The sequence below is a fragment of the Copadichromis virginalis genome, linkage group LG5 (genome assembly GCF_057382275.1).
Source record: "Copadichromis virginalis isolate Kocher_CV1m ecotype Utaka linkage group LG5, C_Virginalis_male_GT1.1, whole genome shotgun sequence".
NCBI lineage: Eukaryota > Metazoa > Chordata > Actinopteri > Cichliformes > Cichlidae > Copadichromis > Copadichromis virginalis.
Genome location: NC_140622.1, coordinates 2013131 through 2085219, shown reverse-complemented (window position 1 = coordinate 2085219; position 72089 = coordinate 2013131). Strand labels below are relative to the sequence as shown.

Sequence of the window (72089 nt, the reverse complement as noted above, 5' to 3'; positions counted from 1 at the left end):
TTCAAAACACATATAAGTGTTAAAGCAGATTTCTTTCAATAACAAGTACTCATAGCTTTATTTAAAAACAGCAGTGAAAGATGACTCTAAAACAAATGACACATGTCACTAAGCAATCATCCTGTGTGATTGCTGGAGTGGCCCACACAGTTCATCCCTGGCTTATGTTCACCATTTCCCAGGGTTTCAGACTACAGTTTGCAGTGAAGCCATGAAGATTCCTTGGGGTAGTTGCTAAAATCAACTGCCAGACCAGCAATTGTTCCCTGCAGCTGCAATAGGCTGGCAAGGGAAATAATTGTGTGGAGCAGACTGTAAAATTTCATCAACCAGCTTGGATAAAATCTGAAGACAAAAACTTTGGCAGGGGTTGGGGTTGAACCAGTGTCTCCATTTGGATGCTAGATGTCACCTTGATCAGGACAAAAGAGATTTTTGGTGCCTTAAAACACTTAGCTATCTAGACAAGCAGAACACAAAGCTCATACATCTCCATGAGAACCTTAAATTTGCTTAGAAAGCTGCTTACAAGTGATCTATTTCTGAATATACTTATGTTAGCTACCGCTCACCGCTCGTCTGCAGCTTTATTTGAATGGAAAACTTCCACAAGAGGCAAAAAAAAGCTTTTTGCTAAAAAAAAGATTCAGAGCAGAAGTTTTTTGCACTGCATTTTAAAATGAAAACATATTGCATTTATTTACAATTAAAGACACAGAGCAGGAGGTGTGTTACTGTTTTACATCCACAGACACACAAGAAAAGAAGCAGGCAACATGAGGTCAAGTTATGGCAATTTTATTTGTGTGTTTCAGTGCATGTATTTAGATTAGAGTTTTAAAAAACAAACAAACGTCCCAAGAAGAAGGATGGGGAGAAAGAAAGGTGGAGAGAGGAGGAAGAAACTATTGATGTCCTCAAACTGGATGCTGCTGGGTCAGTTCTTCCTCAGCAGTCTGCTCCAGAATCCCCTCCTGTCCTCGGCTTGCTTTGCTTTTGCCTTCAGTTCTTTTAAGGTTTTGTTGAGCTGCTCCTCGGCATCTTTAAATGTTTCTTTCAGCTGCTGTTCGGCCAGTTTCCCTTTGTGTTTGAGGAGCTCTTTAGCTTCCTTTTTGTGCTTTCGTATTTCTTTAAGTGCGTCTTTGCAGTCTTTCTTGGTCACCGCAGAGCCGCTCATTTCTTTCTTGAATGCCTTCACCTCAATTTTCTCTTCTGCAAGTTCTTCTTGCACTTTCATCAGTTCCTTCTTCATGTTTTCATTGTGACTCTTTGTATCTTCCATTTCTTTCTTTGCTTCCTGTGTTTTAATTTTCTCTTCCTCCAACACTTTTTGAGCTTCCAACAATTCTTTCTTCATATTTTCAATCTCATTTTCTGCCTCGTGTTTACGTTTTTTCTCCTCTTCAAGTTGTTGCTTCACATGCAGTAATTCCTTCCTTAGTGTTTCAGCTTCAGCCGTTACATTTGCAGCTTCTTGTGTTGCCAACTGCATTTTCCTTTTTTCCTCTTCAAAAGCTTCCTGCACCTCCTGTAATTCCTGCAGCACATTTCCTGCCTCCTTCTTTGCAGTTTGATATTTATTTTTGGCTTCTTGTGCTGTGCTTTTCTCTTCCTCCAATGCTTTTTGAGCTTCCAACAGTTCTTTCTTCATGTTTTCATTCTCCTTTTCTGCCTGTTGTTTTCCCATTTTCTCTCCTTTAAGTTTGAGACCCACATGCAGTAATTCCTGCAATACTACTTCAGTTTCAAACTGTGAATTTTTAGCTTCTCCTCTTGATTTTTCTGCCTCTTCTTTTAATTTGACATTTTCAGCCTGTATCATTTGAAGTTCTTCTTGCAGGTTAATCAGCTGTACTGAATTGTGAGGTGAAGCACTCGCCGATCCTCTTCTCGTTCTCCCCTGATTCATTTTGGCCTTTTAAACAAAGGAACCAACGTTTTGTAGAGGAGTGAAGTGAAGTTTTCGATGTTTCTTCGTCAGCTGTCGTTTGTCCTGCACAGAGATGCTGCTGTAGATGTGTCTCTAGCTGTGTCTGGATACAATGAAACATGCTGGAACTAAGTGCTTGTGTTGCACAGTTCTACTGAACATTCCATTTCATGCATGCTCCGCCCACATGGTCAGGAATGTCAGGTGCTGCATGACCAAATGCTGCTCCCGTTGCCTAGCAATAACAGCTGTTTACTTTTTGGGGTCTGGTTCATTATTTAATAAAGAAAACATGTCCAAGTATTGGGTGCTGAGGCTCAGCGCATATTCTAGCCTGCTGTGTGGGTGGGCAGCTAGAAATCACTGGTGGGCAACATGAGTGAGGAGAAAACTGGAGCAGCCAAGCAGGGAGCTGCAGGTTGCTGGTTTGAGTCTCTGTTCAGATGCTGGTGTCTCCTCTCTCTGAGATGTCTGCAAACAGTCCCAGATAAAACAATAAGGATAATAAACAAACACGTGACTAAAATAACAATTATGACTCTGATGTGTTTCATGTGTAGCAGGATGGCCTCTATACAGCAGTCGCTACATCCACATCGCCACACTCACTTTTCTTTAAGCAGGCGTGCTGGGCTCCTCCTAAGGAAAGTTTGAAACTTCATTTCCTTCATGCTGGTGAACTTTTTACCAAATATTTTCATCAAAGCTTCTCCATCACTGACAGGGATTGTTTGGATCTTCACACTCATCTCCACCAACCCTAAAAAATGAGTCTCACTTTGCTCATATAATGCCAGGAGTGTCTCCATATTCCACAAAAGTCTGTGCAAACATGTAACAGTATCCCATATTCATAGAAATATTATTGATATTATAACAAAAGCTGTCACCAACACAATTGTCCCAAGTGCTTTTTTATTAGTTATTGCAAATAACTGATGGTGAGATCAGCAGAGTGCTTCACCAGGACTGAACTGGCAGCCATGCAGGATCTCTACAGACAGCGCTGCATGAGGCAGCGGATCCTCTCTGATCCCGGCCACACGCTTTTCACACTCCTGCCGTCTGGCAGGCGGTTCAGGAGCATCCAGACCTGCACTACCAGACACAGGGACAGTTTTTACCCACAAGCCACCACACCACTTCGATTACAGGACTCTGCACACTGTCACTTCAACAAATGCTAGTTAAATGCTCCTTGGACAAGTTTTTGCACAAACTGTAAATACCAACAATTGCCTTAAATTATCTAAATATGTAATACTTTAGTATATTGTTTTTTTCTTTATTAATTATTATTATTACTATTATTTTCCTGTTATTTTCCTCTTAATATAACTGCACACTCTCTATATGCTCATGTAAAGCTGAGGAGCACGAGCCAAAGAATTCCATCATGGGTAAATGTGGCTACACTGTTTATCTGTACATGACAAGAAAACTTGAAAACTTGAAAATTAAAATGACTGCTGCATGTGTACTTTTAATGCAGCAGTTGATGTATGCTGATTAACCCGAGGAATGAACAAAGATATTAGCTGTGTCCCAAAACGTCGGCTGCATCCTCCGGAGGCCGCATTTGAAGGCCGATTACGTCACAGCCAGGCGACGAAGGCTGTCCCAATTCGTCGACTCCTTCAAATGCAGCCGACAAATGCGTCCTTTATTTCCCCGAATTTGAAGGATGGGTCCTGTCGCTACCCGATCCGTACCGGACACCCAATCTGTACCCCGCATGCGCGAAAGGTGTCTACTTCCGGTCGAAGTGTTTTACGATAGTTACAGGTCAGAGTATCTGTTTTTATTTGTTTTGTTTTGGTTTTTTTTGCCTGTCCCATTTGGTTCTTTAGCCGTCAGAATTGTTGTCTGAAGTCCAACAAGGAGACCCAATGGATTTATTTTGCCAAATGGATCATCGTGGCATTGCCGTATTGGTCCATTTGATCGACCTTTGTTTTTATTATTTATTTTATTTTCAGTTGTTACAGACGGGACAGACATGAGTGAGGGATAGGAAAGGGAGAAAGAAAGAGGAAGGAAAAGAAAAACAGAAGGGGAGAGGGACAGTGAGAAGGGGGGGGGGGATCTCCTGGATCACCTGTTGAGAGAAGAAGAATAGAAAACAAGCAAAAAAACCCAAAGCAACATACTAGACACAACACCATCACATTAATCTAGCTAAGTGTAAACAACAGTAAATACTAAATATTCAATGTTGTTGTGCAGCACGCAGGACAGACAGCGCACAATGTGCTTTGAAGTAGCAGCCAAGAAAGGTGTAATTTAAGTCTACAAGCAGTGAACACCCGTGTGCACACCTGTGTGCACACTCCCCAAACATACTCTATACCCCGGGTCCAGGTACCCTCGCCCCCAGAGGGGGAAACAGAACCCAGACCCAAGAGATATTACCCTTCCCCCCGGGGTGGAGGCAAGCAGACCGTCCCAGGCTCCGCAGCAGCAGGGAGGCCAATCGGACAGCTAACATCTCCTCCCAGCCCCCCCGCCCCGATGGCTAGCAGAGAACGGGGGTGTGTGAAGACCCCATACCTCCCTCCTCCCGCTCATGTGTAGTGTTGCTGCATGTTGTTCTAAAGTGCATTTAAAACACGGGAGAGCATGGTGCTGCTGCCAGAGAGCAGCAGGTGTTAGCACGGCCCCTCCCGAGAACCCTCAATGTCTACATGGATTTAAAATTGAGAGGTGGGCACCGGCGCCAGAGGTAGGCTTGAGTACACAGACCGTCCACTGGACGCCGTTAACGTGCCCACCCTCAAGACCCTACATATATGTGTGTGTTATGAGAGTGTAAGTAATGTGGATGTCTAAGTTGTGAGATAAAATTGAGGCACAGGTGGCCAGAAGAGGACGGGGGGGGGGGGGGGGGGGATGTCTCCCCTGCACCCTGGTGACACACCTGCACCCCAAGGCCCTACCTGTGTGGGTGAGTGTGGTGGAGCGGGAAGAGGGAGGTAGCCGGGGATGGGGAGGAAAAGGAGGGAGGGGACGATGCCCCTCCCTAGGGCCAGCTCCCCCGCTGACCCCAGTAGGCACCCCCGTCCTCTGGTACCCACCAAGGCAAGGGAGCCCAGGTCCATCCAGACTGGGGCCTACGGCAGCAGCACTGCCCACAGGACCCGGGGCAGCCCACCCTACCCCACCGCAGAGGAAGCTGTACCCACCCCAACATTCAATCGTCTCCCAGACTACACAAGACAACAGACACCCAGGTTAAGTTTATTCTCCACCTCTCCCATGTCTCTCCCCCACCTGCAGAGTGGACTCCTGCAAGGATGGAACAACCTCCCGCCAGTTGAAGAGCCCCCCAGTTAGGCCAATGCACAAGAGGCCCCCTGCTGAGCCCCTGTGCACCCACCCGCTCACAACCTCGGCGACACACCGACGAGGACCGAAGCCCCCAAGGCCCAGCCAGAGCCCCAGCACGGAGGCGAAGCACCCCCGAGCCCCAAACCCCCACGCCTGCCCCGGATCCACTCAGGGGCAGCCAGGCCACCAGGCCAGTAACCTACGTCCACCAATACAGACCATCCTCCAGCCCCGCTGCACGCAGCCACGAGGAGAACAACCTCTAAGAGCGACCAGAGCCACTAACCAGGTTATGAACACAACCCCCGGGTTAAGCCCTCCAGGGATAACGCCTCTAGGGGTCCTCCAGGCGCCCTAAGCCCGTCCCAACTCCATATCAACCACAGTAGCTAAGGCGGGACCAAACCACGACCCCCTACCCCCGCTAGGTGATGGAGCCGATCAAAGGAGCCCAGAGGGATTGATCTAATGTGGTGGCAGAGGCTATATCGAGACTAATGTGATCCATTAGAAGGTTTCTATATTGGCTAGAATTAAGATTATTTTTATTTTTCCAGTTCATGAGGACCGTTTCTTGGCGATGCACAGGGCAGTAAAAACCATGTGGACTGTATTAGTTTCTGTAGTGACCTCATCCAGTTTTCCCAACAAGCATACTAAAGGGGAAGTTGGAATGTTACATTTCAGACACTTTGATAAGTCTTCACATATCTCGCGCCAAAACTTCCGCACTGGTGGACAGAACCAAAGAGCGTGGATGTAATTGTCTGGTGTATTGCCTTGACAGTGTGAGCAGTTGTTGGAAGATGTAAAGCCCATCTTGAACATCCGATGACCTGTATAGTGCACTCTATGTAGTATTTTGTATTGAATTAACTGAAGACTGGGATTTTTAATCAATTTAAAGGTTTTTAAGCAAATCTGAGACCAGAAGTTTTGGTCTAAACTGACTGATAAATCTGCTTCCCACTTTGCAATAGGAAGTGATATTGATTCATCTAATTTAGAAAGTGTTCTGTATATTTTAGATAATAATTTGGGGGATTTAAGAGTAAGGAAATGTGCCGCACTTGGTGGTGTTTGTAGTTCAACTTGACTGAGGTTAAATTTCTTTTTTACTATGGATTTAATTTGTTGATATTCTAAAAATCTTTTCTTGTTGATCCCATATTGTGTAACTAGTCCGTCAAATGGAATAAATTCTGTTCCCTCTAATATATGTTCTAAGTATTTAATTCCTTTACAACTCCATTCTGGGAAATTAATCATATTATTGTTTTGTAATATGTCAGGGTTATTCCAGATAGGTGTACGTTTGCATGGGATTAATGAAGACTCCGTCAATTTTAGAAACTCCCACCATGCTGTTAGAGAAAAGCTGATGTTGATACTTTTAAAGCATTCATGTCTTTTGATGTTTGAGCTAATAAATAAGATAAGATAAGATAAGATAGGATAGAACTTTATTAATCCCTCGGGTGGGTTCCTCTGGGAAATTCGATTTCCAAAAAAGCACAGCACCGACAGAAGTTACAGAGTTATACACACACACATATATATAAATACAGAGACAATATAAATAAAATATACGAAGGGGATAAATAGAATAAATAGGAATAAAAATAAAAATACAAGTGAATTGCACATTTCAAGTATTGAGTCTATTGCACCGTTGACTATTTACAAAAGTATTGCACAAGGTATTGTACAGTGAGGTGAAGAGGCACTACAGCTTAGTTGTTCCCTCCTTTGTCCTCCTGTTTCCCCTCCCTCTCCCCTCCAGAGAGGAGTTAAACAGTCTGATGGCGTGTGGGACAAAGGAGTTTTTAAGTCTGTTAGTTCTTGTCTTTGGGAGAAGCAACCTGTCACTGAACAGACTCTTCTGATTGTTTATGGCCGTGTGCAGAGGATGCCTGGCATTGTCCATAATGTCCATCAGTTTCTTTAATGTCCTTTTCTCTGCCACTGTCACCAGAGTGTCCAGCTTCATGCCGACTACAGAGCTAGCCCTCCTGATCAGTTTCTCCAGCCTGGATGAGTCCTTCTTTGCTGTGCTGCTCCCCCAGCACACCACAGCATAGAAAAGTACTCCAGCAACCACCGACTGGTAAAACATCCTCAGGAGCTTCCTGCAGATGTTAAAAGACCTCAGCCTCCTGAGGAAGTACAGTCGGCTTTGGGCTTTTTTATACAGGTGCTCTGTGTTGCATGACCAGTCCAGTTTATTGTCCACCCACAGCCCGAGGTACTTGTACTTGTTGTCCACCTCCTCCCCCTCTATCTGAACCGGCAGTGGACCTGCTCTAGACCTCCCGAAGTCCACAACCAGTTCCTTAGTCTTTGAGGTGTTGAGTTGCAGGTGGTTTGTGTGACTCCATGCGACAAAGTTCCTCACCAGACTTCTGTACTCCTCTTCCTGATCATCCCAGATACACCCCATGATGGCCGTGTCATCTGCAAACTTCTGAATATGGCATAATTCAGAGTTGTAGCAGAAGTCAGAGGTGTACAGGGTGAAGAGAAGAGGGGACAGCACAGTTCCCTGTGGTGCTCCTGTGCTGCTGACCACAGTGTCAGACGTGATGTCCTTCAGCCTGACGTACTGTGGTCTGTCGGTGAGGTAGTCGGAGATCCAAGCCACCAGGCAGGGGTCCACCTCCATCCTGTTCAGTTTTTCCTGAAGCATACAGGGCCGGATGGTATTAAAGGCACTGGAAAAGTCAAGAAACAGGATCCTGACCGTGCCTTTTCCCCCATCCAGGTGTGAGTGGGCTCTGTGTAGGAGGTACAGGATGGCATCCTCCACTCCGACACCCGCCTTGTATGCAAACTGTAGTGGGTCCTGGGCATGTTGTACCTGTGGTCGGAGGAGGTTGAGGAAGAGCCGCTCTAGAGTCTTCATAAGATGTGACGTCAGTGCCACCGGTCGGAAGTCATTCAGCTCATTGGGCCGGTTCTTTTTGGGGACCGGGACGATGCAGGATGTCTTCCATAGGGCGGGCACTCTCCCCAGTCGCAGACTGAGGTTGAAGACTCGTTGTAGCGGCTCCCCAAGTTCAGCAGCACACGCCTTTAGCATCCTAGGACACACCTTGTCTGGGCCTGCTGCCTTTCTGGGGCGAAGCTTCCTCAGTTGTCTCCTGACCTGATCCACTGTGACACTGGGAGATGTTTGGGAGGAGGGGAGGGGGGGAGATGTCTTGCTGCTGAGAGAGGGATAAACAAGCTGCACTCACGGTATAGTCTGTGGTTGTTCAGAGCGCACAGTTCATCAATCTTATTCTGTAACGAGTTCACGTTGCCCATGATCACTGTCGGGATTGATGGTTTGAATCGCCTCCGGTGATCCGCTCTCCTCACTCCAGCTTTGCAGCCTCTGTAGCTCCTCTTTAGCTCGGCCGGGATGTTGTGTCGCATGCCGGTCTGTCCCTTTGTTTTTAGTGCCAGCAGCTCCGCTCTCGAATAGATGAAGGAACTGGTTCCAGAAGTTTTAAAAAGTGCATTATCCATCTTGTATCGCTATATCTAAGAGGTATAAGTAGAGGAAGGTGAAAAAAAAGTTTGAAAAGCCTAGTCTAAAAAGTTAAAGTTAACAAAAAGGTGCGGTGTTGCAGAGCTACTTGGAAAGGCTGCCGTCACTCCAGCGCCATCTTGATGTTGATAAATGGTAGGTCTGAAATCTCTAGATCCTTGCATAGTGCCTGTTCAACATCTAGCCAGGGCTCATCTAAGAAGGTATGTTTTGACCATTCTGAGATGAACTGAAGCCTGTTGGCTAAGAAGTATTGGTGAAAATTAGGCAGATCTAATCCTCCTTTATCCTTGGTCCTTTGTAGCGTTTTTAAGCTGATACGCGGGGGTTTATCTTTCCAAAGGAATTTGGAAATATATGAATCCAGAGATCTGAACCAATCTTGTGATGGTTTGTTAGGGATCATCAAAAATAAATAATTTATTTTTGGCAAGATCATCATTTTTATAGTGGCGACCCTTCCCATGAGTGATATGGGTAAAGATTTCCATCTAGTCAGATCGCCTTCTACTTTCTTTAGAAGTGGGATGTGAGGGACTTCCGGTTGAGCTTTGATGGAGTAGGACGCGAGTCTGGGAGCTCCCGCCGATTTCGATTAAATTGTTATTTATTCGCGCGTTTTGGCCGTATTTTCAGTCCTGTTTTGGTTTGTGGATTGTCTTGTTGAGAAGTTTTACTCGGGCCGGCGTAAAATGGCAGCAAAAAATGTTAAAACCCGCAGTACTATTCAGACACAACTGAGGCCTAGTTTGCAAACCGCGACCACACCCTCGAGTGAGCCGTCGTCTCCTGCAAAGCCCCCCACATGTCAAGCTAATCCTGATATTGAGGCTCTCAAGGTCGAGTTGCTGGCTTCGCTGAGGAAAGATATCGCCGACATCTTTAAAAAGGAACTTCAGGATACTCTGGGTGATGCTTTGTCTACCATTAAGTTCGACCTGCAGGCGGTGAAGACGCAGCTGGCGATCGATAAAGCTGCAAATGACGCTACCATGTCTGAGCTAAAAGGTACGGTGAAGGAGATGGAGCACGCACTTACTGTCTGCTCTGATGATATAGCTGAGATGAAAAACACTATCAAGGGTCTCACAGCTCATGTAGCCAAGCTGGAAAGTAAGTGTGAAGATTTGGAGTCCAGATCGCGGCGCAACAATGTTAGGATAGTGGGAGTACCGGAGGGCCCTGACACGTGCACCACTGCCGCCGTAGCTTCCTTGCTAAAAGAAGCATTTGATCTGGGGAAGGAGCCGCTTTTGGATCGTTCGCACAGGACCCTCCAACCCGCACCTAAGCCTGGCGACCGTCCACGAGCCATTGTATGCAGGTTTCATTACCACACTGACTGTGTCGACATTTTACGACGTGCTAGAGAACGCCGACAGATTAAAGTTGGAGATCGGACCATCTCAGTCTTCCCCGACTACACCGCCAGGGTGGCACGGGCTCGTGCTGCATTCAACACGGTCAGGCAGCAACTCCGTGGCATTGACGGTGTTCGGTATGGCCTGCTTCATCCAGCGCGACTCCGCATCACATATAAGGGTGTCGAGAAGGACTTTGTTTCGGCAGAGGAGGCCAGTGATTATGTCAAAACTTTGATTTCTGGGTGAGCCTCGTTAGCTCCTCAGTTTGATACTGTAATGCTGCTAAGGGTTCATGCTCTCCTTAGGTTTAACGCCACCTGTGCATTGTTTTCTTAGGCCATTGTGCTGGTTATTGTACTGTTGGTGTGCTGGTTCCTTTTATTTTCATTGTTATTTATTGAAACTGGATCATATAATATACTCTTGAACTTCGGACCAGTCCGGCACAATCTTCTCCAAGCTTGCTGCATTGATTTGCATAGGACTGAGTTGTTTTTCGTTTCTGTTAAATTTTTATTTATTTATTTTTTTGTTTGGTTGTTTTTGTTTTAATTGTTTATCTATTTATGTATGTTGTTTTTGTTTTTTGTTTTTTTAAATTTTATGCACGTTCGGTGATTTGTTGGAAAGTTCTCCTTCTGAGGAAGTCATATTTTGTACTGTGAGATCTTTTTTTTGGTTGGTTGGTTTCCTTTTTATTTTTTTCCTTTTTAAAAAAAAAACATGTTTACTGTTACGCGCACACTGTTATGCTGTAGAGAAGTTGGTGAGAGGTTATTTTTCCCTCTCTCGCTTTTATTTTTATTTAGACAACAATTAGTCCAGTCACTTCGGTGAATCATTTTTGCTACTTTGGGGGTACACTGCTGTCTCCTTTGTTCTGTTCTGTGGAGACTTGGGGGTGTATTTGTGTTCAGGGTTGGGTTGGGGGGGGGCTGTCCCATTTCGGCTCTTCATGGCCACTGGCATTTTGGTTTGGTCTTTTTCCTCTTCCTTTTTGTAAATGGTTAATGGAAATATAGACCCCAGCATTGCTGGGTCAGGTATGCCTCTTAGATTCGTTAGTTGGAATATCAGAGGTATGGGTAACCCTGTTAAGAGATCTAAGGTTTTTACTCACTTGAAACGTCTAAATTCTGACATAGCATTTTTACAGGAGACTCATCTTCGCATTAAGGATCATTATAGGTTATATTGCCCTTGGGTAGGTCAGGTCTTTCACTCAAATTTTAATTCGAAGGCTAGAGGAGTGGCCATTCTCATTAATAAGAAAGTTCAATTCACTTTGACCAATGTTGTCGCTGATAGGAACGGTAGATACATCATTGTTGCTGGTACCCTAATGCAGAAAAAGGTTTTGTTGGTAAATGTATACGCCCCGAATTTTGATGATGCTGAATTCGCTAATAGATTGCTGAGTAACATCCCCTTTCTGAATACACATTTGCTTATCCTTGGTGGTGATCTGAATTGTGTTTTTGATCCAATTTTGGATCGATCTAGTCCTCGTAATTTGACTCAATCATCTATGTCTAAAACATTCTCAGATTTTATGAAACAGAATGATCTTGTTGATCCATGGAGATTTCGCAACCCTTCAATCAAAAAATTTTCATTCTTCTCTCAGGTCCACCAGTCTTATTCCAGGATTGATTATTTTTTCATCGACAGAACTCTTAATTCATGTGTTAATTCTTCCGACTATTCTGGTATTGTAATATCTGATCATTCTCCTCTGCTATTGGATGTTCATCTTTCTACCCATAAACGTAGCCCTCCACTTTGGAGATTTAACTCTCTCCTTCTGGCGGATAAAGAATTTTGTGAATTTATTTCAGGCTCTATTGAGGAGTTCTTGTCCTTCAATCAGGATGATTCTGTCTCATATTCTCTGCTATGGGAGACTCTTAAATGCTACCTGAGAGGTCAAGTTATTTCTTACTCTGTCCGTGCTAATAAAAAGATTAATGCCAGGCTTAAAGAACTTATAGCTGCAATTAGTAACCTTGATCAAAGTTATACACTGAACCCTTCTCCAGAATTACTGAAGCAGCGCCTTGATTTGCAAGCAGAATTTGATCTTATGTCAACCAAAGAGGCTGAGTACTTATTACTACGCAGTCGTGGCTCATATTACGAATATGGTGACAAGGCTAGTCGCTTGTTGGCACATCAGTTACGACGTCAGGCCTCCTCGCGTGTGATCCCCATTATTAAACACTCTGATGACAATATTACTACAGATCCCTTGGAAATTAATTCTACCTTTAAAACATTTTACTCTTTGTTGTACAGGTCCGAATTTCCCACGGATAAAGCTAAAATGAATGCATTTCTTCATAATCTTTCAAACCCTGTTATTGGTGCTAATGATGCGGGGCAATTGGACTCCCCATTATCTGTTGAAGAAGTATTAAAAGCTATTACAGCTATGCAGTCTAATAAAGCCCCGGGCCCGGATGGGTTTCCAATTGAATTCTATAAAACATTTATTGGTAAATTGGCACCATTGCTTTTGTCTGTGTTTAACGAATCCTTGGAAACCGGTTCATTACCACCTACTTTCACACAAGCAACCATAGCGCTCCTTCTCAAAAATGACAAGGACCCAACCTCCTGTGGTTCCTACAGGCCATTATCTCTGCTTAATGCCGATGCAAAGGTATTGGCTAAAGTAATTTCATCTCGCCTTGAGGATGTGCTTCCTCGAATTATATCTGAAGAGCAGAATGGCTTTATAAAGGGACGGCAATTGTTTTTTAATACCCGTACACTCTTTAATGTTATTTACTCAAAGCGTCTATCTGAACTTCCTGAACTTGTGATTTCTTTAGATGCTGAAAAGGCTTTCGATAGGGTGGAGTGGGAGTACTTGTTTGCAGTTTTAGAGAAATTTGGTTTTGGTGATAAATTTATTTCCTGGATTCGGCTTCTTTATTCGTCCCCTAAAGCCAGTGTTCATACTAATGATGTTTACTCTGATTATTTTGCGCTGGGTCGTGGTTGTCGTCAAGGTTGCCCTTTGTCTCCCTTGCTCTTTGCCATTGCCATCGAGCCTCTGTCTATTACATTGCGATCTTCTTCTGTATTCAGGGGAATCATCCGTAATGGAATTACACATAAAGTATCATTGTATGCGGATGACTTGTTATTATATATGACTGACCCGGCATGCTCCATCCCTGCTGTTTTAAGTATTCTGGAGAACTTCAGTTCGTTTTCAGGTTATAAATTGAATTTGGGGAAAAGTGAGTGTTTTCCTGTTAATACGGCAGCACGTCAACTTCAACAGTCCGATCTACCCTTTCGTCTCAGTCCGTCTGGGTTTAAGTACTTAGGGATTAACGTGACTCGCTCTCTAGCTGGCCTTAAATCAGCAAATTTGTCTCCTCTTATATCTAGGGTCACATCTGATATTCAAAGATGGGGTAATCTCCCCCTTTCTTTAATCGGTAAGATTAACGTTGTTAAAATGAACATCTTACCAAAATTTTTATTTTTATTTCAGTCAATTCCCTTATTTTTGCCGAAACATTTTTTTGTTTCACTGGACAAGATTATTGGTTCTTTCATTTGGGGAGGGAAGCCACCTAGGGTCTCTAAAACTTTGCTGCAGCGATGCAGATTTAGTGGAGGACTTGCATTACCTAATTTTTTAGTCTATTACTGGGCCGCTCACATCCATAAACTTTGCTACTGGCTAAAATCTTCTGGTTCCTCGTGGTGTAAATTGGAGCTATCATCATGTAAGGGCTCTTCTTTACCGGCTTTGCTCTATTCCTCTTTACCCGTGAGACCCTCTCTGTACACTGATAATCAGGTGGTTCTTAACACACTCAAAATCTGGTTTCAGTTTAGACGTCACTTTAATTTTGTAATGCCGTCTTCCTCGGGTCCTCTAAGCGACAACCATTTGTTTCCCCCTTCACTTTTGGACTCGACATTTTCAGTGTGGTGTGACAAGGGTATAAAACAGTTCAAACATTTATATGTGGATGGTGTTTTCGATAGTTTTCCCAACTTGTCTTCTCGTTACGATCTCCCTGTTACCCATTTGTTTCGCTATTTTCAAATTCGAAATTTTGTTGCTAAGTGTTTCCCAAATTTCCCCTCTTTGCCTCCAGAACAGCAGTGGGAAACTACGTTATCATTTATTCCTCATCACAGAGGAACCATTTCGAAACTCTATGATGCTATTCTGTCTTTTAGTAACCACTCTAATGTTAAGCTTAAGCGTACATGGGAAGAAGAACTGGGATTTCGAATACATGAGGAGTCTTGGGAACAGGCTATAGCGAGAGTACGATCTTCCACCTCCTGTGCTCGTCTTGGACTTATTCAATTTAAGGTCATACACAGGGTGCATTTCTCTAAGTCTAGACTTTCTGAATTGTATCCAGAAGTGGAAAATAACTGTGATAAATGCCATGGTTCTCCTTGTCACCTTAGCCACATGTTTTTTCTGTGCCCTGAGCTACAAGGTTTCTGGACGAGGTATTTTGCTATTATGTCAACTGTTCTTGGGGTAACTCTTCATCCTTGTCCTCTGATTGCTGTATTTGGGATTCCTGCTCGCTCACTTACACTTGATTCCACACAAAGGGATATTATAGCCTTCACATCCCTATTAGCGAGACGTCTAATATTGTTGCATTGGAAGTCTGTTAAGTGTCCTACTATTTCCCGGTGGCTTAAAGATGTCATGTTTTTTTTAAAACTTGAAAAAATTAAATATACGTTGAGAGGTTGCACAGCCAAATTTTTTCACAAGTGGCAACCCTTTATCTCTTATTTTGCTAGTCTAGAGGTATTGCCTGTTTAAATCTACTTTTGTTACTGTTATATTCCTCTAATATGTTTGATGGTTGTGTTGATCTGTGTGGGACTGGGGGGGGGGGCGTTGTGTTTTGTTTTTTTTGTTTTTGTTTTTTCATATATATATATGTTAATTAGGAAAATTAAGAAAGGTTGATTGTATTTCGGTAACTGCAAGTCCTGTTTTCTTTTTTCAATAAAAATATTTTCAAAAAAAAAAAAAAAGAAGTGGGATGTGGTTTAATTTAGTTAAGTCTGAAAGCTTAGGAGAAACATTAATACCTAAATATTTAATATTTCCGGATTGTAGTGGGGCAGAGGAAGAATTATGGAAGGAGCAGTTAATGGGGAGAACTGTAGATTTTGGCCAGTTAATTGAATAATCTGAAACTCTTGAAAACCAGTTTATTAGAGTAATTACCTCAGAGAGGTTGGTTTGTGAGTTTTGCAGAAAAAGCAACACATCATCCGCATAGAGACTGATTTTATGTTCTATGTTCTTACATTTTATGCCCTTAATTGTTGTAGCCTGTCTAAATGCTGCTGCTAGAGGTTCGATAAAAATTGCAAAAAGTGAAGGAGAGAGTGGGCATCCCTGTCTGGTGCCCCTCAGGAGACAGAAGCTGGAGGATGTCTGGTCATTTGTTCTGACACGAGCTCTTGGGGAATTGTATAATATTCTTATCCAGTTTATGAAAGAGTTTCCAAAACCAAATTTGTGTAAAGTTGCGAATAAAAATTTCCAGTTAACTCTGTCAAATGCTTTTTCTGCATCTAGAGATAATATTATGGTTTCGATGTTTTTATCATATGAGTAGTCTATTAAATTAAGTAATCTACGAGTGTTTGTTGAGGAGTGCCGACCTTTTATGAAACCAGTTTGGTCAGGATGAATTAAGAGGGGGGTTATTTTCTCTAATCTCTTTGAGAGATCTTTGCAGATTATTTTAAGGTCTACATTTAAAAGAGAAATTGGACGATAGCTTGAGGCAAATAAAGGGTCTTTGCCTGGTTTTAGCAGGAGACTAATGTTGGCAGAATTCATATTTGGTGGTAGTCTGCCATTTTCCTCGATTTCCTGCAACATTCTGTGGAATACTGGTGCCAAAATTGTCCAGAATTCTTTGTAGAATTCTTCAGGGAAGGTTCAAGGTTCAAGGTTCTTTATTATTTGTCACATGCATAGTTATACAAGTATAACACACAGTGAAATGTAGCCTGACACGCTCCTCAACATGTGCAAAAATTGGGGGGGGGGTGTAGAGGAAGAACATTTTATATATATATATATATATATATATATATATATATATATATATATATATATATATAGTATATACACTGGGTGAATGTGCAGTAGTAGCAGCAAGCAGGTGAATTCTGTACATTAATATGAATAGACATCTGACTATTTTACAGGATAGACAATATAAACATATTTAAAATTACCAGATTGCAGAAGTTGGAACAGTTTGTTGCCAGGATGGGACGGGTCCTTCAGTATCTGCGCTGCCGTCTGGACCTGGAGCCTTATTATTGGGCTTACTTATCAGGGCTTCCTGGAGTTCACCTGGCGTCAGTGGTGAATCCAGTGCCATTGCTTGACTGTCTAGTAATTTTGGAAGAGTTACGTTGTCAAGAAACACATCAATTTCATTTTTAGATGGGTTTATTTGTGGTGAATATAAAGTTTCATAGAAATCCCTAAAAATGTTGTTTATTCTTCCAGGATCATATGTTGTGTTCCCCGATAAATCTTTAGCAGCACATATAGTTGTTTTTTCTTTATTTATTTTTAGCTGGTTAGCTAGAAATCGACCTGATTTGTTACTGTGTTCAAAATTCTGCAAGCGAAGTCTTTGTATAAGGAATTGTGTTTTTTTATTAATAGTTTCATTTAATTCTAGTTTTGTTTTGCGTATTTTGTTCAATGTTTCCTGATCTTGGTGGGACGCGTAGGCTTCTTCTAGTGATTTGATGTTTTTTTCTAATTCCTGAATATTTTTGTTTTCTTTTTTCTTTTTATGTGATGAGAAAGAAATTATTTTACCTCTCATCACAGCTTTCCCTGCTTCCCATAGAACAGAAGCTGATGTTCCGGGAGTGTCATTATAGTCTAAATATGAAGTCCACTCTTTTTTAAAATATTTAATAAAGTCTTCATCTTTAAGTAGTGATATATTAAATCTCCAGTTTTTACTTGGCGTAGTATTATTCTTGTGCATTAGTGTTAAAGATACAGGAGCATGATCGCTGACAGCTATAGGATGAATCTCAGTGTCTGAAATGTCACTCAGCAGTGAGCTGCTGACCAAAAAATAATCCAGACGAGAGTAGGAGTGATGAACATGTGAGAAAAAAGTATATTCCTTACTGGTGGGGTGAAGGGAGCGCCATGCATCGCAAAGACCAAAGTCGCTCATATACTGTTTGATTATATTTGTGGACTGCCAATTACGCTGAGTTCCTGTTGTGTTGAGCCTATCCATGTCTTCATTTAGTCCAAGGTTGAGGTCACCGCCAAGAATGAGTGTGCAATCAAAGTGTTCAGAGAGTGCACTAAAAAATCCGTGGAAGAATGAGGGTTCATCAACATTTGGACCATATATACTTACAATACATAGTTTTTTGTTCAATATTGATAGTTTAATAATTAGAAATCTACCCTCTGGATCTATAACTGTATCGAGTACTGTAAAATTAACATTTTTATGTATTAAGATTGCTACTCCCCGTTGTCTAGAATTATAACAGGCTGCAAACACGTTAGGAAACTCAGGTGTTTTAAGTTCGTTTAAACCTGTGACAGGTCTGTGAGTTTCTTGTAATAAAACAACATCTGCCTGTAGTTTTTTAAGCTGGTTAAATATCTTTAACCTCTTTCCTCTGGTGCCAGCTCCATTTACATTCCATGTGACAAACCTCAGCATGCCCATAATTGTGTGTGTATGTCTAATGATGTACTCTGGGTGTTTTGTTTAGACAGGTGGAGAGAGTGTGGAAACATCCCTTGTTTGTGAATAGACAGAGAAAAAAAGTGTGGTGAGAGGCTCCATAAGTCTGACTATGTGTGTGAATATTCACTAATATGAACAAGCGTGGCTTGCTTATGTGTCCTGCAAGTCTGTGCGTGCTGTGAGGCTGTTGTGAATGTGCTGCCGTTGAGCTGATGTGTTTGCGTGATCGTGGTGTGAAAATATGGAGAAATAGAGGGTGTTGTTTGTAGGTGAGTGGGGAAGTAGGTGACCACAGCAGTGAAAGACAAGAGAAAGAAAGAAACCACATGAACTGTGAGCAACAACAACAAAAAAGAAACGAAACGGAAACATTCCAATTAAAGCAATAACGGAGGGTGACGGTTATATCTGCTATGACATCATACTGATATTACTAGGTTAAATCCATGTTAAAGGAGAGAGTGTGAATGAATAAGAAAAGAGTGTAGCGGGTTCTTATCTGGAGTAGAGATGGACCGATCCGATATTACGTATCGGTATCGGTCCGATACTGACCTAAATTACTGGATCGGATATCGGAGAAAAATAAAAAATGTAATCCGATCCATTAAATATCACGAAAGCACCTCACAAAACTTGCAACACGCCGTAACTCACCTCAGAACGTTAGCACGTCGGAGCAGTATGCATCACGTGATAGAGCGGCTGTGGCATGCGGGACCTGTCGGTGGTCTGGATAGCATGTGGAGCTTCGCTAGCAACCCGGCATTTCATCTCCGACAAAGTTATCCCCGAGAGAAGTAAAGCAAGTGTGTAAGTCCATCTCTGAATGTTTGTAAAGCATTCCTGCGTTAAGCTTAACGAGCGACTGCCTCTTCTTGCTGCTACTTCAATCATGAAACTGCTTAACGATCAGCTGATCGGCTTTTCTGTCGCGAGTCCGTGTCTCTAGTTTGCTTTTGGCCCACTTTGCACCAGACAGAGGAAACCAGCGGCTGAACAACAGCAGCACGTTTAAGCTTGATCAGCTGTTGTTAGAATGAATTTAATATTAGTTTCTACTCGAGGATCTTTTTCTACGTAGCTGACGGCTGGTAACTGTGCAGGGGCGGATCTAGCAAAGTTTAGCCAGGGGGGCCGATAGGGCATGAACAGGGAAAAGGGGGCACAAAGACATACTTTTCTTTCTTATTCTCATTTAAAATGTCGAGCTTTTAATTATTTAATATTTATCTGAATCTTACACCCAAAGTTTTAATCTGATGTAAAATGTATAGAAGTCCATTATTGTATATAGTAACTATTAAGTCTAATATATATACCCTAGTAAGCTATAGTACATTTTCCTTTGGGAAGGTACCATCTGTGCAGTCTGCAATTTTGTTGAAGAAAGATGTTGAATCTATTTAATATTTCTTGAAAAATAATTGATTTCTGTGTATTTTTTTCACACTGCATCAAATTAAGGTTGATTACGTTGATTAAGCATCATGAGGTGGAGCGTGAGGGGTGGTTCCCTATTTTTTATTTATTTATTTTTGTTGTTGCTGGGAGTTGGAACCCTATTAGTTAGGTTGCTTAATATTTATGCTAAGTATTCTTTAAAATACCAGAATAGGGAGGATGGTGTAGGTTTAAGTTTATTAGATTGATCAGTATTGCTGAACTATGAAATATTTTTTTTGCATACAGGTATAACAGAATAGCTTTAGTGTAGTTGTTGTTTTAAACTTGAGTATGAACTTAAACAAAATGCAGCAAGATATTTAAAAAACAGTTTTGTTGATTAAAAAACACTATATCGGATTCATATCGGTATCGGCAGATATCCAAATTTATGATATCGGTATCAGTATCGGACATAAAAAAGTGGTATCGTGCCATCTCTAATCTGGAGTGCAGTTAATATAACCACGGTGTGGTGCCGGGGTCGCGGTACAGCTGTCCGTCCACGTAGAGCCGGTCCACGGCGATGACAGCACGGGAGCCTTTCTGGATGAAGCTACGTCGAACTGGGAACAGGACCTTGCGTCGTTCCAGGATCTCTTTGGGGAACTGGTCGTTCATGCTGAAGTCCGTTCCTTTCAGCTCTCTGCCGCGACTCTTCACCTGTTCCTTCTGTTTGAATTGACCGAATTTGGCCACAATAGGCCGTGGTCTCCTGGTCCGCGACCTCACGCCCCCCAAGCGATGTACTCTATCGAAGTCGATGTTCTTTACGGTGTCCTCCGGCAGCTTCAGGTGGATTTTGATGAAGCTTTTCACCGTTGCCTCTGCGTCCTCTCCGGCAGTTTCTGGAATACCAGAAAACACAAGATTATCTCTCATGCTACGGGCTTGTAGATCGATAACGGACTCTTATTTTTTTATTTTCAATGTTTAGCTGGGTCACGTTATCGGTGAGAGATTTGACCGACTCCCGTAGCGTGGCATTTTCAGCGGCAAGCGTTTCCACCTGCTGCTGGCTGAATTCCAGGGATTCTCTCAGAGATTTAAATTCCCGGTGTAAAATCTCCACCAGGGACAGCCTCGCATCGAAACTGGACAATCGCTTGTCGATTGACTCCAGGATGTCTGCGATGTCTTTGCCGGCAGGCGATGTTGTACCGGGGGAGTCTGCCGGGCGACATCTCTTCGATGACGGCGTCTCAATTTTGGTCAGGGAGGATGTACTCTGGGCCTTCTTCATGACTAAATCTTGAAAACAGCGGTCGATGTAATCTTGGAGAGCGTCTAAACTCTCCCCGTTGTCCTCCGGGTGTTAGAGATGATAAAACAGATGTTGTTAGTTATATGACAATTGATTAGTATATTTGGTAATACTGAAGCTTGAAAAACCTTTGTTAAACTCTATGCTACCATTCGCTTTTTTTCCGCCAAATCTCCGGCGTCTGACATCACCTACAACATGGGTCGCTTACCTTTCTCGTCACTCTCGCTTACCTTACTCCGCCCTGCCGCCCTTACCTCACTCCTCCGCCCTTACCTTTTATAAGTATTTATAAAATAAGTTTTATAAATACTTATTTTCAATTAAAATATGAAATAAGTATTTATAAAACCTCTACTAACATCTAAATGCTTTTCTAAATACAAATAACATGTTATATATGAATCTATTATTTAAGAATAAAAATGTGTATATGCAGTTATAAATAACATATTAAGGAAGCACTTATCTTACTGGTGTTTAGGAGTGTGCCATTATTTTGACAGTTCTGAGCCTCTGGACACCTGTGGTGTCAGTGTTACCTGTTTAATGTAAATACGTTTTATTACAGTATTGTTAATCAAAGGTCGGCACACCGTCTTTTTACACTGAAGTGTACGGGAACTAAATGTGTTAGATGCCACCACAAGAACAGCTTAAACATCACAAAAGTGTTGTGCAGTTTACATCACAGTGTCGGTTACACTGCTTCTTGCCACATGTAGCTCGTTTTGGAAATTCCCTTATGGGTCTGGAGGGCAGTCCTCCGCTCCAGACTGACATTGTTGTCTGGATTGGAGGACTTGTTGAAACATCTTGCTGTAACTAAGGCTGGGATTGATGTCGATATAAAACCTTCTGGTTACCAACAAAAGAACCATAGCAACTGTCCAGGCATGACGACGCTTGTCAGAAGTGTGCGTTTGTGATTTCTCAGAAAACACACCCTGCAGTTAGCATTAGTCAGTGTGTCTGAGGCTATGAAGAAAAGCACACAGTGTATGTTCACCTGGCCTCAGGCTATTGTTTCTTTCTACACAGTGATGATTCAGAGGACAGCAGTTAACACACAGCCATGCAAACGCTGCTTAGGATGGTAACCCTACTGCACAAGCTGTCAGGCTACACAGAGGAGAACTGACCGAATGACTGCAAGCTGCCATGTCCATACCCTGTCCTGGTACTTTAGTCATCATCGCCCTTCACTCAAGCCTACATGTTTACACCCAGAAATGAGAACTAAACACAAAGTAGCAGAGGCAGCTGAATTAACTTGTAGATATTAAATTAAATGGCCTGCATTTGTATAGCGCTTTACTCAGTCCCTTAGGACTGACCCAAAGCGCTTCACACTACATCCACCCATTCACACACACATTCACACACTGGTGATGGCAGCTACATTGTAGCCACAGGCGCCCTGGGGCGCACTGACAGAGGCGAGGCTGCCGGACACTGGCGCCACCGGGCCCTCTGACCACCACCAGCAACTTAATTAAAAACCAAACTGTTGGAAAACTGAAATGCGGGTAATGGAGTCTGAACAATGATTGGTTTTAATGTTTCATCCTTTCAGCTCCAGTAGCTGCACAAACTTTACAAACAAAGAATGCATTTGCTACTTTTAGCTTTCACCTGAAGTCAGTTTTATTTATTACTTGATAATTAATAAATATGAATTATTATTATTAATAATAGTGTACAAATTAAATGAAAATGAGTAATGACTACTTTCATTGAGTGTGTGTCTGGCTCTGTGAGTGTGTGTGCTGATTCATGAGTGGAGGGAGTGGTGGTGCAGGGCGTGACTCTGACACACGCTGTGTCACACTATCCAGGTGAGAAATGGTTTTTAAGGCAGCAACACGAAGCAGTGCACACCTTTCCACAGCACAGCTGAACTCCCAGCACAGCAGCCTTCTGTATTTGTTTGCCGACAGCTGCTCCTATTTCTTCTGGACGTTTTAACAGGAGGAACACAACATGAGAATACTTTTACTACTGGCTGGTGAGATTTCCCATTTTCACTGCTGCTTTATTGCTATTATATTTATTGAGTTTGTGATGTTAGTTTGAGTTTTGCACGCCACATGTTAGCATTCCTAAACACCCTGAAATAGATAGCCTGCAGCTTTTTTATTTACTAGCTAAAGAGATGGAAGTAAGCTGCAGCAGTGAACGGTTCGATGGAGATGTTCACGCTGCTGCATGACAGTCTGTCTCTGAAATATGTGATGTTAGACATGTTGGTATCTGTCATGAAATCCTGTGAGAAGATACAAACACAGCCTATAACTACTGTGTAGAGCTGCAGTACATCTTTAAGAATAACCAGGTTAATGTGGAGATGCATTTATAATTTTACCTATTCTAAGTAAACCTTAATCAAACATCAATGTGCTTCATGTACGTGGTTTCATCTGACCAGCACACAGCTTTGGGTTGTTTCGTCCCTTAGAATTACCTTTGGCCTGAAAATAGACAGTACGACAGCTGCAGACCAACATCTCTGTTACTGCTTCAAAAGCAGCATGACACTCATTTAACAGTTTTATTGTAGGTTACTCTGTCTTTTAGATGTATTTTGAACAGCAGTTAATAATAAAGGAAGAAGTTTTTGAGAGCCTCAGAAAGCTTAGAGTTAGGTGTGTTGTATTCATACCTGTACACATTCTGCCCTCCTCCTGACAGCCTCAGCCATACTGTCACACGCCCAAAATGACTGCTCATGGGGGGCATGCTACCCACCCACAGATGACTTGCTCCATGGCAGGGCTCACCAACTTCAGGCTTCATCTACCTGTGGCCTCACTGGCTCAGAGGTCTTCTGTACCCCGTACCAACAGGTAAGAGCGTGCTTTCCTGTTTTATCTCTGTGAGCAAATGGAAAGTTTGGAAACTTATATCACCCTTTAACAAACAAGTGAGAACTTCCAGGCATATCTCTGCAGCTAAAGGCTTCTCCAGTTTAAGAGCGTTTCAGGTAAAATATCCAAAAATTCAGCTTTAGTTTTTGATTTAGAGAAAACAAAGATCGCACAGAAGAAGCAGCCGCTTCAATTCAACAATGTCATATGTGACATTATCGGATTGACAGAACAAAAGTGGAAACTCAAAGTGTCTCTGGCAGGGAACAGACATGTACACAAACTAAACCAGTGCAAACCAGAACTGCTGACTGATAGAAGAGGTCACAGACAGGAGGACAAATGAGATTCATGTGCAACCAGTGATGGGAGGGAAAGACAATAGCAACTGATCCAAAAACACAAAAACAGGAAGTAAAACCAAGTGAAAGACACAAAGTAAGAAAAAGAAAAGACAACACAGAGCGTGGGGATAAGGCAGCACAGGACACTGGCACTACAAACACAAAGATGAGAAAATATATACAAATAAACATAGAGACTTAGGATGTGTTGATGTTACTTTATCTTCATAGATCACAGTATGGGCAACGTTGGATTAGCCTCAGGGAGCTAATAACTGTCTTAGGCGTGGTCCTCTGTTCATCCATTTAAATGTATCCTTGTACTTCAGCGTTCACACAAAGACGCACACATGACGATGAAAGCCTTCGGCATCATCAGAGGAAACAAGTCCGATCTAGCCAGGAATGCCACTTTACTGCTGGAGGTGTCAAATGTTGTATCTAATGAAAAAGAGCTGCAGAAAAAGTGTCGAAGCTGAAGGTGCTCGAAGTAAGCAAAACTCTGTTCACTAAAAGAAGCAAATCCAGAATAAACATGCAAGTCCCCAAATTTAGCCCCGTAGACCAGGTGTAATCTAATGAAGGATGAGAAAAACTATGGTTTGTGAAAAGCCCGGCAGAGGGTGGACAGGAGTGTAAGTCAAGGTGGAAGAGTGAAGAGGTGAGCACAGTGTGGCATTCAAAGACAGCGTATGAGCCGAATTCGCTTCCATAACCAGCCATCAAAGAGGGAACTCTTCATATCCAACTCAATAATTCAGGCTCCTCATATTTGTTGCCCCAAAATACAAGAGATTAGGTAACCCTGGGCCTCTGTAAGGCTCAGCGGCACAGGAGGCTTCTTGTTCCAAATAACATCCTAAATAAGAAAAAAAGCGAGAAGAAGCAACATCAGGATAATTTAAACACATATGAAAAGCATGGAAACACATGAAGAGGGAACTGAAAAGATTAGAACAGACCAATGTTCAAAGACATATTTATTTATACATATTTACAAGAGCCATCTTTGCCTCATAAACGTGCCCCCAGACAATTGTAAAGCTGCCAGCAGAGTCCCAGGCTGTTTTAATGTGAATTAAGGGAATATTTCTATGAATAGGGGCAGCAGCATCTTTAAATTTGCTGGATAAGGAGGAAAGACACTTCCCAACCCATCTTAGACATACTGTCTACTTCTCCAAGACAGTTTCCTGCAAATAAATGATATGTGCATGAAGTATTAACACTGACATTCCTGCTCCCATATGTCCATCTTAAGTTTGCCAGTGAACATCTAAATGATGCTGTAGTCAGATGAAACCAAACTCAAGATGTGCTAAGAAAAACCCACTATGTCCACAGTCAAGCATAGAGGTGGAAACATGTGTTGGGGCTGTTTTTATGCTAATGGTAGAGAACAATGTCACTGGAGATGAGGTCGTGGATGAGTTCTCCAGTGACAATGACCCAAAACATCTGACCAAGGACACTAACAAGTGGCTAAGGAAGAAGAACATTATAGTTATTGTAATAAGATAAGATAAGATAACCTTTATTAGTCCCACACGTGGGAAATTTGTTTTGTCACAGCAGGAAGTGGACAGTGCAAAAGTTATGAGGCAAAAATTAGAATACAATAAGAATAAATACAGTACACAGCTGTACAGAATAGAATAAAATAAAATACTATATACAGTAGAATAAAATAAAATAAATATACAATAAGATAAAAATAGAATACAAATACAAATACTATATACAACTGAGTAAAAATACAACGATGACAGAAAGGATTATTGCACTTAGTATTATTGCACATGTATGGATGTGTGTGCTTGATCAGTTAAAGTCTTTATTATGGAGTCTGACAGCAGTGGGGAGGAAAGACCTGCGAAATCTCTCCGTCCCACACCGTGGGTGCCGCAGTCTCCCACTGAAGGAGCTGCTCAGTGCTGTCACAGTCTGCTGCATGGGGTGGGAGATGTTGTCCATCAGGGATGACAGCTTAGCCGCCGTTCTCCTGTCACTCACCACCTCCACTGGGTCCAGAGGGCATCCTAGAACAGAGCTGGCCCTTCGGATCACCCTGTTCAGTCTCTTCCTGTCCCCAGCAGAGATGCTGCCGCCCCAGCAGACCACACCATAAAAGATAGCAGAAGCCACCACAGAGTCATAGAAGGTCTTCAGGAGTGGGCCCTCCACCCCAAACGACCTGAGTCTCCGCAGCAGGTACAGCCTGCTCTGCCCTTTCCTGTAGAGGGCGTCTGAGTTATGAGTCCAGTCCAGTCTATTGTTCAGATGAACACCAAGGTACCTGTAGCTGTCCACAGCCTCAATGTCCATACCTTGGATGTTCAGTGGTTGCAGTGGAGAATGCTTGTGCCTGCGGAAGTCTACCACCAGCTCCTTGGTTTTACTGGCGTTGATCTGGAGGTAGTTCATAATATAAGGACCCAGTACACTCAGCGTTGCAGATTAGTGAATGTTTATTAGCACGGTGCTCTCCAGCCTTCTCCTGACTGCTTGCACTGCACGCTGTTCGCTCTCCTCCCTCTGTCCTCCCAGCGTGCTGCTTAAATCGAGAAGGCAGCATTAGAGTGCTGACTGCCAGCTGTGTCAGCCAGTCTCCCCTGGCACCGCCCCCTGATCCCACGGTCCCATAGCCAATCTCCAGACCTCGCGTCTATATAAAATCTTTAGAGGGAGTTGAACCTTCATTTGCCAAGCAGCAGCCAAGCGGCCTCTAAAGAAAAGATTCAGAGAGTTTCTGTAAAGGGACACCATCCCTCCTGTGTTAATAAATACTGACTGCTGAAATCAGTGGTGCGAGCTGTCAGTGAGAAAATGTTCAGCTATAAACAGTACATTCACAGTTTTTCATAAACTGCACATGTCAGCACTGTAAAAAATCCCAATACTCAATATTAAATAACATGTACAGTTTGCAAACCAATGCAACTGGATTTTGTTTGTTTTTTACAAAGTCCAGCATTCTTTGGATATATGGCTGGTTCTACAGATGACTGAGGATTTACTTCAATATAGTGAATAAACTGTGTTTACCAAGCTTTTACTCGGGCAAAGGTTCAGTGCTAGAACTATTAGAAATTCACTGGTACCTGCTCAGTGACCCAGCTCATGTGGCACAGCAGAGAATTCAGAGGCCAGTCCCTGGTCTCGAGTTCAGGGTCAGCTCAGTGGCACACTGTCCTTACATCACACATTACACTGAATCTCTTGTGGGAAAACAAAAGGTTTATTTATGTCTTTGTGTTTTTATTCTTTCAGAGGAAGATGAAATGTTGTCCGTGTGACTCCAGGAACCCAAACAGTCAGCTGGCCCACAGTGTCCAGGATGTTGTGTCCACCTCAGGGCCAGACAGATGGTGGCAGTCTAAGAAAGGTGGGGGGTGAAAGCAAGCAATCATAAAGAAGGACTCATGCATAATACAACTAATACACTATACTGACAAAAGTACTAGTCTGCCTTCACATGCGTGTGAACTTGAGTGTTGGCCCATTCTTAATAAATAGGCCAGTGAAGATCCTCTGCACCAACCTAGCTCGCTCGTGTCTTTATGAGCAGTCATGATGGCAAAGGAACCGGCCATCCCCGAAGTGTTCCCTCAAAGTTGGGAGCATTGCCAGACGCAGAAGCGTGATTTGTCACTCCAGAGAACACTTCCACTGGTGGCGTGCTTGACACCACTGCATCCGACACTTTCTATGGTGCTCAGTGATGTCAGGCTTGGATGCAACTGCTCAGCCATGGAAACCACTCCACTCTCTATGCTCTCTTGAGCTAATGTGAAGGCTACGTGAAGTTTGGGGGTCTGTAGCAATTGACTCTGCAGCAATTTGGCAACCTCTGTGCACTATACTCCTCATGATTCACTCACCCCACTCTGTGATTTTACGTGGTCTACACTGAGTGGTAATATAAGAGAAACTTTGACACAAACTCAACCACAAACAGTTGAGTGTGGAAAGGAAATTTCAGGTGTGGACTTGTTCTACAAGTAGCATACATCCCGGTATCATGCTGGAATTCACTGAGCTCCTGAACGCAACCCATTAATTCACAAATGTTTGTAGAGTGATCTCCATTACTAAGGGCTTGATTGCATCTTGATTGCCACTTCCATGACCAACGTGCACCTTGTGGCCGTCGAAGTGATTGAAACACTTGAACATCAGGTGGCTGTAGTTGGCTGTTGCTCAGGAGATACTCTACTAACTGCTCATCTACTAATCGGAGGGTTGGTGGTTCCATCCCTGGCTGCTCCAGTCTGCGTGCCAAATAAACTTGGGCAAGATACCAAGTACACCAAGCTGCTCCTTAATGCATCTATAGACAGAAGCCGTTCAGAAAAGGGTTACTCCTGGTAGGCTTTAATCAGGCTCCACCAGAGCACTTTGCTCTCAGACTGCAGACTTACTCGTGGTTACCAGGTTATTTATGAATCGAATGGGAGACAGACCCCACAGCTTTCAGGCCCGTATTCTTTGGAAGCAGTGACCAGTTCACTTACTGTGTGTTTTTAGACCGCTTTGCAGTTAATCATTAGATAACAGTGTGTTCTTCTACAGTGTGTTTTTTGTCCTACCTCCTTCTGTTTAACCTCAGTGGGTCATGGCTGGTTGTTAACTCCTTTTTAACAGTTTCTTTCTGTTAAAACACTGTTACCATGTGTTTGCTCATAGGGGGTCATCTTGGTGCTATAGAGTTAAAGTGCATTATATTTGAATTGAAAACTATGTCCCCTATGAAGCCTATTGCAGTTGCTATTGACTGGCAGGGCCCATGATCCCTATACAGGACCCAAAACACTTCGGGGCATTCCAGTTCATACCCTGTCAAGTGCCCACCCGTCTCCACCTCTCCCCCTGGATATCCAATCACATAAGATCCACCAATATTTAGCCACACCCTATCATCCAGTAATATAGTGTACGCTGTTAAGTGCAGGAGGATTGCCAGGATTTATACATGGGGGAAACCAAACAACCTCTGGCGAAGAGGATGGCAGAACACAGCAGAGCCACCTCGTCAGGCCAGGACTCTGCAGTCTATTTACACCTACAGGCCAGTGGACACTCTTTCAAGGATGAGGATGTAACATCCTGGACAGGGAGGAACGCTGGTTTGAGGGCGGAGTCAAGGAGGCCATTTGCGTGAAAAGGGAAAGACCATCTCTGAATGGAGGAGTGGCCTAACGGTACATCTGTCACCATCTTACATGCTGTGATTGCAGCCATTCCCCAACTCTCTGTGAATGGGACTCATGGTTATTGGACTGGTTATTATATGGCGTTTCTCTACTTCATCTAAACACTCAAAGCGCTTTACACAACTTGCCTCATTCACGTTGTTTTTTATGCTCTTTCTGGGTAAGTATCTGTCTAACATTTACATGCTCTGATGGATGCATCGGAGGGTTAAAATCTTGCCCAAGGATATTTGGCATGCAGACTGGAGCAGACTGGGATCGAACCCAAACTTCCAATTGAGTAGGTGGCTTGCTCTACCTCCTGAGCTAAGGGCTGTATGAATGGTACGGCATGTTAATGATAATGAAACTGATCTCACAGCCCATTGTCACTCACTGGTGCTAGTTTCTGTCATTATGCAAATGTACTGTTTATAAGGGTGGGAAACCTGCAGTCAGCTCAGACTGAAGAAGTCACCTGGATGAGTTACAAAACGTTACTCGACCTGAAAACGCTACGTCCAGATGAACAGAATCAACTTTTTTGGAACTCCCTTACCTGGATGATTGAGCATAAAAGGACAAAAAGAGGTGAAAGAAGGTGGGCAGGAAGATGATTGGACGAGAGTAATGATGACAGTATTGGGACTGACAGTGTGGGAAAGCGGTAGTGATGTAAAGAACAGGAAAGCAAACAAAACTCAGGAAAGCAGGGAGACGACTGATTACAGATCTTTGTTATTGAGCTTACACATACGCTACATTACTGCTCTGCTCTCTGTTCCTGCAGAGACGAGTCCAGTTACCCTTCAGCTCAACCTTAACAACCTGTTCCAGCTTGACAATCTGGTGCTCAACTTCAAGGTATGACACAGTCTGTCCTTTCTAGCTTAATGAATGTTCTATGCATCCATGTGATTTGACTCAGAGACTTTTTGTAGAGTGTATGCTACTTTGCTTTATTTTGCTGGGGTTTTTTCTCTGCAGGGTCCTCGTCCCAGTGCCTTGGTCATAGAGAGGACACTGGACAACGGCAAAACATGGCAGCCCGCCCTCTACATGGCAACAAACTGTCAAAAAGCATTTCCCAGCGTACCCACAAGAGTTCCTCTTGCCATGGACCAGACATACTGCTACACACTGCCCCCTACAGACTCAAATCCATATAAAGATCACACAGTAAGGGAGAAATTGCTGTTGCTCCGGAATAATTATTTCACCTTCATGTTTGCCAAATGATGATGTTTCCTCTTCGTTTCTTTTTTATACATTTACATATAAGTACATCCTTAAATACATCATTTTGTCCTGAACAGAAAAAATTCTGTTTCTTATTTTTATTTTTATTCCTTTATATTTAAAATGCATAGGTCTTATTTTTATATTTGATTCATCCTGTATAAATAGACAAATACATAGCATCCCAGACTGTTTGAATCTTTCTGAGTGGGAATGGCATCAACAAAAGGTTTCTAATAAATGTAATGCAGTATTGCAACAATGTAAGATGTTCTATCTGTGTACAGAATTAATATATATGCATTTCACTTCCCCAGATTCAGTACAGTCCTTTAGCTCAATACGCTTACGTCGCCACTCCCAAAAGCCAAAAGATTGAAGGTAAGTTTTCTAACATCCTTAACAGTTCCATGGATCAACACTGGCCTTTGCATCCAGTTTAAGTGTGTAGTTCAGTGACTCATAACTATTTTATCTACAGATGTGTCTGGGTTAACAGGGCTGAGGGTGAGATTCACAGAGCTGGGTGATGTGCCTCATCTGCCAGGCAGGAGTCTCAGTAGGTTTTACGCCCTGAAAGAGATGAAGGTGATGGGCAGCTGTATGTGCCATGGACATGCTAACCGATGTCTGCCACAAGGATACAGCAGTAACCTTCTGCCCAGTACTATACAGGTCTGTATGCAGGGCATTTTACCCTTTCATGGTCCCAGGCAGTCATTCGAAAGGTTTACAGTAAGCAAATAAAGTCAGATCACTTTATTTGTTGATCTAATACAGAAGTCCTACTGTAAGCTCCTAATGGTTACTCTGTGTTATGTCAGGATGCCATTGTGGTGTATGATAGAAGCAGGTTCTTTTGCACAGTGAGGACTATATCAGCTACAAAACACACATCAGCCAAAATGATTATAGTGGAAAGCCTCTAAAACTATTTTAATATTACAGAGACGTTTTTCTTTAACTGGATGTGCGTCCCTAATTATTCCCTGTGTCACTGGAAATTCACCCATGCATCCACTTCCTCGACCAGCTATCCAGCTCAGGGACAACCTGACATCCATCACCACGTCTGCAGGGAAAATAAAAAATGTTTCGATGACGCCACACTTTTGGAGACCTTATTTCCTTCTTGTGGTTTTCCTTGGTGTGGTTTTTCATGTGTTATGTGGAGATTGTTTCCCCGTGGACACACTGACGGATGTGAGGATTCCTGATTGTACTTTGTCTTGTGGTGATGTGTGCATGTAGTGATCATTTAAGTATTCGGGTGTGCTTGTGAAAATAGACTTTTATCGCCGATTATCCGCCATCAGCTTATTCCTAGCGTGACGACATGGTGTTGGTCCAGTTTGTTGATCTGCTTATTGATCTTGGCAGGTGAACGCACAGTGTGACTGCCAGCATAACACAGCAGGTGTGAACTGTGAGCGCTGTGCTGATCTCTACAATGATTTGCCCTGGAGACCTGCAGAGGAAGGCAACACTCATGCCTGCAAACGTAGGACCTGCTACAGACTCTTTAATCTAAAGTGTGTGTGTGTGTGTGTGTGTGTGTGTGTGTGTGTGTGTGTGTGTGTGTGTGCGTGCGTGCGTGTGCGTGTGTGCGTGTGCGTGTGCGTGTGTGTGTGTGTGTGTGTGTGTGTGTGTGTGTGTGTTTACATTTTGTGTGACATAAATGATTTCAAAGGATCAAAATACCCAAGTTCCCATCAGGGGAGCAGAGGTCTAAACAGAGAAACCCAGAGCTCTTTCTCCCTGGCTGCATCCTCCCGCTCGATGGAACCTCTCTTGTAATCTCTAGCTGTAATCATTTGTGAGATGTATTTAAAGGTAAATAATAAGAATAGGTGCATACTGGCTCACCACAGACCAAAGCCCAGCTTATGAAAAGTATAGATAAAGTTATTAATCCCTAAATTTCTTCATTTTAATTATCTGGGTATGTTTTGTCTTGTCCTCAGGTTGTGAGTGTAACAACCACGCACAGCGCTGCCGGTTTGACTGGGCGCTGTATGAGGCCAGTGGACAGAGGAGTGGAGGCGTGTGTGAAAATTGTATGCACCACACCACAGGGCCAAAGTGTGACCAGTGTGCTCCAGGATACCAGCCAAACCCCCGCAGTCGAATAGATCGTCCTGATGCCTGCATACGTAAGTGAAATCCCTCCTAACATTTCTGTGTACCACGTTTCTGACTGCAGGTCACACTGAACGTTTGTGGATAAACCGTGTTGATGTCTTTGGCGCCAGGCTGTATCTGCAGTGCCGAGGGGACAGTGAACGGCGGCCGGTGTGATGACAGCACAGGATCCTGTCAATGCAAAGTGAATGTAGAGGGTCCCCGCTGTGACCGCTGCAAGCCAGGATACTACGGTCTGAGCTCCTCCCACCCTCTGGGCTGCACTAGTGAGTCACCTAACACCTACACATTGAAGCTTAGCTTGGTACTGCACCTCAGTAAACATGGAACTCTTTTCTCTTATTGTTATACTTTTACTGAAACTAATTAAAAGCCTGTAAACTTTCACTGATGTTCATATAGTACTTTATATCAATACTGTAATGCAGATGTTAATATTAGTATCATTTCATTTAATGTTTGAAGCATGCAGATCTCCATCAGACTCTGCTCTTTTCTAGAGTGTTCCTGTTCTCCACACGGCTCCCTTTCAGACGTCTGTGATCCGTCGACTGGCCAGTGTCTCTGTCGTCCCCACTTCCACGGCATTACCTGCAACGTGTGTGTGAAAGGCTACTGGAAGCTAAACATGTCAGAAACCTGCAAACCCTGCGGCTGTGATGCCACCAAGTCAACCACTGATTCCTGTGATCAGGTAGGACGCAAAGGCCTTCGGTGAGATCCATCAGCTGCTGTAATGCTGTAGCCTAAGACATAAAATGTGTGTCTCCAGCTCTTTCCATCCAGACCAGTCAAAAGTGTTTGTTTTTAAAGCATTTACAATATAGTTATTAATTGAATTAAAGATTCATTAAATGGTAAGTGGCCTGTATTTGTACAGCGCTTTACTCAGTCCATAAGGACCCCAAAGCGCTTTACACTACATCCAGTCATCCACCCATTCACACACTGGTGATGGCAGCTACATGTAGCCACAGCTGGGGCGCACTGACGGAGGCGAAAGGTAAATCTATTAATGACCCTGAAATGTCGTCTACAACTGTTTGTTTATGTAGCTAAAAACCGAATTTTCCCAGTCCTGGATGACCGAGAGCCCACAAAGACTAACAATATTATGTTTATCTTCACTCCTGAAAATTACAGTTGAAAAGTTGTTTACACCTGGTGTGACTTAGAAAGTACTGGTGTTGGTATGAGATGTGATTGTAGCGAGGATGCAAATATTCTGTCTTTGTATCATCATCACAGATTATATCGATTTGTCTTCTCTGGAAAATAATGAAATGATCTTGTTCTTGTTCAGCTGACTGGGCAGTGTCAGTGCAGATCAGGCTTTGGAGGCCGAACGTGTACAGAATGCCCTGATAACACATATGGAGACCCTCTGAAAGGCTGCCAGCGTAAGTCCACCACTCGTTCGGGAGTTTTCTTTCAGTTCAGTATCATTGATATAGTGCCAGATCACAACGAGGGTAATGGTAAAAGATTGTAAACTCTGCTGCTTCCCAGCATGGATTAGAGATCATTTATGATTCGCTGCTGGATTTCAAAGTGTGTTCACTTACAAAGATGTGCACAGCCCGTCATTTTTATGGTAGTTGTTGACTTTCAATGATTTCTTTGAACTGTTCTTTTTCCAAGATGAAATGATTGCACATCTTTAATAGCTTTAAAAAATAAGTTCATTCTCAGATCCATGTATGGTCAAAATGATACAAACAGGCTGATAGACTCGTATCTTTTAATATGTGGTGCTGACCGTGTTTTAACTTGACAAGGCAGGACTTTGCTTAGTGATCATGAACTGACCAAGAACAAGAGGAAAGTGTCAGGACTTCATTGAAGACATAATAAGGAGAGTTATAGATCTGCACAACTTAGGGAGGTCTGCTGGACTTATTTCGAAACGACTGCAGATTACATGAGGGGAAATTAGGATGTTCAGTAATAATCCAGGAACCACCAAGCCTCAAGCCTGCTGCGAACTGGAAGCTGCTGGTACATCACTGTCCACAGCAAAGCCACTGAAGCTCTCACCGAAGATGGACTCAAGTTTAACTGGCATTCGTAGCTGCCCACATGAGTCCGGCCAAATGCCTTCTGGAGATACGTTTTTTTGGTCAAATGAGACAAAGATTGAGCTTGTGACTGGTGACAATGACATATGTTTGGAGGGGTGAGACGCTCAAACCAAAGAACACTGAACCAACTGTAATCATACTCTGGGGCTACTTCACTGCCAGTGGCATTGTTAGATTGTACAAAGTAGATAAAAGTCTAAAAGTTATTCAAATTCACCTCAAATCAATAGAATGGTTGAATCTTGGACACGACTTGGTGTTACAGCAGGACAATGAAACACAATCAATCCACCCGAGAAAAAAGTTCAAAGAAATCATTAAAAGCCCAAATTTAAAAAGAATGTGATGTAAGCCCTCTGAGCATGGCTGAATGTCTGCAACCTTTCCATTTTGAAAAACGCTTCGTAACTGATCTGTATGACCATCCTCTGTCTTAGCCTGTGACTGTGATGCCAATGGAACCCTCCCAGGAGTTTGTGACAAGCAGTCGGGAGTCTGTTTGTGCCGACCGGGCGTCTCTGGAGCTCGCTGCGACTCCTGCAGTCGTGACCGCTGCGACTCCTTCCCTGACTGCGAGATGTGTCCCTCCTGCTTCTTCAGCCTAAACGCTCAGCGAAAGAATGTCAGCTTGGTCCTGTTGGAACTTGCTTCCAGATTATCGTCTCAGTCTGGAGGCGGCGCTGACTTTGGGCCCCGCATCAGTTACCTGGAGGCCACTTTGAAAGTCATCCAGAACTCCATGTCCTTCTCACCCATCACTGATACACGTGATGCTCTTTCTAAGCTGAAGGAGCTCAGGTGGGAAACTGCTGACGAACTTAATTCTAGGTTTCACAAATACGAATCACCCTTAAATTCAATCACCTTACACTGTTTTTTCATTGATAATATCATCTCCAGGTACCAGGTTGATAATGACCTTTCACCCCTGACAAAAACTCCTGGTCTGGACTCTGAGCTGGACAAACTGCAGGACCTGCTGGAAAACTTCATGCTGGTGTACAATGCCAAGAAAGATGTCACAAAGAACTCTATCAGTCCCAACACAGGTCAGAAAAGACTAAGCATTCGCTGCAATTCTACAGATGTGACTGATGACTATTTTTGTATCACAACAGCATGAAATCCACTCATGTAGACTTTTCCTGTCTTTGCAGGGGCATTTAACACCATCAGCTACGCCTACGATAACTCGACAGACGCCACCAAAAAAGTTGAGGCCGGGAAAAATACCATAAAGGAATCAACTGGTGTCCGAGAAAAAACTGAGGACATTCAGAGCAAAGTTCAGCCGGCCAACACCAGAGATCTGGATAAACTGAACAACAGCATGGCCTCCCAACCCAACCTCACTCCTGTTGCCAAACAAGTAACTAGTAAACTTCTTGATCTACTGTTTAGCTGACTTGCAGCATATGAGTAAAACTGAAAGATCATTATCTTAAATAAGCATCCATATGCATATGTGTCATATTTCTCAGTGTGAGCATAATCCAGGCCATTAATCATAATCTTTCTTGTTTGTCCTGAGATGGAGTGAAAGTTCATTTTCTGTCATTCACACTAGTAACCGTCATTGCCCTCCACCTCTAACTCTGTTTTTCAGGTGTGTGGCAGTGTTCACTCCGAGTCCTGCACACCTCTCCAGTGTGAAATTGAAGATTTGTGCACACCAGGGGGAGACGCACCCTGTGAAAAGGGGGGAAAGTGTGTGGGCGCTCTGCCTCTGAGCAAGAAGGCAGACGCTGATGCCAATGATGTGAGGGAAGGACTCAACAAACTCTCTGGGAGGATCACCGATGCTGCAGAGAAGGTAGACACTTATAGCTACATACAAATAATGAGTTTTGTTATTCACACAAGTCATTCTTAATCCGTTTACACATCTCAAGTAGTTATTCAATGTCAATGTGTGCACAGCTGCAGAAAACACAGGAGATAACCAATCAGGTGAGGCAGTCTACAGAGAAGCTGTCCAGTAAGCTGCAGCAGGCCAGAGATAAACTCGAAGACGACCTAAATGAGACACGCAGCGTTGTGAAAGAGCTCAAAGACTTCCTGTCAGGTACGACTGTTTTAGGATTGTAGCATGAGTGGAACCACTTTGAGATGGAGGGTGAAACTTCTTTGGGTGTAACTGATGCTGAGATCAGTCACCCTTTAAACACCACCACAGTGTAAACTCCAGCTCCAGTACTAAACTCTAGCTTTTCCTATTTTGGTGACCAGACCCATCCGCTAACCTGACCCATGTCCAGGAGGTGAGCGACTGGATCCTGAATGCCAAGCTGCCCCCCAGATTGGCAGGGCTTAAAGGGAAGCTGCAGGAGCTGAAGGATCTGACAGCCAACCTACCAGACAGCACAGCGGTGCTGAAGGAAGCTGAGCCACAGTTAGATGCAGCCAAGAAACTGCTACAGGATGCACAGGATGCCAGGTTGATGCTCGCACTTCACTGTCAAACTGTTGAATAAGATGCTCCGTTTTTTAAAGAATTATCATCTTTGCTCCCACCGTTTGTACAGACCAAGCTGGAGACCGAACACATGCTTGTACAGCCACGTGAATGTCCCTAATGCAGAACTAACAAAGTCTATGTCTTCATGAACATGAGCATTAGTGCCTTACATTTAATCAGGGATTCGTTTTTCCAGACTGGTTTAATCCAGTCCTTATTTTTTGTCGTTTTTACCCATCAGTCCTTCAAACTAATGGTTTCTGTGCTTGCAGGGACACAGCACTGGGAGTGAAGGCTGATGTTGATGGGCTGCTGGCAGGCTTCACCTCAGTGAGCCCTTCCCTTGCTGAGCTGGAACACAAATTGCAAGACAAAATGAATGTCCTAGAGACCTTGAATAACAACCTTACTAAGGTAGAAAGCGTAGATGAAACAACGGTCTATTTATTACAATAAAAACTGCTTATAGGCTGAGTTTGGATGGGTTTTCTTCATACAGGCCAAAGACCAGCTGGTGCCAGTAGAGAAGGCTCTGGACGATGTAGCAACACTGATAAAGCCAATGAAACCCCAGCTGGAAAAGCTGAGAGACCTGCTGGAGGATGGAGGTCAGCAGGCTGAAGATGCACGGGAAAATGCAGAAAAAGCTGATAAAGAAGCAGCTGCTGGAAATCAGGTAAAAGATCTGCTGTAGCTGCTTTAGACTGACAGACGAGCACTGACTTTAATAAGGAAGAGAGAAGAAGAACCCAGTGTAAGCTTCTATTTGCATTTATCAGTCATCTGTAAACGTGAATATAAATGAATGTAATGAGTGTGCGCACACTTGAAAGCTCATAGTGTGTTTTTGCAGTGCAGACTGGTTCTGGGCTTTGTGGGTCGTTGTTCTTCATGCTGCTGAATAAAGTCGTGGATATCTTCGGTAACAGATTGTCGCTAACATTTAATGAAAATGCTTTCTTCTCAGTATTTGTTTATATTTTTAAAGTTACAAATTTAAATAAAAGTGAAGAATTCACATTTCAGGTAGGCCAGATTAAACTGTAGCTAGGTTTATTTAGCTCCTATTTACACTACACTGCCAAAGTATTTCCTCACCCATCCAGGTCATTGAATTCAGGTCTTCCAATTACTTCTACTTCTGTGTATATAATGAAGCATCACATATGCAGACTGCTTCTACCAACATTTCTGAAGGCATGGGTCGCTTTAAGAGGCTGAGTGAATTCCAGCGTGTTACTGGGATACGATGTCACCTGTGCAACCAGTCCAGATGTGAAATTTCCTCACTGCTAAATATTCCAAATGTTAGTGGTATTTAAAAAACGGAAGCGACTGACAGGAACTCAAGCATGAAGTGGTAGGCCCTGTAGAATCACAGAGTGAGCAGCAGAGGCTGAAGCACATAGGACTCCAAGCTTCATGTGACCGTGAGATTAGCTCATGAACAGTCCACAGGGAGTTTCACAGACTGGGTTTCTATGGCTGAGCAGCTGCAGCCTAGACTGACATCACCCAGCACAATGCAAAGCGTTGGATGCAGTGGTGTCGAGCGCGAGGCTACAAAGGCTCTAAAGCAGGGTTTGGTGACTGCCAGAGGAGTTCTGTGCCAAGTGTAAAGTTTGGGGGAATTATTGTGTAGCATTGTCTTTCAGGAGTTGTGTTCTCCCCTTAATTCTAGTGGAAGGACTTCTTCCTGCTTCAGCATGCCGATGCATTTCGGACTATTTTGTGAGAACACTTGGGAGATGGTCTGTGCACCAGAGCTCAAAGCAAGGTCCATGAACACAAGCATGAGTGAGTTTGGTGCAGAAAGAGGAAAACTCACACTATGAGTTTTCTTGTGCAACCTCAGTGTTTGACCTCACTAATGTGCTTCTGGAAGAATGGTCAACATTCCCATAAACACTCCCGAACCTTCTGGAAAGTCTTCCTATAAGACTTGAAGCAAAGGTTTGGCAACATCATATTAAACGCTGTGGATTAAGACTAAGACTGAGTGCCATATTATGTGTGTACTTGTAGAACCTGTTGACTCTGGAGAAGCACCTTGACCATCTTAAAGAGAAAGTTGTTCCCGGGACAGATGGTGAGACGGAGCCAGCGGGGGATCGACTGAACAAACTGCAGCAGGATGCAGGAGCTCTGGCTAACATAACCCAAAACATGCTGCAGGCTCTAGACGGTAATTTAACCAACATTTCCACTAAAAGAAAAAAATTCACTCAATGCATCCTCAGTTCATTGGGGAAAGTAGGACATTTAGTCATAAAGCATAAAGTGTTGATTGTGAGGTTAGTAAGAAAGTTTTCATATCAACAGTTCAGTTGAATTTTTACAGGTAACTTTGTTGTTGCGTGCTGCTACCATGAGCTAACCCCCGCTGACTTGGTGGTCTAATATTATGCTTCTGTGGACATTCTGTGTGGCGCTCTGTAATGACTAAATATCTCAGAAATCCAGTTGTACGGTCCTGACACAGACAGTGTGTGCCACTCCCTGTAATGCTCCTGGTGTTTGTTTTCTTCTAGGAAAAGCCGACTCCATCCAAAGACTGCAGGACGAGATAGTTCAGAAATCAACAAATCTTGAACAGCTCGATGTCGAGCTTAAAAGACTTCTGACACAACTCCGTAAAAAAGCTGACGATCTCAGTACCTGCCAGGGCTGAGCTCACATGTAGCAGTGCAGTTAGTATGTAACTGTAATATAACACTGTCTGAGGAATTACAACCATTTTATACATACTCTCTATTTTAAAGACTCAAAAGTAATTGGACAGTTGACTGACAGGCAGTTTCATTGCTGCACGCGACATGTTGCTCATTAAAAAGCTGAAAGATTTGATCCCAAATGATAAATTTATATTTAGTGGCTGTTCACAAGAACTAGGAGCTCCGAGATAAGTAAGTAGAGGCTGTCATTAAAAATCAAAATAAATCAGACAGACAGATTAGAAACAATAAAACTCAAATTTTAAATTTTGTGAGTTTACGTTTTAGACAATGTAATTCCTGCACAGGTGAATAACAGCATGACAGACTTTATCTGAAATACCCTGTGGTGGTGTACAGACGCAGTATTCATAGGTATAAGTATGAATATGCAGTATAACAACTCTCACTGTACCTTCTACTGCTCGTCGTGCTTGGAGACCAAAGTTACTTCAGCATGTACAGGTTACTCAGACCTGCGCTGTACCAGCTGCCTTTGAATGAGAAACATACGACAAGCTTTAATGGAAATGAATTTCAGCTTCATGAACACCAAAGCTGATGTTTTTGGTCCTATTTGAATGAAACCTTACCTGTATTTGTGCCAGTCACATCTCTCATGGTTTCATATTGCTGCCTGTATATTTATCACTAATCTGCAATCTGTTTCAACGTTTCATGTTCACAGCAACACTGCATTTTTCCAAAGTGGATAAAGGCTGAATGTTCCCTTCTTTACCGATTTGAATCTGTTGTTCATGCATAACAGGCAGGAACACAACCGGTTTAGTGAGAAAATGGTTGTTTGCTTGTTTTAAATGGCTGTATTTAATTGTTTCTATAATTTAAAAAACTGCATTTCACTACATTTGTGGAATAAAATCTATTCTTTATATCAACTTGTGTCATTTTATGAGTTCAGTTTTTTTTAACAAGAGCAGTTGGGAAACATCAGGATAACGTGTACGACATGTACGTGTAACATTGTAGTGACAGATAAAGGCTCATCATCATCAGTACTGCAGTATCAGTGAATTCAACTCAAAATGTAATTTAAGCTCATTAAAAAATGCCATCCAGCGTAACTGACAGTAGACAAAATCATTAATGCAAGTTTAAGACAATAACCTGGACACGTTTCGAATCAAATTGATAATAACAGAGCGATGCTGGACACAAGCAGCTGTGTTAGTGTGACGCCCTGCATATTTGAAGCATTGCAATAAACTTCTGTTCTTACTGAATCTGTAACATTGCCTTGATCTGCCTACATCATTTTTTAAATAGTTTATGTTGTTAAATGAGTTTTGTGTCACTGTGCACAGAGAAAAGCTCACCTGGTGTAGTGGTGATGTGTTATTCACCACTAGATGGAGACAACCTGGCACTGGTAGTTTCTCTACACTCTACATTTCACACACAAATCTCCAGTGTTAATTTAACACTGGAGATTTTGCTGCGCACACACACAAAACAACAAAATGTGTCAAATTACACGTCTCATTCATTTTTTGAGAATTTCACCACTTTTAGTTTTCATTTAAAATAACTTTGTCAGGTCAGTAAATAGCTGCCACATAAGTACAAATCTAAATCATACATGTGTATTATAGAAAAAAAGCACAAACCGTTGTGCTGTTGGTTCATAATAAATGGGTAGGGGTGCATAGTCAGTAAAAGCCACCAAGGCTCTGCAGAGCTCCAAACCTGCTCTGCCACAGACAGAAGCATCAAAAATGTGCGCTGGGAGCTTCATGGCATGATTTCTACAGCCAAGCAAATCTATGTGTGTGGCCAAGAACCTTAGTCCATGTAGGGCATCTTAGCACAGTTTACTTGTGTCAGCTAGTGGGAGGGCAGAGAGCGCAGCCTTTACATTGTTTTATTGTAGAGTGACAGGAAGTGAGCTTCTAATCAGGCAGAAATATTGACAGAAGGAAATATTTTCAAATAAAAAAAAATGTAAATTTTTTAAATTTCAAAGGAAATACATTGATGAAAATCAAAGAAGAGCAAATGTATGTGATGTTCCATTTTCCTGAGAGCTGATTGGCTGTGATGACTCCTTCAAGTACTACATGCTACTTTGTCCTGCTAGTTAAGCCTGCTGTGTCAGGATGAGGTCGTGGACGAAAGAAGGAGGACCCAAACGCTGGACTCACAGGTAGGTGAAGATTGGTGTTTTATTGTCAACGGAGTGAACAAACAGAACAGAAGTAGGAAACGGCTGGACGACTGACTGAATGGATGAATGAAAGACTGACTGACAGCTGACCGGCTGACCTGACGGAACTGAACAGGGGACAACCTAACAGCGGCGAGAACAACATCACAATAACATCAATGACACGACATTGGACTGGTTGAACTGAGGGACATAAATACACAGGCTGAGTGATGAGAGATTAGAACCTGGTGAGTACACAGCTGAACATAATGACCTAATGATAAACGGGAAGAGGACGGAACATAATGCACATGGACCAAGGCTAACACAATAAAACAGGAGGTGAAGCAGACAGAATATAAACAGTGAACATGAACTAAGAATACTGGGTCAAAGACCCAGAAACCCTGACAGTACCCCCCCCGCAAAGGCCGGCACCTGACGGCCAAAAGAACGAAAAACCAGAACAGGGCGGGCGGAGGGGGCCCAGGACGGAGGGACGGAGTCCACACAGAGACAGTTCAGGAGGGCGGCCACGTGGAAGGCAGCAGTGACCACTGAGCCGGTCCGGTGGGCGGCTGCGGCGGTCGAGACGAGACAGTTCAGGGGGCCGACCGCGCGGACGGCAACGGCGGCGATGACAGCGCTGGTCCGGGGGCCGACCGTGCGGAAGGCGACGGCGACGATGACAGCGCTGGTCCGGGGGCCGACCGTGCGGAAGGCGACGGCGGCGACGTGGACGCAGTTCGGGGGGCCGGCCGTGCGGAAGGCGACGGCGGCCACTCAGGCGAAGAGGGTCCGGGGGCCGGCCGTGCGGAAGGCGACAGCGGCCACTCAGGCGAAGAGGGTCCGGGGGCCGCCCACGACGGCGATGGCGCCCGGCCAGTGGCCTAGCCAGCGGTCTAGAAAATGGCCGTTTAGCTTCAGACCCAAACGAGGCTGAAGGCACGGAGGCTGAAGGCTCTGAGGCTGAAGGCTCTGAGGCTGAAGGCTCTGAGGCTGGAGCCGGACCAGGCGGAGCAGAAGCAGAGGCCGGGCCGGGCGTGGCTGAAGCGGAGGCCTCTGGCTGGAGACAGGCAGGGCCAGTAGGCGCGGACGCCTCTGGCTGAGGAGCGGCCGGGCCAGCGGGTGCGGAGACCCCTGGCTGAGGAGCAGGAGAGCTCACAGCTGGCTCTGGGTGCTGTGGCTGCAGGTCCGGGAACTGGACGGGATGGTGGACAGGCGACTGGGAAACAGGAGGCAACTGGACTACAGGGCACTGGGCGGCAGACTGGACTACAGAAGAGTGGAGGACAGGTGGAGACTGAGCTACAGGTGACTGGAGGACAGGTGGAGACTGAGCTACAGGTGGCTGAACTGACTGGAGGGCAGCAGGAGACTGGACAGCAGGTGAGTGAACTGACTGGAGTGAAAGCTGAACAGCAGGTGAGGGAACTGATTGGACTAAGGAGACTGATGGATAAACAGAGGCCGGTGAGGCTAATGGCTGAGCTAAAGAGTGAGCTAGTGAAGGGGACAACAGTGCAGCCTGGGCTAATAAAGCTGGGGCCTGAGCAGGGGACACCTCAGCTAGCCTAACCAGTGATAGTGCGAGGGCATGAAAAGCTGGATCAGGAGGTGGATGAAGAGGTGAAGTGGCAGGTGGACCGGTTAGCTCTTCCAAGCCTCCAGGGGGGTCAAGCTGGGTTCTGGTTGCCCTCAACCTGGGCGCTGGGACGGGCACGGAAGGTGGCTGGACACCAGTCACCCCCACCTGAGAAACAGAAGCAGGTGTGGAGGCAGACCGGGTCACAGCTGCCCTCCTCCTGGGGGCTGGCACTGGTGTGGGCGCAGGCTGGGCCCCCATGCTGGTGGGAAATGGCTGAATAATGGGTGTGGAAATAACGACTGGGTGAGTGATACTGACGGGTTTATTGGGGAGTGTTCTGGTCTTCCTGCCACCGCTATTTACAGTCTTTAACTGAGCTGTCTTTGGGGAAACAGAGCAGAAAAAGTCTACCCAGTCCACATTGTCGTCCAAGAGGGACGTTCCCCATGAATCGGAGAGGCGTCTATTATTTATCTTATGTGAAGAGTCAACTGAGGAAGGTGGCAAACAGTCACTGGGACTCACCGCCGGGAGTGGCTGGAAATAGTCCATGTTACGGTGGCGTGTGTGCCGCTTTCTCCGGGTAGAGGAAGCGGGCGGGGTAAACAGATGAGCCTCTGGCACGGGAGCCTCCATTGAGCCGAGGTGGTAGGCGGAGCCGCTGTGCCATGGCGAGGTTGAAGGTCCGGTGAGTAGAACGGCTGGTGGGCGAGCGAGGAGCGGAGCAGCGGGAGAGCGAGCGGCCAAAGCTTGGCCTGTGACGCCCACTCTCCGCGGCGAATGCTCCGCTGCAGGTGAGGCAGCAGGTGGAGGACCGCGGCGTCTCCGAGGCCCGCCCAGAGCCAGACGAGTCCCCTCGAAGACGTGCTCCCTCTCTGAGAAGAGCCGCTGTTTCCACCTGAGCTTCTCCGCCCAAATGGAGAGCGCTGCGTCCTGCCGCTCGAAGAGGTCCGAGTCCGCTGGGTCCACATCGTGTCTTCGTGGCACGGGTCGTGTCATTCTGTCAGGATGAGGTCGTGGACGAAAGAAGGAGGACCCAAACGCTGGACTCACAGGTAGGTGAAGCTTGGTGTTTTATTGTCAACGGAGTGAACAAACAGAACAGAAGTAGGAAACAGCTGGACGACTGACTGAATGGATGAATGAAAGACTGACTGACAACTGACCGGCTGACCTGACGGAACTGAACAGGGGACAACCTAACAGCGGCGAGAACAACATCACAATAACATCAATGACACGACATTGGACTGGTTGAACTGAGGGACATAAATACACAGGCTGAGTGATGAGAGATTAGAACCTGGTGAGTACACAGCTGAACATAATGACCTAATGATAAACGGGAAGAGGACGGAACATAATGCACATGGACCAAGGCTAACACAATAAAACAGGAGGTGAAGCAGACAGAATATAAACAGTGAACATGAACTAAGAATACTGGGTCAAAGACCCAGAAACCCTGACATGCTGTCTGTTCTCAGGCCTCCTCCTGTTTCACTGCCACCACCAGAGGGCTCCACTGACCTGCCTGCTGACATCACAGCACACCCCTGTGTCATGTGACCTGGCAGGAGTACCAAAGCTGGACTCAGACCTGGCCCAGGCAAGTTCAAAGGCAGCTGTGGTAGAGAGAGCAGGGAGTATAGTAGAGCACTGGAAGGATGAGGTGGAAACAGGAAGCGTGTAGATTCAGTGGATTTGGCGTCCTCCATCTGTCTCCATGCTCTCTTTACTGGCCTTCTAAAATTCACTTCTAAAAACTTCTCCTGTAGCTGTGGAGCTGCTTTTGTTTAAATGTTTAGCATTTAGAATTAAACTTTACTGTCATTACACATGTCCAATACAGGCTAACAAAATACAGTTTGCATCTTATCAGTAAATGCAATAAGAGCAAATATACAGATGTGCTACATATATGCAGATGTATCGGTGTGAGGTAAACAGATCTACAGAGTGCTATGAATATATCTGCAGCAGTGGAAGCGTAGCTCTCTGAACAGACTGTAACAGTGAACAGTGTAGGGTGACAGCTGTGGGGGAGGAGCTCTTCCTAAACCTGCTGGTTTTAGTCTGAAGGCTCCTGTAGCGCCTTCTGGAGGGGAGGAGCTGGAGGCAGGATGAGAGGAGTCCCCGAGAATGATGCGTGCTCGGCATAGACATCTCTTCTTGTGGACATCCTCAATGGCAGGAAGTGGAGTCCCTGTGATGCGTTGGGCAGCTTTCACCACACGCTGCAGTGCCTTGTGGCCAGCAACAGTTCCCATACCACACTGTGACACAGTTGGTCAGGATGCTCTCTATCACATAGTGGTAGAAGTTAACCAGTATGTCAGTAGACAGGTGGTTCTTCTTCAGTATCATAAAGAAAAAAAGGCGCTGATGGGCCTTCTTGACCAGGCTGGAGTTGTCAGTTGACCAGGACAGATTCTCAGAGATGTGGGTCCCCAAGAACTTGAAGCTGGAGACCCGTTCAACAGCTGTGCCATTTATGTAGATGGGGACATGGGGGTCTCTGTTCTCCCTCCTGAAGTCCACAATGAGCTCTTTGGTTTTGCTGGTACTCAGGAGCAGGTTATTGTCAGCACCACACAGCTAGGTGCTTTACTCTTCCCTGTAGCAGACTCATCATTGTCTCTGATGAGACAGTCACCGCGGTGTCATCTGCAGACTGGATGATGGAGTTGGATCTGGACCGAGGTCTGCAGTCATAGAGGAACGGGCTCAGCACACAGCCCTGTGGAGTGCCAGTGTTGAGTGTGATGGTGGTAGAGCAGTTATGGCCTGACCTTACATGCCAGGGTTTGTTGGTCAGAAAGTCCATGATCCAGGTACAGATGGAGTTGGTGAGTCTAAGAGCCACAAGTTTGGTGATCAGCTTGGAGGGAATGCCTGTACTGAATGCTGAGCTGAAGTCAACAAACAGCATTCTTACAGAAGTATTGCATAAATATCTGAGTGCACGTTGCAAGAAACTGCATTCCCAGATCACATCCAGTGTGTGCTGGAAAATTTGCAACGATTCTACAAAAATGTTCCACGTGGTGGTTTTTTTTCTTCCTACTGGTGATGATCCAGTGGAGCTCCAGTCACTCCAGGCTCCCTTGTGGTGCCACAAAACAAACAAGCTCGTGCGTCCATGATGATCCTGCTGCTTCACTGCTGTATGAATTCATCTTTTCATCACGGTTCACTTTGGACAAGCAGGAAACAGAGGTGACGCTGACTTGTGGCTTTGCAGGAGGATTCCCTTTAACAACAAGAGCGTGCACACAGTTTGTTTTAGGCCACCATGAATAGCTCACATTGTAAATGACAAAGAGCCAGTATATGATACTGCAGCTTCCACTCACTGTGACAGGATGGCTCGTAGGAGGTGATTACACTCTGCTTCATTGGGCTCCAGTTCAGATCACGGGACAACACATGAAAAGACAGAAACTGGAAACAAATGTTAGAAAAATGTTTACTGTTAGAAAACAAGTTTGCCAACGTTTCATTCAGTGAACAATTGATATTGTTCACTGAATGAAACGTTGGCAAACTTAACATATCTCCTGAAAACGGCATCTCTCCGGGGATACTAATCTTTGAGAGCGTGTGTGGGAAACCGTCCAGAAGTGGTGGCTCGTCATTTGCGACCTCTGGAAAACTCAGAAGTTGATGTTTTTGAACCGTAGCGGTGAGAGAGAGGAAGGACGCTAGCATCAACTAGCTAGCCGGTCGTCACGGCAACGCTACAAGAGCGTCTCTCAGCATGGGCCCGAAAAAAGTTCTGTCAGCCGAGGAAGGAGACGATATTAAGAAGTCGCTGGAGTTTATGACAGAGGAGATTTCTGCTGTCAAACTGCAGCAGAAAGCCATCCTGGACCTGGTCGAGGAAGTTAAGGCTCTCCGCATCCAGAACGCCGAGAAGGATCGGCGGCTGGCGTACCTGGAGAACAGAGTGGCGGATTTGGAGCAGTACACCCGGATGAACGATGTTATCATCACGGGGCTTCGCATCAAACCCCGGTCATACGCCCGGGCGGTCGCCGCTGACAATGTAGGAGGGCCAGGAGAGGAAGATGTCAACTCCACGGAGCATCAAGTGGTTACCTTTCTACGGTCCAAAGGTGTGGAAGTGGATTATAACAACATTGAGGCTTGCCACCCTCTACCCCGAAAAAATGACAGTAACAAACCAGCCATCACTGTGAGATTTGCAAACAGAAAACAGAAAACAGCACTGTTAAAACAAGGAAGGAAACTGAAAGGATCCGATGTCTTCATGAACGAACATCTGATAAAAAGAAATGCGGACATTGCCAGGAAAGCACGTTACTTGAAGAAACAGGGAAAAATTCAGAGTACATGGACCACCAACTGCAAAGTATTCATTAAACTCAATGGAACACCGGAACAAGCCAAAGTGTTGGTCATCAGAAATATGGAAGAGCTGGACAAATACTGAGGTCAACTTACTCTGGAGGTATGAATACACATGTGACGTGACACACAACACAACACATGGCACAGTCCAAAAGAACTTCATCTGCATCCGGCAACAATATCAACATGACTCATTGGAATTCTCTTTATGATAATCTGGAACTGAGAACATTTCAATACACAGACCATAATGTTCTAGACTTAGAAAAGGATATAGACCCGGAAAATAATTTCTTCTACAACATCAGCTGTAACTGCTGCTACTTCACTGATGAACAGTTTAAGCACACCATCAACACGGAAAATAAATGATCAATAATCCATTTTAATAGCAGAAGTCTGTATGCCAACTTCAACAATATAAAGGAATATCTCAATGAGTTGACAAATCCATTTGGAATTATTGCCATTTCTGAAACATGGATCAATGCGGAGAAAGGAATGGACTTTGGACTGGAGGGATATGAAGTGAATTTTGTAAATAGAAGGAACAAGAGTGGAGGGGGAGTAGCTGTGTATGTGGATAAAAACCTAAACTACAAGGTGGTAGAAAGTATGACAACTGTAATTGATAATTTACTAGAATGTATAACAATTGAAATTTATAAGGAAAAAGAGAAAAATGTAATAATTAGCTGTATATATAGAACACCTGGCTCTAGTATTCAAGTATTTAATGACTTCATAGAGGAAATATTCTCTAAAACAAATCAAAAAGTTATGTTTATCTGTGGTGATTTTAATATTGACCTGTTGAATCCAAAAAAGCATAAAATGACCGACGAATTCCTAAACACTATGTACAGTTTGAGTTTACATCCTAAAATAACCAGGCCTAGCAGAATTACACCACATTGTGCCACCTTACTTGACAATATTTTCACTAACAATATGGAAAACAACATTGTGAGCGGAATATTAATTAATGACATCAGTGATCACCTACCAGTTTTTGCAGTTTATGACACTAATTATAAGAAAAATCAGCATGAAGAACAACTGAGATACAGACGTGTAAGGACAGAAGAAACTATGACTGCATTTAAGAACGATCTATTAAATCAGGACTGGGACAAGGTGTACAAAGAAGCTGATATTGATATTGCATATGGCATATTTTTAAGAATATTCATGGAGTTGTACGATAAAAACTGTCCAACAATAAAATACAACAGAAAGCACAAATATTCAGATAGACCATGGCTCACTAAGGGTTTACAAAATGCATGTAAAAAGAAAAATACACTCTATAGGGAATACCTAAAACAAAGAACAAAAGAAGCTGAAAATAAATATAAAAAATACAAAAATAAGTTGACCAATATTATACGTGTATGTAGAAAGGAGTATTATAGTAAAATATTGAACAACAATAAACATAATATGAAAGGAATATGGGATGTTTTAAACGGTATCATTAAAAATAATTCTGGACAACAAAGTTATCCACAATACTTTATCGATAATGGCAATATTATGGAAAACACTGCTGATAAGGTCAACAGCTTTAATCATTATTTTGTAAATATTGGACCAAAACTGGCAGAACAAATTCCTGAGTCACTGCCATCAGTAGAATGTAGTGAAAACCTGATTGATAGGAACCCTAACTCAATGTTCCTCACATCAGTGGAGGAAAAAGAAATAATTGACATTGTACACATGTGTAAATATAAAACATCTACTGATTGTAATGATATTGACATGAAAATCGTCAAGAAGGTCATTGAAGGAATTGTAGGACCTCTAACATATATTTGCAACTTATCATTTCAGACGGGAAAAGTGCCAAACAAAATGAAAATAGCTAAAGTTGTGCCGCTGTATAAAACCGGGGATAGACGCCACTTCACAAATTACAGGCCTGTTTCTTTACTACCACAATTCTCCAAAATCCTAGAAAACCTGTTTAATAAACGATTAGACAAATTCTTAAATAAATATAAATTACTCTCTGACAGTCAATATGGATTCAGATCAAAAAGATCAACATCTCTGGCATTAATCGAATCAATTGAGGAGATTACGAATGCTATAGATCAGAAACAGTATGCAGCTGGAGTATTTCTGGATCTCAAGAAAGCATTCGACACAATCAATCATGACATATTAATTAATAAACTGGAACGGTATGGGATCAGGGGGGTTGTACTGCAATGGGTGAAAAATTATTTAAGTGACCGGAAACAATTTGTGAAGCTGGGTGTCCATTCCTCATCATGCTTGGACATTGCTTGTGGTGTTCCACAAGGCTCTGTACTGGGTCCAAAATTATTTATTATTTATATAAATGATATTTGTAAGGCATCTGATATATTAAAATTAGTATTATTTGCAGATGACACAAATATTTTTTGTTCTGGGGGGAATCTAAAGGAGCTGCTGGATACAATTACTTCAGAAATGTGCAAAATTTAAAAATGGTTTAACAGGAACAAACTATCGCTAAATCTAAGTAAAACTAAAATTATCTTATTTGGGAATTCCCTTAGAAATGCACAAGTGCAGATTCATGTAGATGGTGTGGAAATTGAAAGAGTACTTGAACATAAGTTTCTTGGTGTGATTATAGATGATAAATTAAACTGGAAGTCTCATATAAATCATATACATAACAAAATTTCAAGAAGTGTCTCAATCTTGAGTAAAGTAAAACACATTCTGGACCACAAATCACTCCACATTCTCTATTGTTCCCTGATTGCACCGTATTTGAATTACTGTGCAGAGGTTTGGGGCAATACTTACAAATGTTCGCTATCATCAATCTTTATATTACAAAAAAGGGCCATAAGGATAATCCATAAAACTGGTTACAGAGATCATACAAATCCACTATTCTTAAAATCAAAAATTCTAAAATTCACAGATCTGGTTCATTTTCTCACAGCACAAATTATATATAAAGCAATAAATAACCTGCTTCCTGACAATATTCTAAAAATGTTTTCTAAAAGGGAACGGGGATACAATTTGAGGGGGGAATTAAATTTAAAACATCCTCGTATCCGTACAACATTAAAAAGTTTTTGCATCTCTGTGTGTGGAGTGAAGCTGTGGAACAGACTAAGTAAAGATATGAAGCAATGTCCAAGCATGGCGCAGTTTAAAAAGCGGTTTAAGGATATGGTTTTTACAGGGTACAGGGAAAAGGTAGAGATTTGATAGGGTGTTCTTGTCTAATATTTTCATGTGTGTGCGCGTGAATGTTGGTATGGGTATATATATATATATATATATATATATATATATATATATATATATATATATATATATATATATATATATATATATATATATACATATATATATTTGTAGGTTGTGTATCCTTGAGGTGTTAATGGGGTTATTGAAAATGTGTATATGTGCGTATGTGTATATACGTATGTATGGATAGATAGAAACATATATGTATATATATAAAAATAAAAATTACACATGACATATAATGTAATTGCAAGGAGGTATTTCTGTAGTCTATTGATACTAGATAGTGGAAAAGGGGTGGGATTAAATAAGCTTATGCTTCTTCCTGCTCCGTTTTGAACATGAAAGTTATTTGTAGTTGTGGTTACTCGTTTTCCTTTTGTTTTGCTTTGTTCATTTGTCTCTTTTAATTCTATGTTGTTGTACTTTTTCAACATGTTCAAAATAAAGATTCAATCAATCAATTTTTCTGTTTGGCTTCAAATCTGAGTCTCCAAAAGCCAGTCAGACAGTAGAGTTGGTATAAACAGAGAGAGGAGATGAAGCTCTTTTTTAGACAGAGGAAGGAAAATGTTTAGATTCACTTAAAAGGATAATTCTGTATTTTTAGCACTTTCCACTTTCACTTTCATGCCATTAAGCTCTAATTAGCTTTAATTTCACTTCAAATACACGAACACAGAAAAGTAAGAGTGTGATTCTGCCAAAGGTAAAACCTAAACTGTAGCATTTTGAAAGGTCCCTGCTCACTGACCCCTCTGTCTCTTCACTGCTGTATATGTGCTGGGTTATTTGGACTACATTGCATTGTACAGTTAGACTATGATTGTATCTGTGGGGCTTAAAAACAATGACATTTGTCCACTCACTCACAGTGGATTCATTTTCAAAGATCAGCACTTCTTTAGAGCTGATCTGGAGACATTAACTGGCTCTAGATGACAGAAAGCGCTGCAAGGACAGAAAAAACAGGATTAATTTGGTGCACATCATGACAGCTGGGATTCATGTATTGTGCATATTTTGTGTTGAGGCTTTCTCTTTGTGACTGAGGTCCGTACTGGCGGTGGGATTTGTATTGAGCGTGCAGTGCAGAGTGATCAGACACACGTGCTGTTCCACAAACAGGATGTTTTTATTGTAGTCACTGCAGGAAGTGAGATCGGTGAGAAATAAACCAGGAGAGATGGAAGGAACAGATCAAACAGCAGATCCTAAAGTCCATGATACAATCTGAATGAGGAGAAAAGGCTCACTGTGTGGAAGGCTGAGATACTCGTCATTTCTGAGGACGAGCAGCAGAGACAGGCCACAGAGTATTTTCCCAAAAGTCTCGAGGATCATCGAGATGTTTTCTGGCAAAACTGAGAGCAGCCTTTGTTCCTTTTGCTCAGCAGGGGTTTCTATCTTACAGTGTGATTTGTAGATTTACACAACTGAAATCAATAATATGTAAGCAGACACCCAGCTGCATCTGTCCACTAAACCTGATTCTGCTCTCCCCGTCCTCCCTCACCCTCTGCTTAGCTGAACTAAATTCATGGTTCTCTTCTAATTTTCTCAAACTCAACAGTAATAAATCCGAGCTCCTCTTGGTCGGCACTAAGTCAACATTATCCAGAACCAACAGTTTCTCTGTTACTATCAATAACTCGCCAGTCTTCGTTTCTTCCTCTGTGAAAAGCTTGGGTGTCATCTATGGAACGCCAGGACTGCCATAATGAATTAATTAAATACACCATTAAATAATTAATTAAATGTGGCAATAATTAATTAAAATTGGAATTAATTAATTAAATAAATAGTTATGACACATGTAATTAATTAATTATTGACACATTTAATTAATTATTTATGTATTTCACATTTTAATTAATTATTGACACATTTAATTAATTATTTAATGATATATTTATTTATTTCATTTTGGCAGTCCTGACGCCTGGCTCTCGTCATGAAATAATTTTATCTGTCAGCCTCACCCATCAAACTCAGGGGGCGGGGTTAACGCTGCCCATGCAGCTTCTCTAACATTTGATTGGTTGCCGTGCAAAGTAAGTCAAAACAGGTCGATCCTAGAAAATCGATTGCTTGTGTAGACTTGGGGCAGCCAGGTATCCCAGAATGCAGATCAAATCACAGGCAGCAATGGTGGTGGTGTAGTTTTAAAATACCCCGTTTTTCTGTCACCAGCTACACTTTTAACAGTGTTTTAGCCGCGAATGTCGCGACGTATGTCTGGTCAGGTTGTCAACATAGAACATGTTTGCAAAAGTGCTCAGATGTTTTCAGAGATTTCACTAGCTCTGCTAACAGTTAGCATGCAGAGTGCACCGAGGGGGTACATTAACCGGTTTGTTTACATATTCCACTCTCCGTGTTCCACATGTTGCATTCGCAGAGTCTCATTTTCACCGAACGATCGTCTCTTTCCGCCTTGTCTTGTGTCTCTGTGCTTCTGTAACATAAAGAACGAGCTGACATTTTTCTCACGAAACCAGCGATCAGCTCAACAGACCCTCAGTTTACCTGCATGCATCCTCCTCCTCATCTGTCAGCTGTTTAACACCTGCTGCTAATTCAAGAAACACGCCTACGTTACCTGGTGATAGTCACAGTTTAACTGGGCAGCTGGTGCTCGATATAACGCAATGTCAGCGCATTTTTCTGCACAAGATAAGTAAATATAGTGTTTTCCCCGAGCGCAGAGCTGCTGGAGCTCGTTTCCTTACAGAGCACTTTATAGGCGAACAGCTTCATCAGCGGCTGATGTCCAATCACCGGCACACAGCTTTCAAACCTCAGCTGAGTTTTAACTCTCAGTGGTTAAACGCTGGACTTCATTCACTCAGGTTCTGTCTGTCGGGTCACGTTTACTTCGCTGTTTTATTTACAACTGAGCAAATCGGTTTGGCTGAGGTTAAAGTTACGTTTCATAACTGCATAGTTTCACAGACGTTTAATGGTTCACATGTGTTAGACTGAACTATCATCTAAATATCATCTGTTTTTTAATAGTTCTTCAACTGTATTCTAAGCACCAGCTGTCTGTTAGAATGTGATTTTTTTTCTCTCTCTGTTGGCAGAGGTATAAAAATGCGCAGGAAAATCTGACGTGCATGGCAAACTTCACCGACGATATTTAGGGAGGAATAAACACACATCAAACATAAATGAACCATTTGCCTGTCTCCATAATTGAGAGCATTTTCTCTTCTTATGTCAACACTCTCTCTCTTTTTTTTTTCTTTTTTTTTGCTTTTTCGGTCATGTTATGTTTACCTGTCAAAGGCTTGTTACAAACTATGAAACACATCGTGCAGACTTCTGGATGTTAGAAGAAAACTAATACTGCTCATGAATGAGACTAAAGGCAGGAAGGTGTCCTTTAAGACTAAACATGTTAATAGGACCTCCCTGTTTATATCATAGTTTATGATATAGCACGTGTATTTCAGTAATAGCCTGCTGAGGCCACTATACGTGCTGGCCTCATATCAAATGTGAAGGCAGACTGAGTCTATGTTTGACGTTTGTTTATATCTAATCTTCCTTTTCAAACATTTAAACAGCAGCGAGTCTGCAGCTGAGGGAATACAAACTCAAATTGTCGGAACAGGTTTGCTCGTTTCTTGGATTCATTTGGTGATTTATTAAATGTATAACTGTTATTCTAATCTGCTGCTGAGTCTCTTACACTTTTCTTTATGCTGTATATTTTCACGTCTCTGGAATAGTTGGCAGTTAGATAGTCAGCTGGGAAACTTTGTGTTAACTCATGGAGCTGAGGATATCGTGGATATGCTGACCTCGCTGCGTGGTGTACAGAGCGAGGTCAGCATGATTAATATTCACAATAAAAATATTAGCCGAACATCATGAAGTCTGTATGTGTTTCATAGTGTCGAACAACCTTTGTACAGTTAAAGCCAGCAGTTACTACATGACGGAAACACCAACGTTATCTCTTTTATGTGTTTATACACAGGTCACCCTGATTACTGAACAAAAACCCAAAGATCAGATGTTAAACAGATTTATTTGCTCTCTCTCCTCCTTAAACATGTTTTTAATGTTAGTTATAATTCAGACTGAAACACGTAGGACACATAAGAACATCAGGAAATAAAACACCGATAAATATAACCTCAGTAAAAGAAGTCAGCGGGGGTTACTACAGCTGTGTACCGGGGCCTGCGCTTTGTCGGTGGGATTGCTTGCGAGGCGAGCGGGTCTATCCCACGCTTTGCCGTGAGACTGGGCAGACATCTCCGAAATCATCGAAGCACTTTTGCAAAGAGGCTGTATCTTGACAAACCGACCAGACACATGAAGATTAAACCACTACATTCTCGGCTAAAAAATATTAAAACGGTATTTGGTGACACACAAACAGGGTTTTTCAAAGCTCAGTTCTGTTAGCTTCCACATGCCGGTTGTTGTGTGCTAGAAACAATGGCCACCAGGCCAAAGCAATGGTTTTGACTCGATCAGCGTTAACCCCGCCCCCTGAGTTTGATGGGTGAGGCTGACAGATAAAATTATTTCATGATGAGAGCCAGGCGTCAGGACTGCCAAAATGAAATAAATAAATATATCATTAAATAATTAATTAAATGTGTCAATAATTAATTAAAATGTGAAATACATAAATAATTAATTAAATGTGTCAATAATTAATTAATTACATGTGTCATAACTATTTATTTAATTAATTAATTCCAATTTTAATTAATTATTGCCACATTTAATTAATTATTTAATGGTGTATTTAATTAATTCATTATGGCAGTCCTGGCGTTCCATAGTCATCCTCCACAGTACTCTATCTTTCAATTCACACATTAATAACGTCACTCGGTCTGCATATTTTCAGTTGCGCAACAATAATCGTCTCCGTCCTTTTCTCTCCCCACATGCCGCTGCCATTCTTGTCCACCGCCTTGTTACTTCCCGGACTGATTATTGTAACTCACTTCTTTCTGGTCTTACTCAAACATCCACCCACAAGCTCCAACGCGTCCAGGACTCTGCTGCTCGTATCATCACCAGGACCCCTTCTGTCCACCACATCACTCCTGTCCTGCAGCAGCTTCATTGGCTCCCGGTCGCATCAATTTCAAAATACTCTTGTACACATTTAAGGCTGTTCATCATCTCTCTCCTCCATATCTCTCTGACCTGGTTAAGATCACCGCCCCATCTCTGTGTCTCACATCTTCTTCTTCCCTTTCACTCTCCGTCCCCTCCCCCCGTCTTGCCACCACGGGGAGCTTTCAGCTGCTCCACGACTCTGGAGTTCCCGACCTCCTGATTTAAGAAACATCTCTTCCTTCTCTCTCTTTAAGTCCAAGCTCAAATCCCATTTGTACAAAATAAATGTACCCACATACCCACATAACCTCTCCACTCTGCTATTTTATTTATGTCTTGTGCTTTTATGATTCTGTAAACTGCTTGCTTTTATGTTGCTTTATTCTACTCTGTACAGCGACCTTGAGTGTTTTGAAAGGTGCTTTCAAATAAAATGTATTATTATTATTATTATATTTCATGAGCTGTCCTGGCTGATTTCCACCCTCTACACCAGGGGTGGGCAATTAATTTTTACAAGGGGCCACATGAGAAACCTGAGTTGCATCAGAGGGCCACATCAACAACATCTTGAACCCAAGTCTGCTTAACTTTCTTAAATTGTAAAATTCACTAAATTATATATTACGAATAGCTGGAACAAACGACAAACAGGAGGGAATGTTGGAATTGATATTTTTTATATTTTCATTTATGCTTAGAAATATATAATCATCTGTCTGCTGATAAAAATCACATCCTCATTAGGTCTGATTAGATTCTGTGTGCATGTGTACCATGAGATGAGAGGAAGCAGCCTCAACCTGATAATTTCCTGATAGCTTTAGTCTGTTTCTTCAAAGTGCAAGACTAAATGTTCGTCTGAGACAACACCTGTTGCACGTTACTGTTCTTACTTCTGCTGTTCTGCATGCCTCATACACACAGTTTAAGATCATTGAAAGGTCGTATGTCTATGGATAGTATAGCTGGAAACACACGCACAGACAGAATACAGACACTGATGTTCAGAGATGCCTGCTTAAGAAGGTCACGTGTATTTGTAATTGCATATTCATGATTGATTGCTTGCTGACAATAAAAAGAGCTGCAGTGAAGGAATCAGTCGAAGTGAGCTGAGTTCAGGTGAAGGAATCCTTCCCTCGTGAGCCACAAACGCAGAGCGCCTTCTTGCCTTGTTTTGTCGTGCAGTTATTGGTCTTGTGTTCCAGCGGGGTTTTGTACTTTAATAAAGCCAACACTCCTCATCCCCGTGATGATGATCACTGGACAGGAAAGCAGGTGGGCATTCAGTGAAGGATGATGTCAGTCGAAATCCTTCTGAACGAACCGTCTAACACGGCGACGTGATGACGAGCCACAAATGACCAAATCAGTTCACAGGTTGGACTCTGTTCCCCTCTACTGTCTCCACTGAGAACATCTCACATCTGCTCCTCTCACACAACATCACACGGACCCTTTCTCCCTCCTCTCTACTGGACGTCACATCGTCCAATCACATGATTTAACACAAAGTTTAAACTTGACCTTTAAAATCACTTCATTGAATCTTATTTAACACAGAAATACCATCACACATGGATGTGATTCATTTCATGTTTCATTCAGTTTATGTAATTCTGCTTTAATCAGATTAGCCTTCAGCACATTCTCACATGATGTGCATTGTAACATAATCCCTTTACTCCAAATACAGAGGAATACGTCCTTTTCAAACTCTGTGCTTGTTCATTTATTTAAACTTCTTTTTATTAAATCATGCAAAGTATAGGTCAGATATTCTCTGAGATGTGTCGTCTTCCACACACACACAGGTCACTCTGTGATCCATCATATAAACTCAAAGTTTACACCTATGCACGACCAGCATTAAGACCAGTTAACTATCAGCAAGGTCGCATATGAATGGTTCTGTGTTCAACGACCTTTCATTGAAAACCAAGTGTAATGATGGTGTGGCGACAGAGTTCTCTTCTCACACTCCTGGAGTCACCTGCTAGTCTACCAAGTTTAAAGATCCTGTACACATGAAAGTAAGCCACCAGAAGAGTCATTTTTACTCCTTTTTATTTTATTTGTATATTGACTTATATCAATGTATATTTGATGAATAATGAAAATGCTTTATTATTAAAATGGGGAAACACTATGTAGCACTCTGATCAGTGTTCGCATAAGGCTGGATATTAAGACCTTTGTTCTCAACTGTGGGCGTGACAGTCTCTCGACCTCGCGTCGCCTGACACTGCCCCAACGGTTACCCAAAGCTTGCACCCAGACGTAGTGGGCAGGTAGCCAGACTTGCTTGTTTGGTACCTCCCACCTAAATATTTTTGCTGATCAAGCACATCCCTCTAAAGCATTGGTAGACAGCTGTGGTCTCTGGACACTGTAGACACTGCTCAGGAACAACTCAGGAAATACCCGGGAGATGTGCCAGGCGCCACGGGACACCGCCAAAGGTTCCTTGTCGGTGCCCTGATGGGTCAGAGCTGTTACGGCAGCAAGAAGAGGCCTGCACAATATTAGAGAGGGGGTTTGGGTGTTATGGCTGTTAAGTACAGCTGACATTTAAACGTGGATACACACGGGGCCATTTACCTGCATCTCGTCATCAAATCACATGATGCAGCACACACCAGACTGAAGCGGCTGGTCCTTCCCCGGAGCCACTGCATCGAGCCTGCAACACACTCAGGATTTATTCAAAGCCAACTAATGGATGGCAAATTATATAAAGCATCACTCTGGAGGTCTTAATAATCAGTTTACCAATTTAAGCATCATTTGAAACAGTATAAATATACACATAAAAGAAGCAAACTAAACAAAGATGTAGTGCAGTTTGGAAAAGCCTAAAACAGCATGTTTGCTCCTTACTCTGGCCATCTAATTCTAGTTATTTCTCTCTATCTGATACATCAGACGGCAGCTGGAAGGGGTCAGCAGTTTAATTACCTCTGAGACTGGAAAAAGAGAGCATCATTCTCTGAATGGAAGGTATGAACTTGTCTGGACTCCTCAGTGCTGAGAGGAGTTCCTGGTTCGCTTTGACTGGCTCTCAGTGAAGGACACAGTCCTGTCTCCAGGTCACAGTCACTCCAGGAGAGAAGACTAGCAGACTGGACAGGGTTTCCATTGGGGTCAAGGGGGTCTGCCTGATCTTGGCAGCTTCTCACAGGCTCCAAGTCGTTCTGGGACGAGGACTCTGGTTTGATGTTCGGTATGGGGAGGGCGGGTGTGGAGGGCACGCTGTGGGACAACTGCATTTTCTTCATGTGCTGGATTACAGAGGCTGCATTGAAGGCTTGCTGTTGGAGATCCACAAAGTGAGCAGTTACTACTGGTGCAGCCTGCATCTTGTATAGAAAAACATCTAGCATAGCAAAAGTGTCTTTTAGAGAACTCCTGCTGGAATTATGAACATATGTTCAGAAACTTTACTAGGTCTGTACGTCTATAGAGGTGGAACAGGTACGCAGTGCAAGTTTGTTTAGACATACTGTTTTTGTTTTCTCATACGGCATAAGTCATTTGTTTTAGGATTCCTCTATCCTCTTTAATTTGAACTACTTATTGATAGAATTATATTGAATTCCATCAATATTAAAATGTCTTAATGGAATCCTTATAGCAGATGTTTTATGGATTAACATGTTTGTGTTAATACATGTGAATGGCAGTTGAAGGGGATTCTCCATCAACAGGAAAAGCAGTAAAACTTGTGAAAATATTACAATTTATGCACATTTTCCAGAGTCGTCCAATGGGCTGCACTGGAGTCTCTGCTGGGCCAATTCTGGGCCCCCAGCCCGGTGTTTGACACCCGTGGCGTATGTAGTCACCTTTCCAATCATTAGCAGGGCTCTAGACTAACTTTTTGCCATGGGCGTACCGGTACAAAAGTTAGGCGCACACAGATTTTATAATAATTGATATAATGTGTTTTTCTGGATACACTGTGCTTTTTCAGCATTCAAAGATTGATGACACCGTGTCAGAGCACTGGCTATGAATTTCAGAAGCATCAGGCCTTAACAGAAAAGTTAGCAATAGTTCTTTTCCTATTACAGCTACATCCACTTCTGTCGTGCCGAGGCTGCTCACTAGGGCTGGGTATCATCACTGATTTCTACAATCCATTCGATTCCGGTTTTCAAAGTCCCGATTCGATGCAACTTAGCCTCAGACAGTCAGAAATATTATAATTCTGATCATTTATCAGCACTGACTTCATCAGAATTGTGAGCATCACAGCAGATGCCTTTGTGTGAAAGTAACTGAGAATAAAACAGAAAAACATGAAGGAGATTTTCCTGGTCTGGCTTTTTATAGCAGATAACCTTAAAAATATTCTACAATGTTCTGCATATAAAGTTTAAATTTCTTCAGTATTGAACAAGCTCCGACAGCGTGTCCGTCTACGGGCCGGCGGGTGAGAAAGCCGAGAAAGACAAAGCTGATCCTGATGCGTCGGGTCTGTGTTTACGTCTTTGTGTGGAGTCCGTGTACCTGCTCTCATCTGCTGTTTGGTTGTTGTTGAAATGGTTTCTGGCAAAACACAGTTATGTTTAAAAGTCGATTCAGGATCTAATGAGTTGATATCGCTTTATTCAAGCTACTCGCCTCCCACTTCCACCTGCACTTTCAACTGGACCACGGCCAATCAGAGAGGTCCCGCCCCTGACTATCTCTGATTGGTTTAGTCCACGATAGGGGCAAAATGTGTGTCTGTTGTTGACCACAGGGAAGGTTGCAGATTTTTTTTTTTTATTTTTTTTGCTACCCGAACATTTGGTCGCACAGGTGCAACCAAATATTTTTTTGTTGTCGCACCACTGAAAAATTTGGTCGCATTTGCAACCAATTTGGTCGCACTCTAGAGCCCTGATTAGCCATTACCTTCCATTTGGATGTGGCAAAGTTTCTCTCCAACTGTTCACACACAGACTGATAAATGTCCTGGTCTCTAGCTGTGTCTCCAACAATCCTGCGAGGGTAACATGAGCAGACGTACAGTTAGGTTCTTGGGTATTTGGACAATGTTGCGTCTGTACACCATCATCGGGCAGATAGAGCTAGTCTTTGTTCCACATTCTCCGAGGCTCAAAAGTAGTAAGACAAACAAACATAATGTGTTCTCTCTTAACCGAGGTCTGTCTTCTGTCTTTCAGGCCTTTGTCTTGCATAGCTGGCCATAACTTTCCTTCTTTTTAAGAATGATTGTTGATTTGGCCAATCATACAATGTTTGCTATCTCCCTTATTTTGGTTTTTCATCCTGCTGACAACCAAATAGTTGAAGACTTGGAATGAACCCCAGATATTAGACCAGATCAGTTTCTCACGTGTCCACGAAGCTGCTTCTATATCAACTAACCAATTACTCTCTCAGAAAAAGACTGTAATTCATAAACAGCTGATACTTTTGTTCATAAATCAAGCAGAAAGCTATCTTCAGTCACATGTTGATTATGTGGTTTAAAATGTGTAATCATTGTCCAAAACATTACGACATTTAAGAGGCAAAGCACTAACCAGGGGTGCCTGAGTGCCTGTTCAGTGGTGAAGCGTTTAGTGGGGTTTTTCTCCATCATGTTCTTGATGAACTCTTTGGCTGTTGACACATAATATGGACAGAGTTCAGTTCAGCGTACAGTAGCATGATTCCTCTATGTTACACACAGTTTTATTAAAGCTCTCGAAAACACATCTAAAGCCCTTCATTAGGAACACCTGCATATGAAGAGAACGTGTGAACCCACAAACAGGAGGATGCTCGGCTGCTGATTGATTGGACTCTCACAACAAGATTATCTAGAGTTCACACAGAAGGTTGACTTGTAGAAAAGCAGCAGTGTCCTGGATGAAAGTGCCTTGTTGTTGCTGAGCGATCGGAGCAGATTGATGGCCCATGCTAAAACCAAGCCCTGGAAAGGCCCGGCTACGTCTGCAGCCTGTCCGCAGCTCACACACAAAACATTTCACTGCATGTTGTACTCTGCATGATTGTGTATGTGACTAATAAAGCTTGTTTGTTCGATGTAAATTCTATGAGTTCAAAGTGGAGTTTTTCAAAGAGGAAGAGGATAAGCAATGCTGTGTTTGTTCACAAAAGTAAGGCCACCACAGCTGGAACAATCACTGCTCTGCTCCCTGTATTCAGGACAGATCACGCTGATGTTTGCTTGCTCGTGTTACTCCGCTGTGGCTTTTGTTGGGTGGAGTACTCCTGCCTCCCTGCATCTCCGTGTCTGGTCTGTTTGGATTTCTATCTTCCCAGTCATGTCAGCGTGTCTGTCTGCTTTCTCACTGTTCCTTTTAGATGTTCATAAAACTTGACCTCTGACCTTGACCTTCATTGCAAGGTCACTGAGATTCAAACTGGTCCAAGATTTTTAGTAGATACACCTGTGGTATCAGTTTGAAGCTCCTAAGTTGCCTCATTGCCGAGTTATTGCACAAACTTGAGTGTCTACACTTGACACTTTTACAGCTGAGGGGCGAAAATGACAAGAAAGTCTGGTTCCTTGGAGGTCAAATATAAAGAAACGAGGTGGATCAAGATTTGCACTGTTCTCACACTGACATCTGCATGATGGATCAGTGTCAGGCTAATGTTCCCGGGAAGCTGTGATTTTAGATCCTGCATGTGATTTTTGCCAGGTTTGGAACTTAGTCTGTACAGTCACATGAATAATTCCCTCTTTAAATGATAGTGAAACAGTGCAACCTAGTGTAATGTAAGTGTGTTAGAAAAAGGACTGGTTGTCATATTTCTTGTGGTTTATCTGACCCAGTCTCAGCTATTTACATCGAGTACTAATGAAGGAAAGAGGAGGGTCAGTACTGAAAACTGTGGTGTGTAGCTGTTAGCATACCTGATTCGGAGATGTCATCCCAGAAGGGCGAATGAAAGGCGTACTCAGCTCTCATGATCTTTGAAAACAAACGCTTCTCGTTTTCTTCAAAGAATGGAGGGTAGCCACAGAGCCTGCAGCACACACACAGCCTTTCAGATACCGCCGATTTGGATCAACTCTGGATTACTTTAGCAGCCATCGTCATGCTTATATGACATTTATACAATATGCCCTGACGCGGGTTTCATCAATTTGCTGGGTTTCCTCAGCTACTGTAGTAAACGGGCAGAGCGGTCAAAGCCTTTCAGCACAAACACATTCACAGAAATGTTGTTAAGCAGCGTGAAACAAGCTGCACTGATTTACACAGCAGGACAAAGAAATGCTTAAACTGACACTGTTGGGTCTCAAATCCACCTTCTGCTCAACCATCTCTGATTTGGATAAAAATGTTACAACAGAAAATATGAACATTGATAGTGAGGGCTGTGAAATTTCAGCTTCATTTATCAAACACTTTTCTTCTTTTTATGGACTATCGACACGGAGCTGTGAAGCAGCGTTTGAGCATAAATGTCTCAGACTATTAAATATAAAAGTACTTTCACTGAGGAGCTGTAATTTGAGACAGATACATTACATGTCTGAGTACTGGCTAGTGAAAATATGAAAACAGTCCAGGCTTCCTGTAAAGTTCATGTGAGCACACATTAATAAAACATGAATGGTATATAGTTATACCATATGTTGATGCATGCTCCATCATCCAGCTGACTGCAGCTTTCCCCAGTCTCATAAACAGTACAAATATTCATGCAAACTGGAAAAGTTCAAAAACTGGCTATTTGAGATGGATACATTGAATATGATGGCAGCAACATTTCTCACTTGAAGTTGGTAGAGGGCCACAAAAGAAAAGAAAAACAGTGCAATATATCCTCAAACGATTCCAGGAAACTGGGGAAATCTGTGTGCGTAGTTAAAAACAGCATCCTTCTGTCGTGCACGTCACTGTATGTGACCTGTTGAACCACGCCATAAACTAAAGCTCTCTGTGAACATGATCAGGAAATGCAGCTGCCATCTTTGTACCAAAGCTCAGAGAAGATGCGTTCCCCTCCACACAACACTTTCTGCAGGCTCTGCACAGACAAAGAGCCACGACAGCAGCTACGTTCACATACGAGATGAGGACGACATTCCTTTCCCCAAATCCAAACGACTCCCTCCTCAGCTCCCAGACATTATGAAAAGTGTGGATGCTGCACGGTGGTAAACGTGGCCCCGCCCAACCTTTCGGTACCTGTTGCTGCCACCAAATTCAGAATGAGCTGATGTTTTTCTAAAATTAGTAAATTGTCTCATTTTCAACATTTGATCGATTTTCTATGATGTATGGATGCTTTTACAGCAGAGATCATTTGATCCCGTCTTTGATGAGTTGATGAGCTTTACAGATCCTTCTGGTCTTATTTATATTTCACACTGTTGGGCTGTGGAGCACACAGCTTCGTGTTCAGTGCCCAACCTTCCAGCTCCAGCTACTGCTGGAGCCACAGTTACACAGTGGAAGTAAATACTGCAGTATGTGGTGACTCTAATATTGTACAAGTGTTCATGTACTTCTGACTTTTGGAATATGAATAAAATCAATAACTGATGAATGTTCGCAGTTCTCCATAAATGATCAGTGAATATTCATGTATACAGTTAGCCATGTTATTATGAACGTGCAGGCCTGTACTTACAGAATATAAGTGATGACTCCAATTGACCAGCAATCCACTGCTTTGCTGTAGGGTTTCTGGGCCAAAACCTCCGGAGCTGCAGAAAGCAGGACAAACAACGTGCAATATAAGCACCATTATAAACAACACACTGTTTCCACTCCAGAAAAAGTCTCGTTAAAGCTAATGTGTTAAAGCTAAGTTAATATATGGTTCAAAAGAAAAGGCAAAAAGTTGCCTTTTACAGCATTATTCCATCTAATAATATTTCTCACAGTATTGATACTGCATTACAGCTGTTTATTGAAGATGTCCATTTGAGGATCCTTCCATTATGTTAACTTTTATTACAAGTACGGTTAGAAGTATTTTATACACATTGCATATTTGTGCCTATTTTGAGTTGATGTTCAGTTCATTAAGGGTTTTAAGCTTCACTGGCGTGACTGTCCAGGTGATACATGCTGAGGGAAACTGGAACATAGAAGGATAACTGCAATGCATGCTTACAGTACATATAATACATATAATCTAGGAATAGGCCTGAGCAGAGGCCCAAATGTTTCCAGCTTCTTGTTGCAAACCTGTTGCATTTTATTCTACTTGGTAACAGATGAGCAGAGTCAATAATTAGCCTCAGAGACCCTGAGGGCTTAAGATTATTACTTGTATGGAAGGTGTTATCAAAATGAGAAGTTCTATGTCTGTTTATAGCTATTAAAGATGTACAAGATGTACGATTAACTGTGACTAAGGTCTGGAACCTATTTTAATCTGTCATTGACGCCATGGGGGGGCGTGTACCCCACTGCTGTATAAGTGTCCACAGCCTGTATTTTGGTCAGAAGACATATGTTGATGTTTTCTCCGGGCTGTTAATAAACTCATCGTTTGATTGCACTTTTCTGGGGCCTCCGTGGTTTGTGACTCTGCTCTACATGGATCGATTTCACGACATTTTCAATAATAATAAGATCAAAGTCCAGTTTATTTATATATCACATAAAAAACAACAGAGCTGACCAGAGTTCCCTTCCTGCTGCTCCACCTGCTCGTTACGTTCACAATAAATCAGCCCTCCAGTTCGTGCTGTCACTGCCCACATGAGCACTGAAGCCTCTCAGCAGGACGATGGAGCACCCCACCCAGTGACTCCTGGGAGGTTACGTACTGTCATTCAGCACATACACAATAACTGTCTGATTTATGAAAACTGGGTTTTTTCTTGCTCCAGTGTGATGAGATTTTGACCAAAGTAATTGTTTGTGGTATTAAGCTGTAGTACAGTAAAATGGTGCTTTCCCACAGCAACAATGTACAAATGGTCTATCACTGCAGAGGGAAAAACAGTAAGTATGTCAGTCTATTACATATGCAGAGAAATGGTTAACTCACCAACATATCCTGGTGTTCCACAGGCTGTAGACATCACTCCATGCTCCAGCGTCTTAGACAGACCAAAGTCACTCACCATAATCTTTGCATTCTCATCTGTATTATAGTACAGCAGGTTTTCAGGCTGAGAGAACAGGAAAAGCAAGACATGAAATACAGAAACGTACCTAAAATGTTCAAACACACTCATTAAACATCTGTTAAAGTCATTTTACCAAACATGTCAACATCTGTGGCTTTCACTTTGCTACTGGGAGCATGTTTGTCTTTGTTATGGTGGCTCTTTTGAGTCTTACCTTAAGATCCCTATGCACAATGCTGTTTTCATGCAGGTAGCTGACAGCCTGCAGCACCTGTTTGATCACTTTGCTGGCATCCTTCTCAGTATAAACACCTTTGTCTAAAATGCGATCAAACAGCTCCCCACCTGATACCCTGCACAAAACAGAAGAAGAGTTATCAGCGTTTATGTCTGGCAATCAGGTCTTCTGAACTTCTGCAGGACGGTAGACTAAGGACGACCATGGTCCATCGAATGATATAATAACCGAAAATGTTGTTCCGCTGTGCAAACAGACTTCGAGTAGCATTTAGGAAATGTGCCTGTGACAGGTTTGTCCATCATCTGTGTGAATCAGAGCCATCTGAAATCAGCACCCTTGTGCTCACTAACTGCATACAGTACTGCCATTTCCCCAGTTCTCTGTTTAACAAACAAGGAGAGAAACTTGCACCGCTAAGGCCAAAGTAGCACTGAGCAGTGCTGGTTTTCTAACACTAGAAAATAACTCAAAATGTTAGAAATATTCCAGTGTTAGAAAATCAGCACTGCTCAGTGTTAGTCTTTGTAAATCTTGAAAACTGACTAGGTTACTTTTAAACATACAACACTGTCAAAAGTGTTCATTTAACACTCAAAAGAGTGGACACATATAGACACTCTCCAGTGTTAATGTAACACTGGAGATTTTGCGGTATAGCTTGTGCAAACCGAGCTGGCTGAATGCCCAACACACACACACCGGTGCGTCCTAACAATCTGGAGGGTCCCACCCAGCACTGTTACAACCCCAGTCTGCAGTGGGACCTGTCTTCTTTGCTGAGAGATCCAGAATGCCTCAAGGGTCCATGGCTCCCCCTGTGTCTGTGCCTGAGCGCCCTGAATCCATGGTTCCTGCTCCACCAGTGCCTGTGGATCCCTCACCACCCAACCGAGACCTGAGTGGTCCCGTCACTTTCTTTGCCAGTGCCAGGCCTGGTCCCCTGCAAGCCACTGAAGACATCCCGTCTCCTTCGCCTCTCCTTTTGCTGCTGGTGATGCGGCCAGCCCCCTGTTCATGAGTGGATGACTGGTCCACTTCAGGGGATATTTTGTGAGGCTCAGTAGTGCAGAGTGACCTGAGGCCCCTCTCATGGAACCATGTCTACATTCAGAAGTCCTCCATACTGAGACATTAAACATGAAGAGGACAGAATGAAAGACAGAGAGGGGGCTGAGGGAAAATATGTGCATTATAATTATACTATTAACCTTACCAGCAGCAGCAGCAGCAGCAGCAAGCAATAGATTGTGAAGTACTACGTAGCTGAATTCTGTGTATGCATATTCCCATTTCCATATCCATCACATGCAGGTGCACATAGGGATTATCTATAATGATCTAATAGAAGATCATTATGCAGGTGTCCTGGGATGAACATTGTGAGGAGACGTGGTAATCTAGTATTACATACTTCACATCAGACTTTGCACAGACAGAGGTCATGTTCCAGATGTGATACGGGTATTAATGTAGTTGCACACAGTTGTGTAAATGTTGGGTTTTCTTTGGACTGGTAAGATTTAGCAGTTTTTACTGCTGCCACCTGGTCCTGCTCCACCACAGCTCTCCACGCCACTTTGTCCTGCTCTGCCAGAGGTCTTCACAATGTCTGGTCCTGTCCCACTAGAGGTCTCTGCACTGTCTGGTCAGGCTCCACCCGAGCCTGAGGTAATCTCTTACCTTCAGGTCCTGCTCTGCCCAGGTCAGAGGTCACCGTGTGGCCGTCTGGCCCTGCTCCACCCGTACCAGGGCACCTCCGTCTGTGTCGGGTCCCTGCCTCTGCCGCCTTCGTCAGCCTCCAGTTCTGTCCTCCGAGGGTCTCCGCCACCATCACCAGCCTCCAGCCAAGCCATCTGAGGGTCTCTGCCTCCACCCATGCCTGCCACGCAGGGTTCTACATCTGCTCTGCTTTCGTCGCTCAGACTTGGTAGTCGACCATGACAACAGAAACCTTATAGGTGCTCCACGTTCCACGTTTAGTCGGCCTTCTCCTCATGTCTATTTCTGTCCTGTCCCAGCATCTTAGTGTTTGTCTCTGTGTTTATTGTACTTTCTGTTTTATTTTGAGTCTCTTGTCCAGTCTTCACTTTTGCTTCTCCTGTCCTGTTAGTCTGTATAAGTTCCAGCTGTGCTCCCACCTGTTGCCCATCCTCTCGTTACCCTGTGTGCATTGATGTCCTTAGTCTCCGTCTACTTGTTGTTGCATTGTCATGCTGCATATTCTGCAGTTCTGTGGTTCACCTGTAGGTGCTAGATTCCACATTTCTATGTTTTCCTGTTCTTTAGCTCAAAGTTTTCTTTTCTTGTGTGTTTATGAGTTTCCTTAGCACAGCAATAAAGCTGAGTAATTCCTTTGATTTTTCCAAGACGTGAAGCTTAATGTTTTATTGTTGATGATGAAGTCTGAGGAGGCTGAAGCTGTAGAGCAATGAAAGCAGTGGTGTTTGTGGATAGATGGGCTGATAAAGTGCACGTCTCACTTTCTAACCACAGTGAATTGGACTGAGGGTAAACAATGTGTTTTAAGGTGTTTGACTCTATGTTCGTGCTTGTAGACCTCCTTGAGATTTGGGGTTTTGTAAAGTGTAACGTTGAATGCACAGTGTCACAGTGGTTAGCAGTGCCTCGCAACAACAAGGTCCTGGGTACAAATCCTTTCTGTGTGCACTTCTCCCCATGTCTGCGTGGATCCTCTCCACATACTCCAGCTTCCTTCAACATGCAGTTAGTGAGCTCAGGTTAATTAGTGATTCTAAACTGGCTGTAGGTGTCTGTCTCTGTTTGTTAGCCCTGTGATAGACTTGTCCAGCATGTACCCAGCCCTGTGGTGGCTGAGACAGCATCCAGCACAACTGGGATTGTTGAGATAAGATCATTGATTTTAAGAAAGCCATTTAACTGTTGCCATCCATCCACAGAGTGATATGCAGAGGCTGATCCAGCAGTTTAAATCATCTTTTCCCGACTTATGCAACAGAATAAAATTAAGGCTGAACAACTCTATCAGCTTGGAGGAAACACGGATTTCTAAATATTTAAAGTTTCTTGTGTAAAGATAGTAAAAGGTCTGCTACAACCGCCTCATCCATACAAGGTGGTAAAATATTGGATTTGGACCCGTTTATTGACGAGTTGTGGCAGCAAAGAATGGGGGTCCCTAAGGAGTAACAGCACATCATTAAGGAGAACTGGATGTTCTGTATTAAACTGCCAGCTGAAGACATCTCTGTCTTATAGCAGCCGCAGTGGTTCTGTGAACAATGCAAATAGAAATGGAAAGAGAAGAATGTGGATATTTGATTAAAGATTAAAGCCGACCTTTTTGTTTTTGATTTGAAATATAACAGCTTGGTGTATTTTGGAAAACAGCCAATAATGAGCAAAGAATGGTAATAATACAAGTTATCAGATGGTTCAATAAACTCCATTTAAAAAAATCATTTTAGCCTTTAAGGGGTTAAAGGCTTGGTGGCATGAAGGAACGACACATAGCTATATTAGTTTGTACCAATATTATTTATTCAATTTGAACAATAATTCAGCCTATTTTAGCAAAAAAGGCTGAATTGTTACTGTTCTGTACACACTGTGTACTCGCATTGTTAATGTAAGATTATACTGCAGTAATAATTGTCAGTGTTGCATTATTTCAAGGTAAACATTAATAGAAAGTCAGCTAAACAGTTCCACTTACAGCTGCATGACCAGGTAGTAGTGTGTTCGACTCTCGTAGAAATCCTCCAGCCCCACCACATTGTCGTGCTTTATCCTGAAATAGTAAGAAACAGGAGGATAACTCGTTCTTATTCTCTTTAACCTTTGACATGTTAGGCAGCAGAACTAGTCACCGCTAGACTTTATTCATTACACATTTGAATAAGTGTGTGTGTTTGTTACCTCCTCAGCACATTTATTTCATTTTCTAGGTTGCTATGGGCGAGATGTTTTTTCTTCAGACATTTCAGAGCATACATTTTCCCAGTTTTCTTCTCTCTCACCATGAAAACCTCTGAAAATGAGCCCCTGTGCAAAAACATCAAAGAGGATTAATGACAGCCTGATCAAATGCTAGAAACAACTTTATCTTGGTTAACAGTTTTATTTTGTTTGTTCTTACAATCCTCTCAGAGATCTACAGAAACATCTTCCCAGGGTGATGGATCCAGCAGTACTACAGACCCCTGGAACAAGCAGGGGCTAGCTGCTCAAACATAAGCTCCACGACTTCTTTATTACCTCATTTGAAAGCATTTATACTGGGTTTGCTTTTTAACAGGTAAAATTCAAAGGGGTGAAAGAAATACTAAGTTTAATTAGGACAGTGGCAAGCACATCATCCAAGACCAAAACCCTTCGATCATATCATTTCATAGAAAGCGATTCAGATGAGCACTAATTGACACAGTGGAGGAATGATCTACTGCACAGGTGTCCACCCCCAGGCCTGGAGGGCCGGTGTCCTGCAGGTTTTAGATGTGTCCTTGATCCAACACAGCTGATTTAAGTGGCTAAATGACCTCAACATGTCTGGTAATGAACTAATTATGTGATCAGGTGTGCTGACCCAGGGTGAGATCTCAAACCTGCAGGACACCGGCCCTCCAGGCCTGGGGTTGGACACCCCTGACCTACTGTAAAGTAAATACCATCTGGTGGTATGTTTGAGAAACTAACATTAAAGCAACAATTACCTCCTTACGTTCACACTGATGCCAACCCCCCACCACCACCAGACTGAACTTTAACAGCAGCAAAGTTCTGGTTTCGAACCGTTCCTGCGTTTCCTGTGTGGTTTTTATCCTGGCTCCACCATCCAAACATGTTTGTTACCTGCTGATTCTAAATCAGCTGTCGCTGTGGCTATGAGATAAACACTGTTTAATGTGTGTGTGTATGAATCAATAAACACGTCTCATACAACGCGGTGCTTTGAATGATGACCGAGGCTAGAAGAATGATGTATAAACACCACTTCATTTGACTTTGTGTACAACAAATCTGCTCTACATTTCCTGAGGAACAGCACGTGTTGACCTGCACACAGACGCCGACACCTGTTCATAACACCTGCCTTTAAGTACATTCAGCACATCCATTCACAAGTGTAGGCAGCCAGACACTTAATCCTGTAATGAAGCAGTGCTAGGATGTTCTCAGACTGACGTCTCACACACAGGAGCCTTACTCATGCACTCTGTGACGGGTTTATTAACTCGCTCTTAAACAGCTCCTAACGTTAATTTAATACGTTGCTGCTCTTCACTGATTTAGTGAAGCCAGTATCCAGTGTTGGGGAGTAACGGAATACATGTACCGCCGTTACGTATTTAGAATACAAAATATGAGTAACTGTATTCCGTTACAGTTACCGTTTAAAAAGGTGGTATTCAGAGTACAGTTACTTTGTTGAAATAAATGGATTACACTGCGGTACTTTCCTGTTTCATTTTGTCGCGGGTCAGGACTGTTTGGGTTTTGTTTGACAGCTACGTTCTGTTGTTCCAGGCGGCAGCGTTACGGTTGCCATGGTTACAGGGCGACACGCTCTCTCTCTCTGCGACTGTGTGTTTCCTGGGTGACAGAGCGCATTTTCGTTGTTGTTGTTGTTGTGCTAAGC

General features: G+C 43.0%; 3 protein-coding genes across 4 annotated transcripts in view; 2 read left to right on the top strand and 1 right to left on the bottom strand.

The window, feature by feature from the left end:
* Positions 1–22505: 22505 nt before the first annotated feature.
* lamb3 (laminin subunit beta 3) lies at positions 22506–40571 on the top strand. The gene is made up of 22 exons (XM_085455561.1): positions 22506–22643; positions 23327–23481; positions 27117–27231; positions 29829–29902; positions 30026–30217; positions 30595–30658; positions 30759–30952; positions 31658–31778; positions 32242–32430; positions 32530–32685; positions 32920–33113; positions 33723–33819; positions 34938–35298; positions 35401–35549; positions 35658–35869; positions 36107–36313; positions 36421–36565; positions 36730–36937; positions 37231–37372; positions 37458–37634; positions 38984–39143; positions 39490–40571. Exons 1-22 carry the CDS (start codon positions 22619–22621, stop codon positions 39627–39629), a joined length of 3477 nt encoding a protein of 1158 aa, XP_085311687.1. The 5' UTR covers positions 22506–22618; the 3' UTR covers positions 39630–40571.
* A 6618-nt stretch (positions 40572–47189) lies between these two features.
* LOC146708733 (uncharacterized) lies at positions 47190–47940 on the top strand. The gene has a single exon (XM_085455560.1). The coding sequence runs from the start codon at positions 47251–47253 to the stop codon at positions 47881–47883; it is 633 nt and encodes a 210-aa protein (XP_085311686.1). The 5' UTR covers positions 47190–47250; the 3' UTR covers positions 47884–47940.
* A 10290-nt stretch (positions 47941–58230) lies between these two features.
* camk1ga (calcium/calmodulin-dependent protein kinase IGa) overlaps positions 58231–72089 on the bottom strand; it is a 19353-nt gene continuing 5494 nt past the window's right edge. The window contains exons 1-12 of one of the 2 annotated variants that reach the window (XM_085458011.1): positions 70590–70885; positions 70370–70495; positions 70167–70241; positions 66446–66584; positions 66150–66273; positions 64776–64851; positions 63046–63158; positions 61703–61781; positions 61068–61155; positions 59124–59476; positions 58767–58848; positions 58231–58680 (exon numbers count right to left, since the gene is read on the bottom strand). In XM_085458011.1, the coding sequence (XP_085314137.1) occupies positions 58785–58848; positions 59124–59476; positions 61068–61155; positions 61703–61781; positions 63046–63158; positions 64776–64851; positions 66150–66273; positions 66446–66584; positions 70167–70241; positions 70370–70473 (1215 nt within the window). In that variant the 5' untranslated portion in view covers positions 70474–70495; positions 70590–70885 and the 3' untranslated portion in view covers positions 58231–58680; positions 58767–58784. Of the gene's footprint in view, positions 58681–58766; positions 58849–59123; positions 59477–61067; positions 61156–61702; positions 61782–63045; positions 63159–64775; positions 64852–66149; positions 66274–66445; positions 66585–70166; positions 70242–70369; positions 70496–70589; positions 70886–72089 lie in introns of those variants that run through there. The other variant, XM_085458010.1, reaches the window with a different exon arrangement.

What these genes read in the sequence shown, in the direction of transcription:
- lamb3 (XM_085455561.1), top strand. Translation starts at nt 22,619, where the DNA reads ATGAGAATACTTTTACTACTGGCTG. An exon ending in AATACTTTTACTACTGGCTG is followed by an intron (nt 22,644 to 23,326) that starts GTGAGATTTCCC and finishes TCCTCCTGACAG; the next exon opens with CCTCAGCCATACTGTCACAC. An exon ending in CAAAAGCCAAAAGATTGAAG is followed by an intron (nt 30,659 to 30,758) that starts GTAAGTTTTCTA and finishes TTTTATCTACAG; the next exon opens with ATGTGTCTGGGTTAACAGGG.
- LOC146708733 (XM_085455560.1), top strand. Translation starts at nt 47,251, where the DNA reads ATGACAGAGGAGATTTCTGCTGTCAAACTGCAGCAGAAAGCCATCCTG.